Raw genomic sequence first — 72,089 nt, 5'->3', positions numbered from 1 at the left:
AGGTTGAACAATGAAGAAATAATATTCAACGTTCAACGATCCATGAGGATACCCAGTGAATTTGCAAACTGCTCACTAGTGGAGGTCGTGGATGTAATACTGCTAGAAGAGGATGAGACCCTTAATGTCAAGGATCCATTAGAAGCCTGCTTGATGAATTTGGAAGAGATGGACGATGAAGGGTTGGCAGAGTGGTTCATGGCTCTCGAAGGTCATGGATTCTGGAAAAGGGAACCTCAGTTCGAGCCCCTACGCTTAGAAGAGGGAGCAACACCACCTGCAAAACCATCAATAGATAAGCCACCACAGCTGGACTTGAAACCGTTTCCAGCCCACCTCACGTACGCTTTCTTGGGGCCTAATTCTACTTTGCCTGTTATTATATCATCTGGTTTGCTAGTTGTGAAGGTAGAGCAACTATTGCAGGTATTGCAAGAATGTAAGTCTGCCATTGGTTGGACCATGGCAGACATAAAGGGTATCAACCCAGCCTTTTGCATGCACAAGATTCTTCTGGAAGAGGGGCACAAACCTTCCAGGGAACATCAATGACGGCTGAACCCGAATATGAAGGAAGTAGTAAAGAAGGAAGTGATTAAATGGCTGGATGCGGGTATCATCTTCCCCATCTCTGACAGTAACTGGGTCAGTCCTGTCCAATGTGTGCCGAAAAAGGGAGGAATGACGGTCGTACAAAATGAGAATAGCGAGTTGATCTCGACTCGTACAGTCACGGGATGGCGAATTTGCATGGACTATCGGAAACTGAACACAGCCACTCGAAAGGACCATTTCCCATTGCCTTTCATTGACCAAATGTTAGACAGGTTAGCTGGGCGGTCCCACTTCTATTTCTTGGATGGATACTCGGGGTATAACCAGATCTCAATAGCCCCGGAAGACAGAGAGAAAACATCCTTCACTTGTCCATATGGCATCTTTGCCTTTCGGAGAATGCCCTTTGGACTTTGCAATGCACCGGTTACATTCCAGCGGTGCATGTTAGCTATTTTCACTAACATGGTGGAGGATATTATGGAGGTGTTTATGGATGATTTCTCTGTGGTGGGGGATTCATTCGAAGATTGTCTTCACAACTTAAGAAGAGTTCTCAAAAGATGCGTGGAGACAAATCTGGTGCTGAATTGGGAAAAGTGCCATTTTAATGTGGCATCGAGTGTCCAGCAAGGGCATTGAAGTCGACCATGCCAAGGTTGCTGTGATTAAGAAGCTGCCACCGCCCACTTCGGTAAAGGCAGTGAGAAGTTTCCCTGGGCACGCCCGGGTTCTATAGGCGATTCATTAAAGATTTTTTCAAAATTGCTAACCCCTTATGTAAGCTGCTTGAAAAGGATCAACTCTTTGTGTTTTCTAATAATTGCAGGTTGGTTTTTGAGGAGCTGAAGAAGAGATTGGTGACTGCACCCATCATAGTTGCACCCAACTAGGAAAAACCGTTCGAGCTCATGTGCGACGCCAGTGATTATGCTATAGGAGCAGTCTTGGGGCAACACAAAGACAAGATGATGCACCCGATTTACTATGCAAGTAGGATGCTCAGCGGTGCACAACTCAATTACACTGTAATGGAAAAGGAAATGCTGGTTGTAGTGTTTGCCTTCGACAAATTCAGGTCGTACTTAATTGGTTCAAAAATTATTATTTATACTGACCATGCAGCAATTAGGTACTTGATAGCAAAGAAGGAGTCAAAGCCACGCTTGATTCACTGGGTTCTTTTTCTACAAGAATTCGATCTGGAAATCCGTGACAGAAAGGGGACGGACAATCAAGTGGCAGACCACCTCTCAAGATTGGAAGGAGCTGAAAAGAGAATGGAGGTTGAAGACATAACAGAGACTTTCCCGGATGAACAGTTACTTGCTGTGACAATGGAGGAGACGCCATGGTATGCTGATATTGCTAACTATTTAGCAAGCGGTATTGTACCTTATGAACTCTCCTCAATTCAAAAGAAAAAGTTCTTCCGCGATTGTCGAGCCTATTATTGGTACGAACCTCTATTGTTTAAAATATATGTAGATAACATGATCCGGAGGTGTATCCCCGAGAAAGATCAACCTTCTGTTTTGCAGGCTTGCCATGCTTCACCATATGGTGGACACTTTGGAGGAATCCGGACAACAACAAAAGTGTTGGAATCGGGATTGTATTGGCCTACCCTGTTCAAGGAAGCCCATGCTTGGGTCAAAGGTTGCGATGAATGCCAAAGGACAGGCAATATATCTCGCCGTCACGAGATGCCGATGGCCACAATTCAAGAGGTGGAGGTTTTTGACATGTGGGGGATCGATTTTATGGGGTCGTTCGTCAGCTCGTATGGTAACAAATATATATTGGTAGCGGTTGACTATGTCTCCAAGTGGGTCGAAGCGGTGGCTCTCCCGACCAATGATGCAAAAGGGGTAACAAGTTTCCTAAAGAAAAACATCTTCACACGTTTTGGCACCCCGAGAGCTATAATCAGTGATGGTGGAACCTATTTTTGCAATAGAGAGTTCGCACGTCTATTGGAAAAGTATAGAGTTCGCCACAAAGTAGCCACACCGTACCACCCACAGACGAGCGGGCAAGTTGAAGTGTCCACTAGGGAAATTAAAAGTGTCCTGACAAATATAGTGAATGCAACAAGGACTGATTGAGCGAAGAAGCTGGATGATGCATTATGGGCGTGCCGCACAACATTCAAAACTCCAATTGGTATGTCACCGTACAAGTTGGTGTTTGGAAAGGCATGCCACCTTCCGGTAGAGCTCGAACATAAAGCACTTTGGGCACTGCGACAGTTAAATCTGGATATAGAGACCGCATGCACCAGTAGAGTCACTGAGTTACATGAGCTCAAGGAATTCAAGTTCCATGCATTTGAGAATGCTAGATTATACAAAGAAAAGATGAAAATGATCCATGATAAGAACATCTTAGATCAGAACTTCACGCCCAAAGATCTAGTGTTGTTATACAACTCGAGATTGTGATTGTTTTCGGGTAAGTTGAAGTCCCGATGGTCAGGACCCTTCAGAGTGGTGCAAGGGTTCTCAAGCGGAGCTGTAGAGATTGAATCCGTAGATGGGACAAACAAGTTCACGGTAAATGGGCAAAGGTTGAAACATTACTTTGGAATGGTCGAAGAGAAAGGGGATAGAATAGTGATAACTTTGGAAGAGCCCCAGTATGCGAACGAGGAGTGATAATGAAAGCCTGCGTCATACCGCGATGTTAAATCAGGCGCTTCCTGGGAGGCAACCCATGGTTTGTTGTAAATCGTCGTGCCGCGACGTTAACTTAGGTGCTTTTTGAGAGGCAACCCATTATTTTTCTTACTTTGGTTTTTGTAATTGATTTTGAACAACTTTGACCGATCTACTAGTGTGCAGGGCAAAAATTATGCGCATCAGAAGGATTCTGGGGTTGAAATTAATCGAGAATAGGTAAAAATGCGGCAAAGACAAAAATTGGCTGGAGACGAGATCCGCGGCCGCGAATTGGACCATGGATATGGCCGCGGATTTTGGCCTGTGTTCTGTCCCCCGTCCGCGGCCGCGAATTAGACCTCGAATTGGGGAGCGGATATTTGGTCCCCCTCTGCCCAGAATCCGCGACCGCGGATCTGGTCGCGGATATGGGGCATGTCCAGGTAAGGTTTTTTTTAATTTTTAGTCAAATTTTTTTTTTATTTTTTTTTATTTTTCCTAACTTAAACTCCCACCACCCCCACTTCCCCCACTTCTCTTCTTTCCTTCCTAACTTCAAGTCCCCAAACCCTTCTCCTTCCCCCAACAAATAAAACACCCCTCCCTTCCCCCATATTTTCCTTTCAACACAAGACTCTTCTCATTCCTTCTCTTCTCCACTCAACCAATCTCCAACCTCCATTCTTCTCAAGATCTCCAAGTAAATACATGATTTTATTCCTCTTTCTTAGTATTTTTCTTTTTTTCTTTTCATTTTTTTTTCTTTTTTGTGATTTTGTGTCAATCTTTTCCCTTGCTATTGTATGTATAGGATAGTAAAATCATAGGTGCTTTTGTCGGGGATTTGGATGGTGGTTTATATGTGGTATATGGAGGCTATTTAAATTGGTTGATTTGGGGGAAGCCATTGTTGGGTTTGTGAGGAATGGTAGTCTAATTGGGTCTTTGGGTGATTTGGGAGGACATATGCACACTACCTGTTTGTTGATTTGCCTTAATGAGTGTTTAATATAAATTGTGACCAATTGTGCGAGTGAAGTCTGAGTAACCGCCATTGGGTCACATATTCCGCTCTCCATTAATAATAGTATTTATTGTGTAGGTAACATGCAACCTTCAAGGAAGAGACGCGCTACCAGGGCCTCATCAAGTGGTCATGGAGGCTCATCTCGGGGACGGGCACCGGCCAGTGCAACTCAGTTTGATCGTACCAGGTTTGTCTCTAGAGCTGCCCAAGACCCTTTCAGTTTGAAGGCCACTAAAAAACCTGTACTGGAAAGGGGTATTGACAGGGCGTCCCTCCAGGATGAGTGCCTTAATATGTATCGGGAGTTGATCAGGCACAGGTTGGATAGCTTTTTCGAAGAGCCGGAGGAGGGTAACTTGATGCTTGTCCGGGAGTTCTATGCCAACTTCCCCGAACATGAGGATAGAATGTGTACTGTGCGACACACGGGGGTGGATGCCTCGATAGAAGCCATCAGGAGAGTGTATCAATTGTCTGAATTCAATGGGGATGAGGATTTCTATGATACTTACAGGAGAGAACCCATCACATGGAACAAGTTTTTCAGAACTATCTGCGCACCAGACAAAGAGGTAGTGTGGGTTGTGCTGGGATCGAAGCTACACTCTGCCTCACTCATTTTTGAAGGAAAGTGTTGGTTGTACATCATCAACAGTCGCTTGTTGCCGTCCCACAACACCACGGAGGTAAATGGTCCGAGAGATGCCTTGATCTGGTGCTTCGTGAATGGACACGACTTTGATGTGGCCAAGGTTATTCAGTCTGAGATGTTCGTCCGTTCACCACAGAAGAGGTATGGGTTCTTTTTCCCCTCTCTGATCACTAGATTGTGCCGGGCAGCAAGGGTGCCTGAGCCACCAAATGCGGATAGCATGGTAAAGAAAGAAGCAAAGTTTCGGGCAAACAAAGTGACCATCGGGAAAGACCCGGTGGCACCAGGGGCAACTCATAGTGACGATTCTAATGCGTCGGAAGAGGGCGATAAAGGGCAGGAGGAGGTTAAACCTGCCTCACCCCCACAAGAACAAGCTACAGCGGTTGAAGGACCATCCCAGGGCAGACGGAGCACGCGAATGACAGCCCTAGAACAAGACATGGCAGGACTGCGCACTTCCGTCACAGCATTGGGGACTAGAGTTGATGCTTTGGCCACCCAAAATGCGAAGTCAGAAAAGAAAATCATGGGCTGGCTGCGTGCGCTGGGGAGAGCATGTCATCTCGACCCTGGCACTGTCTCCGATCAAGACTGATCTACCAGGGAAGTTCCTTTACCTTGCATTACTTTACTTTGTATGACATTGGGACATGCCATCTTTTTCAGTGTGGGGTGGGGGATACTTTGTTGTATGTTGTATGTAGATAGTTTCGTAGTTTATTTTTATAAATCAACTTCGACTTGGCCCGACAATGGACATCATTCGACGGGTTTCTTGAGGGACTAAAGTCGAAAGGAAAAAAAAAACCAAAAAGATTTTCATTTGTAGTAGTGTATCAATTCCCCCTTGGTTTTTCTTTAAACCACGGTTCTTTTCCAAGGGTTTTGTTTGAATCGAGTATAGTTAGCTTTTTATTTTTAGTTAGGAACTTATGGGCTATGGGCAGAACTTTAGTGTGACGCTTATTAGTTGACTCTTGTAAGAAGGCCTTAAAATGTATGTTCTTAATTTGGCTAAAGTACCCTGATCCGAGTGTTTGATGATCTAATCTGGAATGGGTCATGTGCCATGTGTGTGTGAGGCTTGTTATATTCTATGCACGACATGTAACGCCTAGAACTTGCCCCGTGTGTCTGTAAAGCGAAATGGTAGTCTTGTTTAGTCTGGGAAGTGATATAGGCATTTCTTCGTTGAACCATATATATACATACTCTACCCACCTATTTGCTATGTACCATAGTTAACCCCGTTGAGCCTATAATCCTGTTTCCTTGGCAACCACATTACAAGCCCTATCCCTTATTTGAATTGACCATCTTTTTGAACCCTTTACCTCTCGTAAGCACTTGAAATACTATGAATTTACAAAGGATAAAGTGTGGAGTAGTTGGTGGAGCTTTTGAGTGGAACTAGGGAAATAAGGAGAAAGGTATATCTTGTTGTAAAAGCCACTTGTGAAAAAAAAAAGAATAAAAAAAAAGAAGAACATTGTTAATAGTGTATCATGTTGATTGGTAATAATTCTTTGGTGGCTTTTAAGGTGATTGTGCTCAAAGAAGAAGTGTGGGGTGGTATATATGGTGTTAAAGATGAAAATATTGGTTTAACTTAGGTGTGGACTTGATTGTAAAATAAATGTATTAAAGTGCTTAGGGAGATGTAGTCACTATTATATCCAAATATATCATACCCAACCTCCAGCCTACATTACATCCAAATAAAGTCCTACTTGATCCTAGACTGAGTGAGCTCAATTAGTAGAGTCGTACACTACGGGCAAGCCTATGGTGTGTTTTCTGTGGCACAAGAATATCATTTCTGAGGGTAAGTGAATTCTGTTCCTTTTAAAGTTCCTCAGTGTGTGTGAATTTTACTGATTGTGAAATGAGTCTCTTTTGTTGTGAGCAGGCACTTGATTCATGAAGGAGAGGTAAGTCTCAACCTATGAATTAGAGTAAGTAAGCCGGTTAGGAACATTGCATGGCTAGAGGGAGTCAACTCTTGAGGTGTAGATGTTGCACTAATGTCCTCAATTTATGTGAAATATTCTTGGTTTGACGAGTAGGGAGGTCGCTCAGTGAAGTTAGGCCTCTTAGAGTATGGTTTGATTGCTCGGGGACGAGCAATGGTTTAAGTGTGGGGTATTGATAGTAGGCTATATTTATGCAATTTAGACACTATTTGCACATTAATTTAGCCTCACTTTATTGATATTTGAATGCTAAATGATAACAAAATGCTCTAATTAAGAATTTGATACTTTGCAGGAGCTACTCTGAGCTAGGAGGGAGCTAACGAGTATTTTGGAGTCAACATTGAGTGTGAAAGGCCAATTGAAGGTTAGTCCGGTCGAAAAGGAGCGAGAAAAGCAAGCGAGATGACCACTCCAGATGCGCGGCCGCGAAGTGGCCCGCGAACTAAAGGCAGTGAGGCAGTGGAAATCCACGGCCGGATCCGCGGTCGAATTCGCGGCCGCGGACGGGCGGACGAAAGCCAAACACGCAGGGTTAATTATGTACTTTCCTAGGTGACTAACCTAAACCTATATAAAGCCTAAACTCGCCCAGAAGTCAGGGATAGCTGTTTTTAGAAGATTTTAGAGGCAAGAACAAGGGACAGAAGACGGATAATTTCCTAAGAGTTTTCATCTTCTTCTTCATACTTCTATTTGTTGTTTATGAATTATTTTAGTGATTTATTTTCCATTAGTATAAGTAGCTAAATCTATTATCTAGGGTTGATATAACCAATTGTTGGATGAAGTCTTGACTCTATTTTGTTATAATTGAACCGTGTTTGTTCTACGATTGTTCAACTACATATTGTATTGTGGTTAATTGAAAGGGCCCTTGATTAATCGTGTCTAGTTACCTTATGTTGCTTGAGAAATAACACTTGGTTAGATTGTTGTTGAACAACACCACTTTTGGGTAAGTTAAGAGATTAATTACTTGAATTTAAAAGTAGGGTTAGAAATAATGAATCTTTGGTGGGATAATTCTGAGTTGCATAAATTGTTAACTAGAGTAGTTCGAGAGAATGCTTCTAGTAAATTATTGAGATAATTACGGTAGCCCGAAACTCATAATCCTCATAGAGTATTACGGAGAGATTATAGCTAAAGAGTTAAGAATTAATCCGGCAATTGGGAAAATCAATAGCCCTAGATCCTTTTACTCTTGAATTCAATTTTAATGTTGATTATTGCTAATTTTATTGTCATTTTCCTTAGCTAAATAAATTTCACTGATTATTCATAAAACTCTTGCATCCGGAAGTTGTCTGAGCTTATCATTAGCATTATTTAAAGTTGTAGTAAATAGGTTAGTTCCCTGTGGGATTCGACTCCGGACTTGAATCGGGTTATATTTGCAGCGACCGCTTAGTCCTGTGTACAAGACATAGTTGGGCGTGATCAGTGAGTTGTGTGATATTCATCTAATCATGCATTGCATGTCTTTATTCATTACTTTTATCACATATTGCCACATTCACCTTTAGGAATAAGTCTGCATTCTCAATGCTTATCACAAGTCACATTCTTTTCAAGGAATATATCATAATCAGAAGCGTGCTTTATTATTTTTCATACCAATTTGATGGTAAACATTGCCTTCATATTTTGAAGGACTATTTTGAGAATCCTTATTGTTCTCCTTTTATAATCATAATTTTGATTTTTGGAACGCCCACGTTCATTGTTCAATCACTTGTCTTCATTTAGACTTATTATGCACCACTACCACATTCACTTCAAGAATGGAGCAAATCAAGTGGGACAATATTCATGCCTTTTCATGAAAAATATATTATTTTTCTTTAGTCATCATTATATCATCAATATGGTATAGTGAGACTCAAATCCAATGTCTTATCAATATAAAGGCATGTTAGGCCATAATGAATTGGGACTCAAACCCAACTCTTATCATCATGGAACATCAGGACTTGATCCTGATGTCTTACCCTCATGGTGCATTGCGACTTGAACTCATTGAAGTTGATATCATTAATAACAAAGGACAAAAATAATTTCAAATACGAAGGAAATGCTTACCTCTTGAGTTAAACTCTTCATAATGTCATTTGGATATAATTCTCAACAATAGACTTTTATTTACTCAAATCAGCTAAGTAATTAGTGTCAAACAGATATATGAAAATATAAAATAATATTAAAAATTCACATGTGGTCTTTGTTGCAATAAGCTTACTTCAAGATGAAAATGATATGACCAGAACATTAAAGAAAAATGATGTATCAAATAGAATAATATAGTACTACTAGTTACCATGTAATTTTATGAAAACTAAGTATTATGCTCTCTAGAAAAATAAAGAGATATAACAGAACCTTTAGGTTAATCAGGGAATCAAAAAAAATAGTGGATAAATCTCTATCTACTACTATATGCTTTCTATATAGAAATGATTCAACATGTTAATTTGATAACAACTATCATCAACGAAAAATTTGGTGTAGTACATACTTCTTGCACTAATATTTTATCTTATTAAAATAAAATAGTTACGAGTATTATTATTATTATTATTATTATTATTATTATTATTATTATTATTATTATTATTATTATTATATTATATTTGACAGTAAACTAATATATAATCACTATACTAGGTATACTAAAACCGCATTATAAGGTAAAAACATAAGCATACATAATAAAGTATAATTTTAATTTGGTAGATTATTTAGTCTAACGCATGCCACCTATTATTTAGTTCATGAAAATTTAACAATACTATATTCATGAACAAGGTACTCAAGTTTATATTATGATGAAATATCACAACAAAACAAAAATGAAGGAACCAACATTCATTTGGCGGAATATACTCATATGTATATCTGATATCAAATTCTAAAAGAATTGTTAGGCTTGATAGTTTTGACAAATAGATCATCGAGATATACCTTACCAGAAGTGGAATTTAACCTTGAGGTTAGAGACTTCGTGCTGATAACGTGTTATGAAACAAAACCAATAAGTAACAATATAGAACAAGGAAAAATAAGTTAAGAGATATAGAGAGAAAGAGAAGAGAAATTCTTATATCTTCTTCAATTGTGTGTTTCTTCCTATCTATTACAAGGCCTTTATATATGCATGAAAAGTGAATAAAAATATATCAATGAATATGTCATTAAACATAGAAATATGTCATTGAATATGTCATTAAGCATTTGAGAAAATCATAGATGAAGAGTAGACATTCACCATAATTTGATTTTTCTTATAACAAAAAATGTATAATTGTGTGCATTTTTTGTTCACTCAATGAATCTAACTCGAGTACATACGTGAAAGTAAAGTTGTTTTGATTTTGCCCATTCTAGTCTAGCTCCTTACTAGGATTCCGCCAGACTTTTTGCCTACATCAAAAGGTCCAATGAGGATTTTTTTGCTCATATATGAAAAGATACGTTTATGATATTGGTATGAAATGGATTCAAATAAAGCATAATGGACATAGATTATTTATAAAGTTGATTTAAGCTAGTTTTGGATTGAGGTATAGTTGATATAAGGGTGAGGGGGGTAATCTTTTAAGCTAATTATAAGACAAGTGTTTATACATCAAAATCAACTTATAAGTATTTTTTTTTTACTAAACTTTTTTCTATCTCTAATTTCCTTAAAATTCCCGACATCAAAGTCAGCTTATAAGTAATACTAGGATGAAAATATTTAAATATGAAAATTCCTGACATTCGCTATATTATTATTGACCATACATAACAATCCTCACATTGTTTTTCGCTGGATATAATTTTTTCATTATTCATCGTATAAATATTTTTTTGCATTATAATCCCTCATAACTAATATGTCTGCATATGCCCTTAATTGTCTAAATTTCTTAATTATTCAAGCTTTTAAAATTTTAAAATATAAAAACCCTCTTACATGATATCATGATCCTAGAATCACTATGACTAATGAAAAAGAGAGTGGAAAAACTAAAATATGGTTCTTTTTTTAAGTAACTTCACGTGGGCCACCGGGGTAGCAAAAAATTGCAAGATTATATATTTGCTTTGCTCTTAGTGGTTGGTAAATTTAAAATCATTTAATTTCGATATCTGCTGATCAAGATAATTTATTTTATACCCTTTCCTTAATTTTATATCTTATCATAGTATTGACATTCCAACAAGAAGCTCTTCTTTCACTTACATGATTAAGTAAGTCAAATTTTCGGACAAGTGGATGAACTTACGCAAAAAAAAATAAAAAAAATTGTTACTGTACTACACGCAGTCCATAATATCTACTACTCCTATCTTCTAAGATATGTCTTTACAAACGATCTTAAAGATATTTAATAACTTTGATTATGAAATTATCAGTCAATATTAACCTGTATATTTGTTTAAATAACTCATTTAATTAAGACTCTGTTAACTAAAAAAGTAAGGTGGAGTTGGGAAAGAACTTTTTAGTGACTTTTTATTTTTTGAAATGGCAAAAATTTTGAAACAAATTTAATTTGCCAAAATAACTTCGTAATATTTGGGATTAAAATGTACTGCCTTTTACTGTGATTTTACTTTTGCAAATTTGTTAAATATGATCGCAGTTCATGCTCTATAATGCCACTTTCTTTTGTTTCCTTTGACAATCCCCAGAATTAGAAAGACATCTAATACATATTCATTTATGTTATTTAGAGATGTGAATCTCTCCTCAAGGTGGTAAAAAGTATTCTGATCCACGGTTCATTTTTTCATTGGAAATCAAAATACTTAATCCTGAAAGATATAATATCGGTAAAGTAATTGGCGAGTCTAATATGTGTGACCAAAAAATACTAACACTGTTATTTGAGTAAATGCAACCTTTAGGTTAGAGATTACCTATTCAAAAGAGTATATATATATATCTATATATATATATATATATATGGAATGAGGTTGATGCATGAGCAGTGAGAAGAGTAACATCTAAAATGGAATTGCAATTACCATAGTAACTCCAATTTTGACACTTTAAACATGTTACATGACCGTTAATATAACTTTCAAGCTTCAAACTATAGTTTCCCTAAGTTTCTCAACTAAAACTTTGCTAAAATTGGAGAGGTTTATTTTGAAAAAAAAACATGTACACCTGAGGACTTAAAACTCTAAAAAGAAAAAAATATTTATACGTTGACCCACAAAGTCACTGTGATGTCTCCATCCATAAAAAGCCATCCCTACTTGATAATATGGCTGAGAACTGAGAAGAGACCTCCTAAATCCATAGGCGGATTCAGGATTTGAGGCTTATGAGTTCTTACCGTAATTTTAAATTAATATACAATAATATCTGGGTTCACAGTAAGATATTTACAAATATTTAATGAATTTCTTAATATAAATACAGAGTCTACGCAAAAGTTATTGATTTTTCGAAAACCCGTAGTCAATGCTCTAGGTCCGCCCCTGCCTCAATCCCTTAGCCCCCCTGACATTTAGAATGAGCTCCCATTTAACCCGTTTATGTCCAACCAATTTGACGTATAATGACAACATATTTTTCTACCATTTCAGCTACAGAAGTTCTAAGAATTTCTTTTTATCGAAAAATTATTCTTAGTAAATATGACTAAAATACTATATATATATATATATATATATATATATATATATATATATATATATAAAAGGTAACTCAAAATTTAATTTATTTGAGATCATATGTTTGAATCCCAAGTACACTATATAATCAGAAGGAATTGTTGGCTTCTATCAAAGGGAAGGCCCACCCTATAACTTCAATTGGCCTTAGTTGGTAGGGGTTACACTGTCATCTGACACTCTAAAGAGTCAGTAATAATCCCAGATCTCAGGACATGCACTTCGCTTTTTTTACGTTTGCACAGTCAATTCAGCAACACAACAACAACTCAGTATAATTCCACTAGTGGGGTCTGAGGAAGATAATGTGTACGTATACCTTACCCCTATCCTGGGGTAAAGAGGCTATTTCCAAATGACCCTCGGCATCCTTCCCTCCAAGAACTCTCTACATTGCTCTTGGGGTGACTCGAACTCACAACCTCTTGGTTGGAAATGGAGGGCGCTTACCATTACAGCAATCAACTTAGAAATAATCCCAAAAAACAGAAGTCTTGAAGTTTGAGACAGGATAGGGATGGGAATAGTTGGAATTTGGTAATCACTAATGGGATGATGTTAGAAATTTCAATGTCCCCGTTCAAGGGATTCAAGATTTATCTTATGCTAAACAATGGACAATATAAATTTTTAATATTATCATTATGTTATACTTTCTCAGTTCCAATTTATGTGATATTATTCGTTTTTTGATATTTAAACTTCTTAATTTTGATTATATATTTAAAGATCAAATCTTTAAGTTTTTTAATAAAATTTATATTTTCGAAAACTACATAAAAAATATTATACGTCACAATAATTAATAATTTAAAATATTTAAAAGTTATATGAAAAAGTTACAGCCAAAAAACAACTCATTTGTATTCGAAATCCGAACACTATTATATAAATTGAGATAGAGGGAGTATTGTATTATGTAGCAAATTACATACTTTATTTTTAGGTGATTAATTACAATTATTATGAACAATTATCTTTTAGGGAGTAGTTGTCTTGACATTATAAAAAGTTACCCCGCTAAACTCAAGTTAAATTAAAATACCATAAAAGAAAACCCCACCACAAATATCAATGTGCATGAGCCAATTAAATGCTTTTACTCCATTAGCACCTCTCCTAGGCCCCTAATGTAGTTCATTTCTCTCGCTTACTGGTCTTTCGCTCTGGTGTAATGCGAAGCTTAGTTGGCTCCTGAATTGGATAAGACTACAGAAATCAGTGAAAAGTTGGTTCGACCAATCGTTACCCTCCACTTTTCCCAATCCAAAAATACCAGTTTCAAGAATTCAGGAGAATTGATTGATGCATCTGTATCCCTTTATCCACCACATACAGCTAATATCTAAGTCTAACCCTATGAAGGATAAAATGGAGTGTATTATGTTTTGATTACTCTATTCACTCTAATCATGTGAAGTAATTTGACTTAGGAAAGAAAGAAAGACCTATAGAACTTGTTTTATTAAATACGTTTGTATATTTAAGTGATCATAAAATTTCTTACGACGAATGAAATGATTCTTAAAATTAAATTATTTTTGAATATAGAAGTGTTTATTTTTGAATGAATTAATAAGAAAATAGTATCATAAACAGAGTAATAAACGAGGCTCCTAACATACTCTCTTAGTCTGAAAAAATAATTTTTATTTTTTTTTAGTTTGTCGCAAAAAGAATAATTTCATTCTACATTTAGAAATAATATAATTTTAAACTTTTCATTTTACCTTTAATAAGATATTTATAACTATATAGTTTTAGACGATAAGTTTAAAGTTTTTTTCTTCATTCTTAAATTCAGTGAGAGAGTATTTTTTTTTTACACTTGGCTTGTGAGATTTCCAAATGCCTCTTCTACATTCAAAAGTTCATTTGTTTTCTAAACAACTTTCTGTAGGTTTCTTTGGACTTTCATGTGACCAAAAATATTCCTCTCATTAGCTTTCAGTTTCAAACCATTTTTGGCTGAGAGTTGGGAGCTGCTCTCATGAAAATCATCATTTTCTTTTTAGCTTTTTTGCCTTCAGTTTCCAGTATTGAGGGTGATGAAAGTTTCAAAGCTCATGTAATATTTATCTATAAATCTCTGTGTTGCTTGTCTTTTCCATTCTGATACTGCAGAACACTTTAGCCCCTTGAAATCTGTGATCTTCTTTGTGGAGGTTGCCATTAAGAGAAAACTCAGAAAAAAAGCTTCTGCCCTTTTTTTGGAGCTATTTACACCTAAGGTAAAGAAGATTCCTGATACCATTCTCTTATATCCTCTTCTTTTTCTTAATCAATGATTCCCCTGAATAACCAAAAATAATTCATAAAAAAAGAAGCCAAACAACCCTTTCTCTTAGCTATATAAATAGTTGTAAGGCGCTGGCAAGCTCTTTTGGTACTTCAAATAAAAAAGCCTCAAACTTTTTATCTCTACTCATTCTTGAAATTTTGATTGATCTAATTAAAACCAAACACATGGAAGAATTGTATGGTGGCTATAACAACAACAGAAACAGAGGAAAAACACAGAAAGATGGTGACTTTCAAGAAGAAGATGTATGGGCTTATATGAAGGAAACAGATTTTTCATGTTCATCATCCTCAAGAAGAGTTAAAAAAAGTAGTAATAGTACTATTGAGTCCATTGCTGTGCCACTACAGAAATCATCTACTCCTGTTAAGATCAATGACAAGAAATCAAAAAGAGTGTCAAAAGATGGTTCATTGGTTTCTTCTGATGGTGCAGTTTATTATGGAAATGTTGATATTAATGAAGTAGATGAAGAAGATGATTATGGAGATGGAATGGTTCCACCACATGAATATATAGCAAGAAGGTTAGCAAGAAATCAGGTTGCTTCATTTTCTATGATGGAAGGAGTTGGAAGGACTCTTAAGGGAAGGGACCTTAGCAAAATGAGGAATGCCATTTTAACAAAAACTGGTTTCTTGGAATAGTTACTCATCATCATTGATATCATAAGTTTTAGTACCTAACTAACAATATTAGGCTATGTTGCGACAGGTACTCCAAAATGTTGTCGTGTCTCCAAATATTTTTGGAGAGTCTGAGCAATAGATATTAGACCATCCATTTTTCTCATGTGTCATTACTATTTTTTTTTCTTTTTCTTTTCTTCCTCATCATGTCTAAGTATGGCCTTCCAATTTTGAGCTCGGAGTTGCAATTTTTGGGGGAAAAGAATGGCAGGCTCTGGAATTTTGTTAGGAAGGTTTATATGTTTTTGTATCCGGTATATCATATATGAAAGAGTGGTTTTTGTATTTAGTAATTTATTAGTCATGTTGTCAATAGCTAATTTGCTGCTTTATTATGTCTATTGTCTGCTTAACTTAAATTAATACTGATAACTTACATATATGTAGATGGTATAAAGAATTTATAGAAGTATCGTACAACAAGTAATGGTAGAGTTCATTAGAAAGAGTAGCTCTTTGCATTAGTTGACACAAGCTGTTTCTCTTAAATAATGGTTATACGTGCTTAACTTCTAGTACAATTTTAGTCACTCTTACAAAGATTATTCTTTTCTATTCATTTTTTTGACAGAGCATAAATTTCTTCGGCTTCTTAGAACACTGGACTTATGTCCCGTACTTTTAAAAAGATCTTTATTGTATTTTTTAATATTGACATAAAGTTCAAATTAAAGATGAGGTAATGTTGTTAATATTTTATTTTAAAAGCAAATTGAAAGAAACAGAAGGCTGGAATCATCAAAATTAAAGAGTGGAGTTTGGCAAAAAGATCATTTGGCCCCATACGATGAGTTAAAAATAGGAATTAAGGGGCAATCCTCTCGTTCTAGATTCAAGAATAAAAGAAAAAAAAGGCAGTCCGGTGCACTAAGCTCCAACTATACGCGGGGTCTCGGGAGGGCCGGATCAAAAAATGCATGTGATATAATCGCCTTTCTTTACTTTTCATGTAGATGTTTCATTTCTATTGCGGATCCATTCAATTGATGCTTCTCTTTTTTCTGGTCATACTATACCATAATTATTTCTCAAAAGATAGGAAGACAAAAAAAAGTTTGATTAACTGGGCTCAACTAAAGCCGAGTTTTCTGAGCTTTAATTGAGCCCAAACAGACGACCCACAATTCTTGGCTCATCCTTGTAGTGCAACTTTTTATATGAATTACTCAAGAAGCAGGGTTTTAAAGTAGTTTTGCTCTTCATGAAATTAGTGTAGAAATGGCTCGTGATAGCCACTTTTTAATATGGTATTTAGTTTTTATCTAATATTTTTAATGCTGAGCAAAAATAGCCATTACTATATTAAAATTAATACGAAAAAATATTTTTACCCTTTCTTAATGAGTACTGTGTAAATATTAAGGACATGGTGTCCTTAATATTTACACCACACACATGAAGTTAAGGACGTCATGTCCTTAACATTTACACTGCACATATGAAGTTAAGGACATGATGTCCTAAAGTTTAACAACGGAAGGTGTAAATACAAGACACTTTGTCTTTAATATTTACACAACATTCATGAAGTTAAGGACACCATGTCCTTAATATTCACACAACACTCATAAAGTTAAGGACACTATGTCATTAACATTTACACTGCATACATGAAGTTAAGGACACAATGTCCTTAACATTTACATAGCACATATGAAGTTAAGGACATGAGGTCCTAAAGTTTAACAACAGAAGATGCAAATACAAGTTAAGGACGCCATGTCCTTAACATTTACACTACACATATGAAGTTAAGGACATGATGTCCTAAAGTTTAACAAGGGAAGGTGCAAATACAGGACATTTTGTCCTTAATATTTACACAGTATTCATGAAGTTAAGGGTACTATGTCCTTATATTTACACAACACCCATGTCTAGCACAGGGGTATTTTCGTCCGGGCGGATAAAAATTTATTAAGCACTGACTAAAGAGTAAATACATTTTAAACCGTGGCTAAAGAGTAAAGATATTTCTAATTAGTGGCTAACTGTGCACTTCCCCGAAATTAGTACCTCAAATTAAGAACTCTTGGATTCCCTAAACCTTATAATATACTCCTTTTATATAGTCCTTAAACATTATGTATATTCTATACAGACTAGTCATGCAATTTTCAGTATATCATTAAATCGGTTTAATTACTGAGCTTTCACATGATTTTTAACTTGTGATTTGATCATTGATGAACTACTAGAGCTGGCACATAATTGTGGTTCAATGATCAGATTCGGAGTAAGTAAAACTAGAAACATTTTGTAAAATGTAAACTATATTAGGCATGAAAAGTTTGTGAAAAAATGCATTTTGTTATATTTGATAAATTTCACGACTACATTGTATATAGCAATAACATTGGGAATTAGTTTTTTTTTTTTTTTTGGTAATTAAGCATGTTTCATTAGTCACCAACGAAGAATTACAAAGCAAGCACAGTCATCCAGTACTAGCTATCCAAAAAATAAACTCTTTTATACCTATTACATACTACTGCTATTAACACTTCACATCAAAAAAGGACAATACAACTGGTCTGGAGACTTGTTTCTGGTCTGGGAACTATATATATATATATATATATATAGTCTGAGGATCTGGAGACTTGCTCCTCATCTTAGTGAAAATATCTTGAACAAGGATCTTTATTAGTTGCAGGCCATTAGAGTGAGTCAATTTGTAGGTTATTTTGGAAATGAGGTATGAGAAAATCATCTCATTGAGGCGGATCCAAAATTTGAAGCTTATAAGTTCTATAGTGACCTCGAGTAATATATACAATAACAATTGGGTTTCACAGTCAAACTCATCTCCTTCCCTGCCAGAGCTCATCTCTTGGATCCTCTAAACTGTGATGATAAGGACTTGGGTGAGCTTAGCCAATTCCAGCTTCCATGTGAATTTACTTCATATATATAGTCTTTTTATTCAGGTGCAGGTAGTTCGCATCTTCACAGACATATCTATTTCACCAAGTTCTCCGAGACATTACTTAATCGTTACGCAGTTCGTGCTAAGTCGGAACTTACCCGATAAATAATTTCGCTACCTTAATACCATTATAGTTACAGCCGCAGTTTACCATAGGTTGCCGGGTTCCCTGTCACTAGATCACCAACTTCCTTGATGCTAGGTCATCAGCTCCATTGTACGACTTTGCGGAGATCTGTATATCAAGTTAACTACTGCATAGACATTTTTTCCAATATAACTATAATCTTCCATTATCTCAAGTTTTCAACATAGAACAACCGAGGTTCTGAGTTTCTACAGCTGGAAAATCCTCTTGAAGGGGAGCTGGAAATCTTCATGTAAGGCTAAAACTATAAGATATATGTCAACCTTAGCTTTTTTTGGGTGGCCTATAGTAACATCAAATCAACGAAAATCCCAAATGAAAACTTACGGTACTACATATTTGACTCAACATAAAAGTACTACGTCCAGATATTGGTGATTGGTAAGCTAATTTACATAATAACAATTGAAAAAGCTAGGACAACACAACAATGATAATGTTCATCCAATTAATTTTCTTTTGTTTCATTCAAGCGTTATATCTCTGGTGTCTCATTTTTATTGGACAATTATTCGTTTTTATTTTTAAAATAACCTAACAATTCAGTATATAGAAGATAAATTCATTTGAAATGCAAAACCACACGGTCAAAAGGAGACATAAGCCAAAACCAATCAATGGCAGTAATTCTTGATTAACGATCGTTAGACAACATAACTCATGATATTCTAAAGTGCTTCTTAGAAGCAATTTTCATTGTGGTTCGTCAAGTTGGTCAATTATTTATTACCCACTTAGGAAGAAAACTGATAATGTACGATATTGGAGCTTTGACAATGACTTTAATAATGAGGTCAATAAAGCATATAATCATAAATCTTTCACCTACTCAACACTATTTTTGTCAAAAGCAGACAATCTTTTTAGCTCCAAACCATTTACTTCCAACAACAGCGATCTTCTTGCCCTACTTGCATTTATACCTACTACATATAACCGCATCTTAATTTGTTTAAATCCCAACATTGATTATGATGAAGAAACAAACAATAATTGTCAACTGAATATAATGATAATGTTTATAATAATCATAGTAGCTCGTCACGAAGAATATATATGAATGCATGGATATGTTATCTACGAATAGAAAAGAAAAAAATGTGAAGTTTTGAGAGAATATATAATGGAATTGGAACACCTTTGTAGATATGGCCGTCGCCCTGTGGCTGCTCAGTATGTAGATAGATATAAATCTCCAGCTAATGCACCAAAGCGTCTATTACTGCACCTAATGAAAACATTTCTTTCTCTAGGACATTCAACAGACGATTTTCTTTTATTTTCTGGGGATGTAGAGAAAAGAAATGCTTGTTACTTCGTCACACAGCATTCATTTCCATTTAATTATTGGAATATTCAAAATATACAAAAAAAATATATATGTAGAGAGAGAGAGAGTTCTGGGGTTAGGAGAGTGTGGCCTGGAAAAAAAGCTTCAAAATACTTAGAAACTAAAGAGAGGACGGAAAACAAGTAGACAAAATCAAGAAGAAAAAAATAAAGCAACTGAGATTCAACATGGATGTTGAGTGATCGGTATAATACGAATATACGTGATATTGGCACGGCTCAATCAAATAACAGAGTTCAAAACAAAAAAGAACTCAGCTTTCTAATTGAACCGCACCAATATCTCGTATGCATTTCCATATAACAATTAAAATCTTACCATGATATATATATATATCCAAGCAAAGAAAACTTACACACACGCACGAGAGGCCGGCTGCAGATATTGATAATCTAAGAGATATATAATAAGCCGGAGGGAAGAAGGAAACTGAAAATTAAAGGATGGATTTATAGATAGACAAAGAGGAATCTTCAGGATACAGAATAAATATAGTGGTAGGGAAGTAGTTGGCATATCTTAGTTGTAAATTTGTAATGAAGAATATTATGCCTGTGATGGTCCTTCTACATATAATGGGGGTGGGAGCTAGGTAGTAGGGGAGGGGGGTTGGAGGTGACGAAGCGAGAAACTCTAACAAGAATTTATTCAAGATGCAAGATTATCGCACCTGAAATATAAAATTATGACACACTAAAAATAATTATTGTGTCATCCTTGTTGCAATACAAATAGTATTTATAAGTTATAATTTGCACTGACATAGGAGATTTAATATTCAAGAGAAATGGCCACTATTTTCAGATATCTTGTATGTTTTTTTCTAAATTTTTTATGAATTCTTGAAAAAAGACATAAAACTAAAAATAAATTTGTAAAGAACCGGAAAATCAATTTTCTAGTTGAATATGGGATATTCTCCCCCCTTCAAACGTATAGCTCCATCCCTAGGTGTTGGTGAGGAGGAAAATAAGGGATATGAGTAAAGGAAAATAAGAAGTTGCGAGGAACAGGCATTGAATATTGCCAACAACCCAACAAGAAAAAGGAGGTTGGTATATTTACTCAAAAGCTAGGAAACGATGAAAAAGCTCACTGAAGCAAATCTGGAGCTTTTCCATATGCATTTATTATTATACTTATTGGATTAGAAAAATGGCATATCACGAATCAATACCATGACACCTAATTTTTTTGAATTTCAAATATATCTTGCTAGCCCACTTTGGGGGTGGTTGTTTACTTTAGTATTTGAATCGTTCTTGCATTTCTTGTTTTCTACAAATATTGTGACAGGTATGAGAGCAAAAATCGACTATATAAAGCTAGATGGGCAGAAATAATAGACAGATTATCATGTAAAACTAGGGGTGGCAAACGGAAGGGTCAAAAATGGGTAATGCAAAAATGAATAAATTATCCGACCCGACCTATATTTAATACAAATAAAAAATGGTTTAACCAACGGATAATATGGATATCCATATTATGCATGCCTTCTTGAATATGATCACTTTTGGAAGAATTCCCAATCTCCTAAACTTGAGGAACCCCTAATTTGAGGCTTTACAAATGTAAAAGTTAAACTTAATGGTTATTCATTTTCTAAGTGAATAATATAATTTTTATCCGTATTTGATAGATAATATGGGTGGATAATTATTTTTTTAAACTATTTTGCCACCACCATGTAAAACCAGCAGAGGATGAGGATAATCCCTTTCAACTTAAAATTCATAAGTGGTATTTTTTTTTTCCTTTTCTAGTTTAGTTTATTTAGGGGTGTTCATGAAAACCCGAAAAATCGAACCAAACCGACCAAAAAAACCGATACTTTTTAGGTTTGATTTGATTTTGATTTTGAATTTTAAAAATCGATCAAATTTGGTTTGTTTTGGTTTTAATCAAACAATAACAGAAAAACCCGAACCAAATCGACTATAGAAGTAGCTATTTAAATTTATTATTACACACACACACACACACACACACACACACACACATATATATATATATATATATATATATATATATATATATATATATATATATATATATATATATATATATATATATATATATATATATATATATAAAGTTTCTAAAATGTTATGGTACATATTAGTCGTTTGTATTTTAAGTCTAGTTCTTTGCTATTACAATAATCTAATTCTTTGCCTTTACATTCTAGTTTGATTGGTAGTTTGCTTTTGCTAAGTACAAAAATTATTTCATGTTAAAAATAATCGATTTTTAATTGAGTACTTAAATTATTCATCACTATTTGATTCAACTATCATCAATATACCATGGTAAATGATAGATTTCTCAAAGAGTAATTGATTTGATAGTGTTACGATGAAAATATAGTCGCCGAAATATGTGTTTGGTAGTGTATGTCTCATAATATAAGGAAAAAAACGGTAAATAACCGAATAACCGGCAAAAATCGAATTGTTAAAAAATCGACTTAATTAATTGGTTTGGTTTGGTTCCAATATTTTAAGAACCGACTTACTTGGTTTGGTTTTCTTTTAAGGAAACCCCGATCCAAACCGATACATGAACAACCCTAAGTTTATTTTTGAGGAGAGATATTGCATAAAGTTTTTGTCCTTTGTAGCTTTTATTGAACCTTTGTTTTAAAAGAAAAAAAAATCTGTTATTTTAGTATGGCATATTTGCGCATAGAGAGGTCAATTTTTCTAGTACTAGTAGTGTCCATAAATGAAAAATTAAATAGCTTTTACCTTAGAAAGAAATTTGAATGAGGGTTTTCACGTGAAAACCCTGAACAGCATTTTGCCTCTCCTTTCAGAGAAGAGAGCATTGATTGCTCAAATGACAAATCCATGACCATTTGTACGTCCCTTGCTCTGCAATCTGCATATGCACAGTGAGATGCAAGTTGATGCTGCCTTTCCATTTTGGCGGTTTAATCAACCTTCTATTATATTTCAATGTCCACCGGCCTACAATTAATTCATATTCGCGTCGAGTAAATCTACTAAACAGCTTATTCTAAATCAAGAATTTCGATTAAAAGTGAAAGAATTCCATCCATCTAATCACATCCCTCGATGGGGTGATTCTGCTCAATGTAATGTTTATTGATATAATTAAATTATTTCATATGAAGCTCAATTTTGGTACGTTTATGCATGTCACTGAGAACCCAAATATCTCATTTGTAGGTGGAGAGAGAAATGGATTCAAATTCTTAAACGAGTGGACGTAGAATATCACTGCATTCACTTTCTCTTCATGTCAATAACTAGGAACTTCATGTATGTATTATTTTTATTTAACTTTATACATGGAGTTCGAAACTACTTACATGTAGGAACTTGTGGAGGCAGGTGAGCTTGTCATTATAATGCAAAGCTAGGTTGCATTTGTTTTAGTTTGTGGGGAAGATTGCCATTTTGTATCCTTCATATATTTTATATATTTGGTTTCCGAAACATTCACCTTGACTTTCTATACAGTTTATCTAGCCGGTATACATAAATTATATATCGATTATACATAGTTATACATATATTATACATTGGTTGGCTATTTTTAGTTAAGTTAGTTGAATGGCTGCTGTTTAGGTTAATTCTTCTAATTATTATAATTAAAACGTAATGTACCCCAAATCGAACGAGTAAACTAACAGAAACTTAGAAGAAACAAAAACATAAACCTAATACCTAGACACTGTTACTAATTTAATGAGAAGAAGATCATTTTTTTTTTTTTCTCTATATCGATTCTTTGACTGTAAAACAAGCGATCTTATTTGAAAAAAATGTTTCCATTTTATTGGGATAAATATCATCAAACTGCATAAAAAGGAGACAATCTCGTGAACGATCTAACAAATATCCGTCGCCTTTAATTTTTTCTCTCTTTTTCTTTTGAAAAAGAGGCGGATAACTAGGCAGCTACATGAGTAGTCAAAACTACCTATACATCACTACATGAGAAATAGCTAGAGGCTAAACTTCAACTAAATATTTAATAAGTTATTAGAATTCATCCACATATTATTTAAATAGCTTAGTAATAGCCAAAGAATTAATGTTTGTCCTTTTTTCTTGTTTACTTATTTTTCTTTTTCCTTTTCCTTTTTTTTTTTTGTGTGGTTGAACCTTACCTAGTACCCAAGAGCTGGAGAATGGAAACGGACATTTTTAGGGAAGCTTTCATTGGTCGTTTCGCTAAATACTTGAGTTATTTTTCCAATGACTTCGTCTACGTGTTATTGAATGGATGTAAATTGGTATATACTAACAGCATAGCCGATTGTTATATAATTATCAGTATAGTTTTACCTACTTAACAAGTTATTTAGCATAATTTATTTGATACCGAGCCATGTTTGATTCGTATATTATTTGTCATTGGCTTTTAAGTGTTTTGATATGTAAATATTCTTTATACCATCAAAATATAAACGTTAAACTTTTTAAATACTAAATCCCGGAACTTGATCTTCAATGCTTTTTATTACCGTTGTCCTTTGAACATTACTAATACAATAACAACAACGATCCAGTAAAATTTCACTTGGGGTATGGGAAGGGTAGTATATACGCAGACCTTACCCCTACCCCGAGGGAATTAGAGATGTTGTTTCCGAAAGACCTTCGGCTCAAGAAGACGAAAAGAGATAATATGTCAGTACCATCAACAGAAACCAAAGGAATAATAACAGCATCATAAAAGCCAGAAAATAGATGAAAACAATAGCAATAACCAATAAATAGACTCGGCACTATAAAACGAAAGAGTAGTGTCGATCTCCCATATCCCCCTGGATAACCGACCCAAGGTACTTGAAACTGCCTCTACTGGGGATGACCTGTGATTCAAGCCTCACGTACATGTCCGCTTCCCTCGGCTCGGCACTAAACTTGCATTCGAGGTATTCCGTCTTGGTCCTGCTCAGCTTAAAACCCTTAGACTCAAAGACCTATCTCCAAACCTCTAGCCTCTCGTTAATACCACATCGCGTCTCATCAATCAGAACTATGTCGTCAGCGAATAACATACACCATGGCACATCCCCTTGAATATGGTGTGTTAGTGCGTCCATCACCAAGACAAATAAGAATGGGCTGAGCGCAGATCCTTGGTGTAACCCCATATATAACAACTGAAAAATGCTCTGAGTACGCCTCCTACTATCCTAACCCAAGTCTTAGCTCCATCCTACTACATAGAACATTACTAATAATTGCTTCATTTTTGGGGGGAGAAAGTAGTTCTTTTCTTAAATACAACTCAGAATTCTTGTACTTGGAGTACAAGCATTAGTGGACTCTCCATTTTATATTAGGGTATGACTATTAGCGAATTATAACTCATTTTATTTGTTTTTAAATCTTTAACTATATGGTTGAGTGTTAAAATACGCTATTTACAAATAAATTATATACCAATACATCTAAAATCATTTATTTCTCCTTTTTACCCTCTAGTTATGGGCAACAACTATTTAAGTGTTGATTTGGAATTTTAATATAGACCAAATTGACTCAATTTTTTTAGTTGACTCAATTGTATAATTGATTGGTTCGAATATCAATTTTAAGCCTTAAATGAATATCCGACCTACCAATCTGTCCAATGCACACTTTGGACTAGGTACACACATTAATAGGTTATAAAGTTGACTCTTAATATCCAAATTAAATCAATGATATAGGAATAATCAATTAAAAAGATTATCCCGTTGTCCCTTCAATAGTTTGCTTTTTCAAAATTAAAATTAATCTTTTCTAATTTATTAAGGAACTTATTTAATTATATAGTTTAAATATTCTTTACTTGGAGTTTGTACGAGGGAATTCTAAATCAAATAAGTTAGGTACCCCTCCTTAGATAAGCAAACCAAATCCTCACCCAATAGCCAGTGAATCCCAAACGGAGCCGTTTAATCTTTAAACACTTTTTTACGATGTCGTATTAAAACATTATTGCCTCCGACAAATTCTCACCGAACAGAGTACGAAACTAAACAGATACTTGTAGTTTCCTTGTGAATCCAAACTTTCTCCAATTGATTCCGTGTAGCAGAAAAAACCCTTTTTATTTTTCCATTTAAATAGTGAGAACTTGTTCAAAGTCATTATTTCTTGTTTTCTCAAAGGCGCACCCTTTTTCTTTTGTAAAAACAGCCAAATTGATCACAACTCCTCTTCAATTCTTCGATTTTCTTCTGTTTTGGTAAGTTTTAAAGATACCCTCTTGCGTGAATTTCCGTTCTTAGTGATTTCTACATGCCCTTAGTCCATTACAATGTAATTGTTTGTGTATTTTCGTGGTTTTTTTTTTTTTTTTTTTTTTTGGGTGTGATTCTGATGTGTTTGGCTGTCTGAAATTTGCAGGTAAAGATCAAAGTTCGAGTCTTGTCATGGCCAAGAGTTCTTTCAAGCTTGAACACCCCATGGGTAATTTTGTTTTCTAATTCAGCTTTTTGTTGTTATACTACAAATTGTTTGATTGTGTGTATGTATCTTTGACTTTTTTATGTCTTTCTTGAACTTTCATAGGTGATCATAGTTCATGTATTTGTTGTTTCAATCATGCTGAAAAACTTAATATTGATCAGTGCCTTTTCCCTTTTGTGTCCTTGGTGTTTGATGCTATTATGTTCTTTTGGTTTTCCAGTTTGAGGTTTGTCTACTGAATAAGATTCAATATCTGGTGAAACAACAATGAGACCTGAATGTTTTCATCCATATGAGAGTGAGCCAGGAATTTTACAAGGTGATTAAAAAATGTCACACCTGGGATTTGGACCTATGACCTAAAGCAATATTTGAACCTTTTTGCCACTTTACTAGAACTTTTCCGTATTGTAAGGGATTCAACAACTTATATATAACGAAAAGAAATTAGCTTTTTCCCTATTTAAACAGTATAATTTTTCAATGTAGGGGATTCAATTGACCTAGCTTCACCCGTGATGAAAGTTTTATCTCCCTTTGTTGACATTTTATACTGTCTAGTGTTTGGAGCTGTATATATTTGCAGTTTAGTAAAATTATTACCTTATCAAAAAAAATTCTCATAATTGAGGCACTGTTGCATTTCTGCTTGTCTATACAACGACGACCCAGTGAAATCTCACGAGTGTTACGCAGACCTTACCCCTACCCCGAGGGGGTAGAGAGGCGGTTTACGATAGACTCTCGGCTCAATAAGACGAACAATTGAGGCACTGTTGCATTTCTGCTTGTCTATGTTCTGTTTGTTTTTTTTTCCTTCCTATGTTTAGCTGGATATCTGTTTTGACTATTTTGAGCTGAAAAATTGCATTCTGAGTGTTTTACACGTGTAATAGTAATCAAGATGCTTCCAAATTTTATGTTGAGAATTAACAAACCTACTTGTAAAGCATGTAATACTCACGAATCATGTCAGAGTTTGCATGATTGGCTTTAAGCTTCTTCTTTTTTCTCTTCTGCATGTGTGGGTGTGCATATGTTTATAGAAAAAAAGAACATAGGGGAATATGGTGGTTATTTTGACTTTTTGGTCTTAAAATTTATGTACTGCTTGGAATTGCTAAACAAGTTTATGAACTGGAGGTTAGCTCATGGAGAAGAGACTGTATAACTTTTCTCGATTCTCCTGAGCATATCCTATTTTTTGCTTGAAAACATCAGACAATAAAGCTAGTACTTTCAGGTGTAAATTCTGATGAGTGCACAATGTGGTTTTGTTTACAGAGAGGAGGCAGGCAGAGTCTTCTCGCATCCGAGAGAAGTATCCTGATCGAATTCCGGTATGATCATGGATTTAATTCAATACTTAGTACTCTTGTCTGCTTCTCTCTGACATTCAAGTTTCCTAATTCAGGTGATTGTTGAGAAGGCAGAGAGGAGTGATGTCCCTGACATTGATAAGAAGAAGTAAGTTGCTACTTTCCTTCTTTTCCTAGATGTTTTGGACGTTAAATTTTCAAAATCAAGTGCTTAATTTATGAGCTTCTACCTTAAGGTGATTAAATCTACCAATCCAGTTACATGGATTGTGTTTTGGCATGCCCTACTGGTCATCTGGTAAATTGCATTCTTGTTCTCTTTGGTGGTTATTGTTGACTTATGGTTACAAGAATGGCTTTGTGCATCTTACCCTGTTTTATAGATCAAATGTTTGGTTTTAGCATAGCTAGTAATATGAGGTGTTTGTTCCTATTAGTTTGAGATAAGGATATTGTCATGGGAAGTTGGGGGTGGTTATATTTTATGTGAAAGCTTTAAGGGTGTTAATTTTCATTTTTTGTATCATTTTTTAGAAAAACAAATTCATACCAAAAAAGCTGGAATACGTATGCTTTTTCTGTTAAATTCGTATGCTTTTTCTGTTAGGAGAATCTGGCAGGAAGGTTGATGGAATACGTATGCTTTTTCTGTTAAATTCGAATTTCAAAAAAGCTGTTGTCTTCCCTGAGGTTCTCATAACGTAAATGATCAAATACTTGAGTCCATGATATTTCTATGGAGAATGGGATTGCGTGTGGAAATAGCTAATAAGCTCAGTTTAATTTAGTGAATTGGCAGGAATGGACCTATGATCGCTTGGATGTTTCTTCTCTGCAACTAAACATGCTAAGTGTTCATTAGCCGTGAAATGTTTGCAGCATTTGTATCGAATGTTATTGTCACTTATGGTTCCTATGTCTGATTGTCCATAGTTGGACTGGGTTGACCGCTCTGTTAATGCTCATTTGTCTTACCTTGTGATGCAGATACCTCGTCCCAGCTGATTTGACTGTCGGCCAGTTTGTTTATGTGGTTCGGAAGAGGATCAAGCTCAGTGCTGAGAAGGCCATATTTGTGTTTGTCAACAACACTTTGCCTCCCACGGGTAAGAAGAGAGATTTTGTAGGTCTTTTACTTATTCTGATAGTTGTATAATTGCACCTTTTTTTTTTTAATTGCAGCTGCTCTGTTGTCTGCAATATATGAGGAAAATAAGGATGAAGATGGATTTCTCTACATGACATACAGCGGAGAAAATACATTTGGGTTCCTTGAGCTTGGAAATTAATATCGCAAAGTTACTATCTCCATTGTAAATCTGCTATTTCTTTGATCTCATCTTGGGTTGCTGACTGTTGTCGTTCATTTTCATTAATCTATACATCCAATTTGACTGAAGAGCTTATGGTCCTCTTCTGGTTAACCTTACCATGTACAGATGACTCTTGCTCTCTTATCCAATAGCCCCTTTTTTCTTATAAATTTCTTTTGGTTCAAAACGTGTTAGATGAAGAAGAAAAAAAAAAAGAATACAATAAATTTGTTTGGGAGAGTGTGTGATCTGTCGTCTTGTAGCAAAGGTTGTGAATGTTGTGGGTAGGGTTTAAATCTTCAGTAATTCATAGTACATGCTATTGATTTGAAAGAAAAATCTATACTAGTACTAGTTTAAAGACTGGTAATACCTCTCCTCGACCTTTTGGTTAAATATCAATTATTGCTAGCAATTGAACTTCGTGAGCTGATATACAGTTCATCAGTTTCTGTTCAATCATGTAAGGTACTCTAAATGTTTAATAAATTAGACTTGATTATGATTAACATATTTGTCCTTGTTCATATAGAAGTAGCTGAGTTATAGCTTTTCGATTGCCGCAATTTCTTTCTTGACTTAAAGAAGTTTGCAAGGAAGCAATATAAACTATGTCGTCTTTAGGAATGAGACAAGAATTGGATAAACCTAAGCAAGTCCTAATATAACTGAAGCATAACAATCCATAATTTTATTTGAGGCCTCTAATTTGACATGTTTGATCTGAAATCTTGAATGTTCTTACAGAAGGCCAGATAAAGATGAGATAATCTCTATCTCTATTCATGAAATGGAAGAGTTCTTCTTTTGTGATCTGCTCCTAACCCATTTGATGACCATAGAAGGGCCATTTTTCACTTTCTGTGCACCTGCAATTGCTACTGCTTTGACTTTGCCAATTCCTGCACTGGCTTTTTTGTTATTTCCATTTTCTTTGTTGCTCTTATAATAGCTCTCATCTTCATCTATGGCACCTATTCCTCCAGCACCCCATTGATCTGCCCAACTTGGTCCATTAGTAGCCATAATTAAATCCTTTCAACAATCAACAAAAGTTTTGTCAAGAAACTCTTAACCAAATTAAATTGTGAACAAGATAAAATGATTTAGTCAAGAATAAAGGAAAATAATAAGAGGGGTTGAGCATTTTACCTTATCAGAGCTTGGAACTGGTAGACTTTCTTAATTAGTGAGGGTATTTTAAGGACTGTTTCTTAAACTTGTGTTTTCCTTTTATAGAAGACTTGTCTAACTCATAAGGTTACCTTACTCTTGAAGCAAACATTGATTGGGCTTTCATTAGTTTATTCTTCTTCTACAAAAAGGTTAAAGTTTCCCAATTATCATTTACCTACCTTGTTAGTGGTTGTGTATAAAAGTAGAAATTAGTGGTTGAAGTGGAAGGATTTTGTTAACCAAAAGTAAGACTGATGCTTTGGCTTTTCCACATATGACAAAGCACTATCTAGTATCTACAAAATTGTAGTCCTCTTAACAACCCCACTGCCACTCATGCTTGCTCTTCCACATCTACGATAACAAAGTTTAGGATTTAGGTGATTCTGTTGAAACACAAGTCATAAGTTGTTATTTCTCCTCCTCTGTTTTCTACTAAAAAGAAGACCTCATATGAGCTCCCCTCTTTTTCCATTTCCTCAACATCTTTGAATTCAGAAAATCTGGAAAATAATTTTGTGACAGCTCATTTTGGTCCTACCTAAGTTTTAGCCATGGCCAGCCTATCCTATATAGAAGGGTCCCCTACGTGTGTTATGTTTTCGTCATACGAGGGGCTAAAATGTCTTGACTTTGCTTTGCCTTTTGCGATAATTCTGGATGAAATAAATGAAGCCCTTTCTATTCTTCAATGTAGTTCAACTGCCAGTCTGCCCTATTGGCAGTCATTGCAAATCAAATTCATTCAAAGCTGGAGTGGTTGTAGTATTTGGGCTACTAGTTTGGTCATATCAACCACCTTTAGCTTAAATCATATACTTGTATATATGGAAGTGGCAGTACTACTCTGCCTCAACTAATTTAAATCTAATCCTACATTAAGGTCTACATTTGTTACCGGGTATATCCTTAATGCGGATCATAGCGAGTTCTGTGAGTTCAACTGAACTTATTGCTTAGGATCCGAATTATTATGTACTCCCTTTGTCCTACTTTATTAGACATATATTCTTTTTTGTTCTTCTAAAAAAAGAATGACATATTTCTCTAATTGAGAATAATTTAAAATTAGCATCCACTATCTTTACATATGTTTAGCTTATGTGTCCAAAGTCAAAATTTGTCCGGCGGATCATACTTGTGGGATTACATTGAATTTGTTGTTTGTTGTTGGTGTTATCCGGTGTATCATACGCAAGAAGTCGCACACATCTAGAGAAGTACTTATTTCATTCGCTGATAGTGTAAACAATTTTCACACATTTAGTGTAATATGATCAACTCTAATAGGGAACTAATTCTCTCTTCCAGATAACCACCCCATGTTTAGTCGACTTATGTTGTTCTAGACAAAATTTTACAAGCATGAGTAGTTATTAGAACGAACTCTTTGTGAAACTTTTCCAAGTAAAAACGAAAAAAGATAAAAACATGATATAAATTTAGAACGACAGCAAGAAAAAACTAAGAGATAACCCTCTTGGTTTAAGAGGCAGAGGAAAAAGGGGCCTGACAATGATGTCAAAATGATTAAATGCACAAAGTGTAAATTTAACCTCTAGGCTCTAGTATATCCAGTTTTCACCTAATTTTGACCTCTTAGTTAGTATAATTTTCCCCCTTCATGTGGTAGTTGCTAATTATTGAAAATTATACACAAGTCAAAATATCGTTGCTTTGTCGGAAAAACAAATAATGTCTTTGCTTTGAGCAACAACTATAATATCTACAACCCCACAATACCCCTTCTAACATGGCCTTGTGTCACATTGCAAAACTCCAAACCCCACAATATTGCACGCCTTCTACTCCCACACCACTCTTATTTGATCAGAAATACAGCTTTTTGATTGATCTTCCTTTTCAGCTTTTTCCTTCAAAATATCTTCCTTTTATAAAAGGTCAAACTAGTAGTGTTTTCACATATTTCCATTCAATAAATAGTTACTAAGTACTATATAAAGATGAGATTAACCTACATAAGATCCTTTTTATTCTTCTACTATTAGTTAGCTTGGATTGAGAAACTCATCAACTGAATAGCAACTAGACGATCCAAGGAAAAAGAATGAGAATTGAGAGACTAAAGATTACGTGTTAAGGAGATTCAAGATTAGAGCCTCCCTCGTATCCACAAACTATATTAGAGACCAGAAGTAATAGAAACAGAACAGTTGGTCATATTCATATGGTAAAAGAATTAGTAAAGACATTCACTTGGTTCTCCTAGTAGACTTAGATTTCTTCATTTTCCTATTCTTCTCATCAAAACTACTCCAACTATATCCACCAGGTATTGCAAATGGATCTGCTTGTTGTCCTCCATTACTGCTCTGTTGTGGCTGCTTGCTCGAAGAGCGCGACCGGCTATTGCTCCTCGACAGCCACGACGACGATGATGAAGACGACGATGATGGAAATGAACGGTAATTACTGCCTGAACTTTCATCCTCAGCACCATTAAGAAGGTGGCTCGGACTTGAAAATGGAGTGTAGAACTGTTCAATTGGTTGTAGCTCGACAAATTTCGTGAATGTTATTACCACCCTCACTGTAGGGACCACCGGTATAGCCAACTGTAGCCACAACAAAATAATTGCCGTTAGAAAAATCAAAAAAGTTAAAACTAAGGCAGATACACATTCAAATCAAAGCGTAAGGAACAGGTTGGTCCACACAGAATTAAGCCGGGTCCCTTATGAAACTGCTTTCCCCAACAACTGGTGGCAGACGCAAGTGTAGAATGGTGGATACACTCACACACTCTGTATGTATAATTAAGAAAGATATAAAAAAAAAGTATAGGTGTATTAAATTTGCATTTATAGTATAAAAAAAATACCGTCTTAGATCATACTTTATCCATGTGTAACGGCTCGACCATTGATGGCTGATGAAAGTATAGGTGAGATCGAAGAGCACTCGCAGTTAGTACAACACTAATGTGAAATATTAAAAAGAAAATATCCGATGCATGGACTAAACTTATTAATTTGTCATAGTTAAGTAATATAAGTTATTAATAGTATATTGTAAACAGGTGATAAGTTAAATTTTTAAAACAAATCAAGTCGAAGAAATAAGAATATAGTTAGAATGTTTATATCAAACCAAATAACTTAATTCAAAAAGTTACTACAAATTAAAGTAGGTCCAAAAACAAACCAAATCCTAGGATTAAATCTGGACCCACAATAACCCATTAAAATACTCCTTTGTCAATAAAATGGGTCCCAGGAAGATTCTTTGCGTTAAACACTAGGAAAAGTGTGACAGGAGCTGAAGCTAAAACAGACCAGCTAAGGTCTTTAGCTTGTGTGCATGAAAAGAAGAATTAAAGAGCAAAAACTGATGCACATAATCAAAGCTTCATCAGAAGAAATGAGAATCTCGTGGGACCTGAGAATTTAGGACGAAATGCCAAGTATACCCCTTACCTTTACTGGAAATGTCCCCGGAGGGAACTTGGTCGTTAACAGCTCTCTCATTCGTCTAACGGCTTTGACCTTGTTCGCTAATATGTCAAGTAACGGCAGCAACTCCTCCGTCTTCAAGGGGAACTGCTCCGTTAACCAAACCGACGGTTTCAGACTCTTCACATACTCTTTCTCCTTCGTATTCGGTGGTGGTGCAACCGGTATCGCCGCCGTTCTCCGCCGTGGTTCAGGAATAATGTCGACACTCTTTCTGGATACGGTAACGAACTCTCTCTCCTCTCGAATGAAACTGCTGTGGCGTCTTTGTCTGTTACCTTCCCCGGTAGCGGATGGGCGAGTAGAGACGCTAAACCGTGGATTTTCTGCTACGAGGAAACCTTCTTCAGAATCCTCTTCGAGTTCCAAGTCTAATGGCAAAATTTGTTCGCTTTCAGCTCCGGTGATTTTCCGTGATCGGAAGCTGAAAACAACATTGTGCACATCGTAAACCCTACCTTTCCATTCACCGACGTTCTCCGTTTTGTCTTGCCCTCTCCAATTCGTACGACCGACTAGTGCCGATTTTGTCACGTCCATTCCAGGACGATACACACTTGTTTGATTACAGAAACTCGCGACGTCGGAATCGCTCAACGGAGCACCGGCATTTTCAAAAGCATCATAAATTTTACGCTCGTCATGATTCAAAACTAGCAAAGCACCGGCCGGAATATCGAAATTCCGATCACTGTCACCGAGAAAGAGAAAACTCTGATTAGCTCGCTGAATTTTCAAGCCGTCGTAACCTGCTAAGGAAGTATCTGCTCGGAGATTGCCGTCGCGTTTCCAGATCTTATACGTATCAGAAGGCGCAATTTTTCCGACAAACGGAACAATAGAACTCTCGAAATGGAACGAAATCTCCATGTAAAAATCACGCATTCTGCGGAGAACAGCAACAAGGCGAGGAAGACGGCGGCGCCACTTGGACCAAGCACCTAAATGATGATGCTGGACGAGAACCGAAACAACGTCGGAGCATCTCCGCATAATGGCTTCCTGTAGAGCATTCCAACCAGCAGCATTCTGAAGCGAAATGTCGGCGCCGGCAACGGCAAGAGTCCGAGCAGCGTACACGTCATTCAAACGGACGGCGAGGTGTAATGGAGTTTCACGGTTAGGGTTGTCACGGCGGTCAAGGACGGCGGAGATTTGATCTGCAATTCGTTCCTGGGAAAGCGAGTGGGACTCAGTGTTTATCTGAGTTGGATCGACGAGTCGAGGAACAGAAGCGACGAGTCTGCTTAGAGTAGAGTGATCGCCTAAAACGACGGCGTAATGTACAGGGCTATGAGAGTAATCTTCCGGCTTTATCGTCGTTGAAGATGCCGGCGCCGGCGTTGTCGCCGGTTTCGACATTTGACGTGAAATTGAGAATTGGAAAGTAGATTCTCTATGGGGCTGGGTGTAGGCCTATGGGTAACTGGGTAAGTATAGCAAAGAATGGAGTGTGATTCTGGAATGGAATGTTATTGAAGAATGTGAAAGACAAGGGCAAATAGGTCTTTTCAGTTGTTTGCTCCATTACATTTTTAGTTTCTACGGAGAAAGGGAGAGTAAAGAGAACTCTGATAGTGTGATCTATAAATTTTTTAAAATTCGAAAAGAAACCATGTATTTAAATAAAAATATGGATGTTTTTCATTTATTAAATCTGTCTGGATTTTCTAGGCAAACTGGAATTGTAGTGCTTTATGTTTGAGCTGAATTATCCAAGTTTTCCTCCTTGTTTTCTATTTTTAGAAAGAGGTGGTGGGTTTCCAAATTGATGAAAAAGAAGGAAACTAAAGAAAAATGTATTTAGTGAAATTTAAACTTTTAAGTATTGGTGGACTCTCACTTCCTCCTTCCCCTTGCCCCTTCCTCAAAGGGAGAAGCCAGAAATTTTAATATTGTAAGAGATTAAAAATATTTAAACTTGTGACTTACAGTAATTTTTGGACTTTATTTTTCTACCACAATAAAAACTTTATGTCAAGAAGATTCAAAACTAACATATACCCAAGAAAGAAATTGCCTTGTTAGTGCAATACGATATTCAATGTAAAATTCCCTTCCTTGGTATCTCAATGTAATGGAAAAACTTAAGAGAAAAAATATATGCATCTAGATAGTGCAACATTAAGGTTATAATATCTTATTGTTAATAACTATGCACTTTGTTTCAACTTATGTGTCTTACTTTTATTTTAGTTCTTTAAAAAAAATATTTTTTATATTTAGTTAGTTTTAACTTTTACATTTTTCTTTTATCCTTAGTAACACTTTCTTATAGGAATAACATGCATATTTGAAACCGATATTTTTTAGTATGTAATATATACCTTTAGTTTAGAATCACAATATACAAAAGAATTTAAATTCTTAACCTTTGTGATCAACTAAATTAGACATAATATGAAACCTATAGAGTAATTTTCATAAAACACCATAGTTTAAAGTTTAATTACCATACGTAACTATATCTTGCCTAATTATCATTAGTAGCTATATATCAATTTTGCTTTATCAGTACATGCAGCAGCGCAACTTGTATTAACTGTATCCATTCGCGCATATCATTATATTTATGGAAAAGTTGTATCAATTGTATTTGTTCACGCATAATGGTTGTATCAATGGTTACAGTTTGATGGAAAAGTTATATCAACTGTATTCGTTTGCGCATAATGGATGTACCACCAATTACAATTTTGATGGAAAAGCTGTATCAATTGTATTCGTTTGTACATAATAGTTGTATCAATGAATACGATTTTTATGAAAAAATTATATCAACTGCATTTGTTTGTGTATAATAGTTGTATCAATGAATACAATCGTGCTTAATGCATGGTTGTATCAATTAAGACGGCATTCAGGTCTTCAACACAAGGGAAGGGTGTCCAAAACATGTAACCATTTTTTGCGGAGAAGCAAACTACGATCTATTCAGTGTCTCAACAACTATATGGAATATTCTGCATTTCTGCCCAAAACTTTCAACCAACAAAAGGAAGTGATGAATGTTAATTCCGTCTATTTCCTTTCACCTTTTTCATATCATCTGACATCCAGGACTAGTTCTTGTAGTTAATCCACTAAAAGATGGATACAACTTTGGAGCAGGAATGAAGTTTCAGAACATTCGAGAAAATAATTAAGTGTTCGACTATCTTATAGGATTTATTAGAAGAAAGTTAGGCAATTATTACATCACAGATGTTAGGTACTGAGCCTCTGCTGAACTTGAGCAAGTGTTATTAGATGGTGACACAAGATTAAAGGCAAGACTGTAGTAGAATCGAAGAAAATTACTTGTTTGCTAAATATTTTCTGTATTTCTTTTTCCCATTATCATGTGGGCCAACACGGCTGGACAGAGGTGAGGAAGGGGAGAAATGGCTATTTATTATAAAACCCTAAGGGGTGGTTTGATAAGGCGTATAAGTATAGTGCTGAATAAGATGTACTAGTAATGCAGACAGGGGCAGATTTAGGAGGGCGGAAGGGGGTTCACCCGAATCTCATTCGTCGAAAAATTACACTATATATATATGGCAAAATCTAATTTTTACTTATATATATATATATATAAAGTTTTGAATCCCTTTGACATAGCCTAAAAGTGTAGCTTAGTGATCAAGTGGGTTCAAAACCTTTGTAAGGTCTCATAGGTTCAATTTCCACTAGCTATAATCTATTTTAACTTTTTTCTTTTTGAACCTCCTTCGCGGAGATCCTGCCCCCGCCACTGAATGCAGGGATTAGTAATGCATGTATTGGTAACTGAAGCATTAGTTATGCAAAGATTATTTCTTATCCATTGTTTGTTGTGGTGTATTAAAAATTAACATGCATTGCAGAATTTGTAAGAAAATTAATTATTTACAAATATGTCCTCAATATTCTTTTGCTTTAAGGGACTTTAAGGATAATTTTATCTTTAACCATGTTAATGCATGCATTAATAGGCTTGATATTGCTAATATCATGATTTGCTATGTATTAATTATACATAGGATAATACCAAATAGATTGTATAACTAATACTTGCATTAGTAATATATATATTGAAAAAGTATACCAAATAAGAGATTACTAATACCAAAAGTTAATGCATGCATTATTTTTCCAATGCATCCTACCAAACGATACCTTAGTGTAGTTATGTATTATAATTATTTTAAAGTGTATTTATTTATGGTAAAGTTTGTTCTTTTGCAGGGTAGGGTAATTTCGTCTTTTGGAAAATGGAGTACGTCTAGTTCTGTTTGGCCACTGGGCGCGACTTTCGTGGATGCTTTATCTGCGGCGATAGGATGTGAATATTTTATTCTGGTTTTGTGAAGCTTTTTCAGTTTCTCTGCGGGTTCTGTTTTGTCCTTTACTTGACTTTCCCTTTTTTGAATTCCCCTTATTTTGGTAATGTTTTTGTTTTGGTGTTTGTTATAATTCTAAAATAATCTTCAATTTTTGACCGGAATTGATCTTCTGTAATTCAGAGTTTGATGTTTGTACTTAAGATAAGAGTTTAAGGTCCGGTTGCTTTAAGATGTTTGAATCTAAAAATACGAATTAGACCAAAGTAAATCTACACTTCCTCTAAGCTAGATTCAGACAGATCCTAATTCACCAATATCTTTCACTTAAAGATTTTAAATGTGCAAAACTTAGGAAAGAAAGATGTGGTTTAGTTTGCTTCTGAGCTATAGCTAAAATGAATTCATAGAACTCTTTCTTGTTTTACGATTCTCACGATTCCTCATCCAACATGAAATATGGGCAAAGTGCACTACATGACAATTCCAGTATTATTCGCGAAAATATATTGCTCTTACATGACAATTCCATCTATATATATATATATATATATATATATATATATATATATATATATATATATTAAAGGAAAAACGAGCGGGGCGTGGCGGATATGGGCAGGTCGAAAATGAGTATAAATTATCTGACTCGACCTATATATAATATAGATAGAAAATGAGTTAACCGAATACGATCGCTTTTGGAAATTCTCAGTTTTCTAAACTTGAGCAACCTTCTTAAAATATAAAAGTTAAATTCATTAGTTATCCATTGATAATCCATTTTCTAAGTGGATAATATGGTCTTATCCATATTAGTGGTGCCAAGATGGATAACAAATAGTTATCAATTCATATTATTTACTATATATATATATATATATATACACTTTTATCTCACTACGTTTAAATTCTAAATCAACCACTACACTAATTATTTAGTAAACATCGAGATTTGCATAAATGGATCAGATTACATTTGTTTTCTTGGTATTCACCAAATATCTTCAAGTCTATATGAGGTAGTAACAAGCAAATAAATAAAAATGGATGGTGCATAGTCGAACTCAACAAAGAATATTGAAAAAGCGAAGGAAAGGGACATGATTGAGGAATGGTCGGTAGGGCAAATGGGGTTTGTTGTGTCTATATAACAGTGTGTGTATAAAAAGAGAGAAGCAGGCTAGTCGAGGGGGAAAATATGGCAATTGCCAAAAGGGGAAGCAAAGACAAAGGGACGTGTCTGGGTCAGCCAAGACCAAAATCTAAACTGGATTTCCAAATCACAAGACAATTATACCACCAACTTTCGTTTCCTATGGATGAACGCCTAAAGCAATTAACTTTGGTTTCTGTGCAAATCCATGGGTTTGTGTGCGTTTCCATTTTTACAACTAAGATTTCTTTTTTGACTACAATTCATTCTCTTCCTTTTTAAAAGAATTCGACCATAGTGTCCTTGTTACTTTAATTAGTTTTACCGTTAAAATGGAATCACAAAAGCGAATTCAGAAAAGAAACACGCATAAACCTAAATCAGTTTAAAATTTTGCTACTTCGATGCAAGAAATATAGTCGCTACAACTACTATCAGGATAATTTAGCAACATGTTATATTTACTCTAATTTTCTAGTTATCAGATTATATAATTCGTTATAAATAACTACTCTGATTATCACAACAAAATGGATGAATTAGGCTCGATCCATGATATCTTAAAATATTGATGCACATCTACTTAGATGGGAGCAAGGAGGTTGTATTCATTGAGAAAGATGTGAAGAAAGAATATAATGTTTGTAAGTGTTGGGCCACAAAATTGGAGCCCTCATTTCGAATGCATTTTAATTTAACAAACAAGTAATGAACTCTGCCAACCTAATAGCTTCACATTTCTTACACCTAAATGGTGGCGTTTAAGGAAAGCATCATTAATCTTTCTCTTTAAGTTGTTTGGCAAAGGTGAAACAAAAGCTAAAAATCTGATTTTGTCCATTCCTTTCCACTTTTCAAAAATTGAAATTTTCTTTGTGGAGTATGAGTAATTGGTATATCTATGCTCTTTTATGGATATAGCTTTGATCCATCACTTTTTGACTCTTATCAAAAGTAGTCTTATGAACGGAGGGAGTAATGCGTAAGCTCCCCCTACACATTTTTTTCACTTAAGCATCCCATTTTCCTAGCATTTTCCAAAAATCATAAAAAGTACTAAATAAATACATATATAAGTTCACGTAATTTGCAACTAATATAGAAATTCTGAAATTTTAAATTACTGGTGGGATTGTTGAGACGGGTAAACAAATCTTAAAATAACAGCTTTATAATAGATATCGAGTTTGTCATGCAAATCTACAAAAAAGTGTGTAATCAATTTTGAAACGCCGAACAAAATTTACTAGGCGATTAGTTTATATTTCAGTAGTCTGATTCTTATAATGTGTATTGTTTACCATTCTAAAAGTTCTTTTTACCATTCTAAAAGTTCTTTCTAATGTTTAATTTTTAGTTCTGCAATTGGAATTACTATAATTTGTTTTTTGTTTTCTTGAGCCGAGGGTCTTTCGGAAACAGCCTCTCTATCCTTCGGGATAGGGGTAAGATATGCATACACACTACCCTCCCCAGACCCCATTAGTGGGATTTTACTAGGTTGTTGTTATTCTTAGTGAATCATACTTAGGTTATAAAGAGACCTTTGTCTTCTTTCAATATATTAACGTTTGTAGTCCAACGGTTAGGATAATTGCCTTCCAAGCAATAGACCCGGGTTCGACTCCCGGCAGACGCATTTCTTTTATTTTTTTCTATAAATCGGTTTTACTTTTTGATGCTGCAATTAGCAGCAGCTAACTTTCCAAAAATTGTGCTTTACCACAAAAAAAAAATTGTTGTTTTCCACTCTATAAAGGATTAAAAAAAAATCGTTTTCCAACAACATTTTCATTACCTTGCTGAATTGAAGGTGTTTGGATGTCATTTGTGTTTGATAAGCTTTTTCTTGCAAATTAAGAAAAGGACAGGTTACAACATCTTTATTGGCAGTTCTTATAATCATGACTTATGTCACAAGACATGGAATTATACATATATAGGAGATGGTACAATAATTGGCATATTATTACTGCGGTGTGCAAAGTAACAAAAGCTAAAAAAAAAAAAAAAAGATGGATAAAACAGTAGTTTTTACAATATGTTATATACTTATTTTCATATCAAATATCACCTATATTAACTTAACTGCATGTGGTTTCGGACACCTCTTTTAGATTGGATAAATCGTCAATTGTGAAGACTTGACAACTATAGACGTTTCCTTTTTGCTCGTCCTAAAATGGGTCGATATTAGGGGCTAATTCTTGACCCATATGCTCTATTAACTCTTTGAAATTAAAAAATAAAATGGTTGAGAGTTAGAAGTGACTTAAAGCCGTCTTTGAAATTACAAGAAGAGACAAATAATCACCACTATTCTTCCAATACGTCACATAAAGGGAATAATAGTTTTTCAAGATAAATGCATATGGTCACGGAGATCGAGGAAGAGGCGGAGGGATTCGATTCAACCCATAAAATTTTAAATATCAGTTCTGTCTTTATTCATACTCTCTCCGGTCCATAATAAGTGACCAATTTGTTTCGGGCACACCCATTAAGAAAATATAATATTCTAGACAAAAATAGTTAGTGTGACTAAACTACCCTTAATTAAATGTTCCAGCATAGTTAATGTGAGGAGTAAAAGACTTTTTAGAGATACGTACATAAGGGTAATTCTGAAAAAACACATTGAATTTTTTCTTGATTATATAAATGAACACTTATTTTGAACCAAAATAAAAAAATAAATTGATCATGTGGACCGGAGGATGTATTTAACTCGTAGTGTGGCAGTTTCATTTACATAAACTATTTGGGTACGTTCCTTGTCGTATCACGTACTACTAAGGGTAGTTTGGTTTAGAAACAAATTAGGCAATGATTGTAATACGGTAATTACTAAAATAAGAATTAAAAATACAAGAATTATAATGCAAAGATTATTTTTGTGCATATTTTACTGCATGTTTGGTTAGTTGTGTTAAAAATTAGATATACAAGGTATATTCTAAAATATGTGCTTCATATTAAATTAAATTAAGTTCTTTTACAACCATACCCTTGGCCTTCTTATATCATTTTGTACAGCCTCTCTGTGAAAGACTCAATTTCTATTATTATTATTTTTGGGCTCCTCTGGTTGATTTAAGGCTTAAGCAAGGGCTCGTTGAGCTTATCTTCTCGTTCTTGATCTGGAATCTTGAGAAGGATTAAAGGAGGAGAGTGATAGAACATCAAGGATATGTGACCTTTTCATAGTTTAATCCCAAGTATAGCTAATCCATGTATTAATTGTTATTCTAAGGTGAACTTGGTATAAAATCATAGAGTAGTTGTTGTATTAACTTTACTACTAGCTATATAAGAAATGAAAAGGGTTTATGGGATAAATAACAGTGATTACTTTGTCTAATACATCATACCAAACAACCCTAAGTGATTAGGATATCAAGGAAAAATAATTTATATAAAATCTCTTAATAATCTTTATAAATTTCCACAAACTTTAACTAGAAACTAGAAAATCTATTCCTATATAATTTTTTCTACAAGTCCTAACTCGACAAAAATTAAATAAACTAACAAATATCAAAACATTTAAAACTTTGCATTAGTTTTACAACCAAATATTTATCAAGAGCTGATAATATAGCAAAAGTTGTTGTCACCTTTTGCTTCCAATCACTAGGCACTAGGTAATTAGTCTAAACTAAAAGTAGTAGTCATATCTTAGTGTTGGTAAAATTATATTGTATTACTTCGTAATCCAACGGTTAGTATAATTGCAATTTAATCAATACACTAGGATTCGACTTGCGGAAAATGAATTTTCTTCTTTTCGTAGCAGGCAATTAATGTTGGGTTTTAAGCTTAGTTTAGTTTAAAAGAGGGTGAATGGGAAATGGAAGGAAAAAATAAAATTTAGATTTTCCCTCATTGACAAAGGGACATTGTCCCATATTGGAGGAGGAAAAGACTTTTGATGGGTATATATATAATTGCTCTTCTTCTAGCTCTTGAAGAGTTAAGAAGAAGGCAAGCCTTGCGCTTGTCACTCGTTCGGCTCGGCCTCGGCATTGATCAAATGATTGATTAATCTTTTGGACTAAATTTATTTGTTAATATTAAGATTAACGTAATATTATTTTAATCCAAATTAGTCATTTTTATAACAGTAAATTAATTTTCCTCCGCGTTTTAATTTTCCGTTTTATTTTGCGTAAATAACCATTTACGTAATGGCCATTTTATGTGAATAGTCATAACAGACATTTTGAAGAGTTGCACCTCTTCGTTTAAACTCAACATATTGGTTATAAATAGCAGATTATTCCCTCAGATTTTCCTTACGTTATTTCTGAATTCTCCTCTTCCTTTCTGCATTGTTTTCTTACAAAACTAACAACGTAAGTGTGATTTGCTACCACCATTTGTATTCGTTGAAACACTGGGGTTTGAAGTACCGCTACACCAGTGTGTAATCCGTTCTATCCTGGAAGGAAATAATCCACAACCTCAGGTACTAGGAGGGGATTAAGTTCCTTAAGGAAACACTATTTATTTAGTGGGCTCAAATTAAATTCTGTTTTTTTTTACATTTCTTTATACGTTATTTTTCCTTCTCCATAATTATTTTACAAATACATTATACTAACAAGCTTAAGGAACTTAATTTTATATTCTGTATTTGTATTATATATATTGTTCTGGAGATTAAAGCCTGTGTAGTTTTCTACTCCCGTTTTGGAGATTAAAACCTTCGTGGTTTTCTACTCCATTTGTTTACTTTAACGTATAATCTGTTTTGGTTTATTATCTGTTATTTGGAGATTAAAATCCTAACGATTATCTACTCCATTTGAGATTAAAATCTAAATGATTTTATACTCCAATTTTATTCGGTTTGAAAATATAAAAACTTCACTATATATTCAACATTTAATTGTGTCATTCTTTTACAGAAATGACGACTGGGAGTGGAAATCAGCATGTTCCTATGGTGACTGTCAATGCATCGACAAGCCGAACAACACCGGCATTGGCACCAGCACGGGCAGAAAAGCACGAAAAATTTTCCGAGATTGATTTCAAGCGGTCGTAGCAGAAGATGTTCTTCTACTTGACGACTTTAAGTCTACAGAAGTCATTAAGGAAGATGTTTCTGTACTGCCTGACGAAATTCCAGATAATGAACGCTTTCTCGTGACTGAGACGTGGAAGCATTCTGATTTTTTGTGCAAGAATTATATTTTTAGCGGGCCAGAGGACGATCTATATAACGTCTATATTGGACTACAAAATGATAGATACCAAGTCTGTTATTACCCAAGTCCAGGAGTTGCAAGTGATTATTCACGATCTCCTTGCTGAAGGTATACGTCGAATTAATATTTATGTTGAAAGTATTAATTATATTATTATTATTAATAGAATTTTCATTGAAGGTCTTTCATCAATGAAGCATTCCAAGTTGCAGTGATAATTGAGAAATTGCCTCCTTTGTGGAAGGACTTCAAAAATTACTTGAAACACAAACGCAAGGAGATATCGCTCGAAGATCTCATTGTTCGATTGAGGATCGAAGAGGACAACAACGCTGCTGAAAAGAAAGGTCGAGGAAACTCAACAATAATGGGAGCAAACATTGTTGAGGATGCTCTACAAAATAATAAAAAGAGGAAGAAGGCTCCTGGACCAAAAAGCAACCCAAGCAAGAAGCGGTTCAAAGGAAATTGCTACAACTATGGGAAAGCTGGACACAAATCTACAGATTGTCGTGCTCCAAGGAAAGACAAGAAGAAGGGTCAAGCAAACATGGTTGAAAAGCACGAGGATATTGATGACTTGTGTGCTATGCTTTCTGAATGCAACCTGGTGGGAAATCCTAAGGAAGGGTGGATTAATTGTGGAGCCACTCGCCATGTTTGTGCTATTAGAGAAGCGTTTGCCACATATGCTCCCATTGGACCCGAAGAGACGCTTCCTATGGGAAATTCTGCAACGGCCACGATTGAAGGATATGGCAAGATATTTCTAAAGATGACTTCTGGCAAGGAGGTGATTCTAAACAACGTCCTTCATGTTCCTGAAATTAGAAAGAACTTAGCTCTACTGCACTTCTCATTAAGAACGGGTTTAAGTATATTTTTGTATCTGATAAGGTTGTAATAAGTAAGAATGAGATATTTGTAGGAAAAATGTTACCTCACTGAGGGCCTTTTCAAACTAGATGTAATGGTCGTTGAGAATAATAAAATTTCAGCTTCTTCTTACTTACTTGAGTCTAATAATTTATGGCATATATGTTTGGGAAATGTCAATTATAAAATCTTGTGAAAAATGATTAATTTGAAGTATTGCCTAAGTTGAATGCGACAAATCAAAATGTCAAATATGTGTGAAATCTAAGTATGTTAAACATTCTTATAAGTAGTTGAAAGGAATTTAAATCCTTTAGACTTAATTCACACAATTATTTACGATATGAAGTCAATACCATCTCGCGGTGGAAAGAAGTATTTCACAACTTTTATTAACGATAGTACTCGATATTGCTATGTTTACTTACTTAATAGTAAAGACAAAGCAATAGATGCATTCAAGTAATACAAAAATGAAGTTGAAACGCAACTTAACAAGAAAATCAAAATGATAAGAAGTAATAGGGGTCGTGAATATGAATCTCCTTTTGAAAGAATATATTTAAAAATAGAATTATTCATCAAACAACGGCCCCTTACACACCCCAATCCAATGGGATTGTGGAAAGAAAGAATCGTTCATTAAAGGAGATGACGAATGCTTTGTTGATAAGTTCTGGTTTGCCACAGAACTTGGGGAGGGGGGCATTCTTACGGCTAACCGGATACTAAATTGAGTACCCCATAACAAAACACAATCCATTCCATTTAAAAAATGAAAAGGAAGGAAGCCCAACTTGAATTATCTTAAAGTATAAGAGTGTTTGGCAAAAGTGTAAGTTCCTAAACCCAAAAGGGTAAATATAGGAGCGAAAACCGTTTATTATGTTTTCATAGGATATGCGACTAATAGTAAAGCATATCGATTTATGGTTCATAAATCAAAAAATCCCGGCATTCATAATAATACGGTTATAGAATTAGATAATGTTGAGTTCTTCAAAAATATATATCCGTATAAAAAGGAATGTGAGTTGATTGGTGAAGGATCTAAACGACCTCGGGAAGAAACAAAAGAAAGTACGTCTAATCAGGAGGATCCAAAACGTAGTAAACGTCAAAGAACGTCTACTTCGTTTGGACCAGATTTTGTGACTTTCTTATTAAAAAATGTGCCTCGAATATTTAAAGAAGCTATGTATTCTTCGGAATCATTATTTTTGAAAGAGGTAGCCAATAGTGAAATAGAATCCATATTGAACAACCATACATTGGAATTAGTTTATCTTCCTCCTGAAAATAAACCGTTGGGTTCTAAATGGATTTTTAAGAGAAAAATAAAAGATGATGGCACTATTGATAAATATAAGGCAAGACTTGTGGTCAAAGGGTATAGACAACGAGAAAGTCTTGACTATTTTGATACTTACTCTCCAGTTACAAGAATTACGTCCATACGTACATTAGTAGCATTAGCTGCGGTTTATAGTCCTGAAATTCATCAAATGGACGTTAAGACGACCTTCTTAAATGGAGATTTGGAGGAAGAAATCTACATGGAACAACCTGAAGGTTTGTGGTTCCGGGTAAAGAAAAGAAGGTATGTAAACTTATTAAGTCCCTTTATGGACTAAAACAAACACCCAAACAATGGCATGCGAAATTTGATCAAATAATGTTGTCAAATGATTTTAAGATAAATGAATGTGATAAATGTGTGTACATTAAAAATGTTCCAAATCACATAGTCATTGTTTGCTTATATGTGGATGATATGCTGATAATGAGTAATGACATTGCCAACATAAATGCGACTAAGCGTATGCTAACTAGCAAGTTTGATATGAAGGACTTGGGAGTTATATATTTAATTCTGGGTATTAAGATCCATAAGACTCCTCAAGGTATGGCATTGTCACAAGCTCATTATAATAAAACATTACTTGAAAAATTCAAGCACTAAGATTTTAAAGTTGCAAAGACTCCAATTGACGTGAATCTTGCATTAGCAAAGAACAAAGGTCAAAGCATATCACAATTGGATTATGCTTATGTGTTGGGATGTTTAATATATATCATGAATTGTACACGACCAGATATAGCTTGTGCTATAAGTAAATTGAGTCGATACACGAGTAATCCCGGTCAATCTCATTGGATGGCAATGAAACGAGTATTGGGATATTTAGAACATACCCAGGACTATGCTTTGCACTACAGTAAATATCCTGCAGTGATTGAGGGATACTGTGATACAAATTGGATCACCGGTTCAACTGATTCTAAGTCCACAAGTCGATAAGTATTCACTATTGGTGATGAGCGGTATCTTGAAAGTAGTCCAAACAAATTTATATTGCCCGCTCTACAATGGAGGCTGAGTTCATAGCCTTAGATAAATCCAGTAAAGAAGTTGAATGACTCCGAAATATTTTGAAAGATATTTCATTTTGGCCCAAACCGGTTTTCCCAATATGTATATATTGCGATAGTCAAACGGCAATTGGAAGGGTTGGGAGCATTATGTATAACAGTAAATCTCGTCATATACGACGATGACATAAAACCGTTAGGCAATTACTCTCTAGAGAAATTATCACGATTGACTATGTGAAGTCAAGTGATAATGTGTCGGATCCACTTACGAAAGGTCTAACTAGAGAGGTAGTCATTAATGACGGTTCAACATTGTCAACTAAAATTGGCCGATTCTCGTGATGAGACAATGTTCAGTACCAAGGATAAAGTATTAAGGTTTTTTAATGGTTTCTAAATTTGATACAGAGTATATCAAATAGTGTATCTACGGGATGACATGTTTAGGAATCACCTGTGTAAGTGTGAAGTGTTAGCCTCTTCAAGGAGAATTTTGTAAGGCCAGTTCTCTACGCACTTATGAAACCAGGCGATATTCATGGCTGAAACGAACACAACAATGAGAACCAAAGACGGTTAAGGGTTGATTATGTAATTTATGGTTGTCTAGGTATACACCAAAGTTCGATGGTTCAAAGATATCAAATCTACCAATTGACCGAGTATATCCGACATAAGTTCACTACGGAAAGTTCAAAGGGAAACCTACTTATCCAGATGCAACTAATCCTTGCTTGCGAATCATACAATTTTTCATGCATATTTCCATGATATAGCCATTCCCCATTCATGTGGGGGATTGTTGGGTTTTAAGCTTAGTTTAGCTTAACATAGGGTGAATGAGAAATGGAGGGAAAAATAAAATTTTGATTTTCTCTCCTTGACAAAGGCACATTGTCCCTTATTGGAGGAGGAAAAGACTTTTGATGGGTATATATACAATTGCTCTTCTTCCTAGCTCTTAAAGAGTTAAGAAGAAGGCAAGCCTCGTGTTCATCGCTCGCTCGACTCAGCTTCGGATTTGGTTAAATGATTGATTGATTAATTTTTTGGACCAAATTTATTTGTTAATATTAAGATTAACATAATATTATTTTAATTCAAATTAGCCATTTTTATAATGGTAAATTAATTTTTCTCCGCATTTTGATTTCCCGATTTATTTTGCGTAAATAGCTATTTACGTAATGGCCATTTTACGTGAACAGTCATAACAAACATTCTGAAGAGTTGCACCTCTTCGTTTAACCTCAACATGTTGGCTATAAATAACAGACCATTCCCTCAGATTTTTCTTACGAGATTTCTGAATTTTTCTCTTCCTTTCTGCATTGTTTTCTTACAAAACAAACAACGTAAGTGTGATTTGCTACCGCCATTTGTGTTCGTTAAAACACTGGGGTTTGAAGTACCGCTACACCAATGTGTAATCTGTTCTATCCTGGAGGAAATAATCCATGACTTCGGGTACTAGGAGGGGATTAAGTTCCTTAAGGAAACAGTGTGAATTTAGTGGGCTCAGATTAAATTCTATTTCTTCTACATTTCTTTTTATACGTTATTTTTTCTTCTCCAGAATTATTTTACAAATATATTATACTAACAATTAATTATGTGAACGAGTTTTTAACTGTGTTTGGATAGCTTTAGTTAGTAGGTAGCTGATATTTTTGTAAATTCCAATTGCATACGAATAATAATTGACAAAGAAAATGTCGTAGGAGGTCAAAGTATTAAGTGAGGAAGTGCATATCCTCAATTCCCTATACATAGTTGAGCTGAAAACTTGTGTTACAGGTTCAAATTGAAAGAACGAGTTGCAAAATTCAAAACTAACAAGATGAGAGCACTGCTCGTCTTTGAAAAACGAAAAGGGAAGAGACAATACAATTTTCCTGAACAAAATTATAGACTTGAATAGTTCAACTATAAAGTTACACATTTAGTCGCCCAGTAAAAAATATGGATTTGTTTTACATAAATAGTTTATACATTGATACATATTTATACACATGTAATACATAAATTATGTATATATTATACCTCTACCGGTAATTTTTAGTTTAAGTTGTTGGGTGACGGCTATTTGGGTTAATTCTTCAACAAAAAAAATACAGCTGCTAGTTAATATACATATATTATAAAATAATTGTACATAAATTATAATCTTTCGGCCATTTTTTGGATATTTAAGTTAATTTCTCAACCCAAAAAAAAGGAACTGGTTTGGATCCTTCACAAGATAAGCTAGGCAACGTTCAAAAAGTTGATAGGGCTGATCCAAATGAGTGGAGATCACAGGTTATGACCTTATCTTGGGCTTTGTTTACATTTTGGTTTCCATAACAAGTCGGGGCTAGTTTATTTGAAGGATCAATACAAGTATAGACCTTTAGAGCCTGTTTGGAAAACCACCTAGGAATTGGATTTGTGTGTAATTGGATGTAATTATACATGCCACGCTAAGTAATTATTTGGTCAGCATAAAATTGAGTGTAATTGACGAGGTGTAATTACACTCTCCAATTCTCAAGGGGGTGAGAATTAGTGGTAATTACATTGTGTAATTACAAGGTTACTTTTTAATTTCTTTCGTTTTTGTTTTTATTTAAATTTATTTTCTTTATAACTTTTTATTTCCATTATTTTAATTTCTTTTTAATTTTTAATTTTTAAATATATTTTTTTTTGTACGTTATTTATCTTTTATTTCCCTACCTTTAGTTCTTACAATTCCATGTAATTGCTTGTATAATTTATTTCTTATTTGTTTTACTTTCTTCATTTAGCGTAACTGCGTTATTATTCTAGTATTAGAAATAAGGAGTCATTAATAAACTTGGCATATAATGAGTGATGTCATTAAAGTAGAATTTGATTGTTGAATAAGATTATAAACTTATTATGTTTCATAATATTAAGTTGTATTGGAACTTATTTTTATTATGTTGGAATTTGACATATGTTAAACTTTTTTTTGGATTTTAAAATTGTGTTATATTTATGGTTCCACTTTACTTGTTTTAATACTATTGGCTTATTATTTAATATTGCATGTTATTCAATTTTTAGTTAGTATTGATAGATTAGTTTTGTCAAATATTTGAATAATGTTATGGCATTATGTTCTCCAAGATTGATTTGAGATCTGGGTATCACCAGTTGATAATTCGGGATTCGGATATTATGAATACGGTATTCAGAACTCGTTATGGCCACTACGAATTTCTTGTGATGTCTTTTGGGCTAACCAATTCACCAACAACATTTATGCATTTGATGAATAGTGTATTTCAGCCATATCTTGATTTATTTGTAGTGGTATTTATTGATGATATTCTGGTGTACTCATGTAGCCAGGATGAGCATGCACAACACTTGGGTATTGTATAACAGAGGCTGAGAGAGGAGATACTTTATGCCAAATTCTCTAAGTGTGAGTTCTGGCTTAGTTCGGTGGCATTCTTGGGACATATAGTGTCCAGTGAAGGAATTAAGGTGGATCCGAAGAAAATAGAGGCAGTTTAGAATTGGCCCAGACCATCCTCATTTACTGAGATTCAGAGTTTTCTAGGCTTAGCCGGTTATTATCGTCATTTCGTGGGGGGTTTCTCGTCTATTGCGTCGCTTATGACTAAATTGACCCAGAAAGGTGCTCCGTTTAGGTGGTCCGATGAATGTGAGGAGAGCTTTCAGAAGCTCAGGACAGCTTTGACTACAACTCTAATATTGGTGTTACCTATAGATTCAGAGTCTTATACTATGTATTGTGACGCGTCGCGTATTGGTCTCGGCACAATGCTGATGTAAGACAGTAGGGTGATTTCCTATGCGTCCAGACAGTTAAAGGTACATGAGAAGAATTATCCAGTCCACGATCTTGAGTTAGCAGCTATTGTCCATGCCTTGAAAATTTGGCGGCACTACTTGTACGGTGTCTAGTGTGAGGTATATACCGATCATCGGAGTCTACAATATTTGTTTAAACAGAAGGATCTTAACTTGCGGTAGCGAAGGTGATTGGAGTTGCTTAAGGATTATGATATCACCATTCTCTATCATCCCGGAAAGGCTAATATGGTGGCCGGTGCCTTGAGTCGTAAGGCAGAGAGTTTGGGTAGTTTAGCATACTTACCGGTAGCAGAGAGGCCTTTAGCCTTTGATGTTCAGGCCTTGGCTAATCAGTCTGTTAGATTGGATGTTTCCGAGCCAAATCGAGTTTTGGCATGTGTGGTTTCTCGGTCTGCTTTATATGATCTCATCAGAGAGCGCCAGTATAATGATCCACATCTGCTTGTCCTTAAGGACACAGTTCAGCACAGTGATGCCAAGGAAATCACTATTGGAGATGACGGTGTATTACGAATATAGGGCAGACTATGTATGCCTAATGTATATGGTTTGCGTGAGCTGATTCTCCATGAAGCTCACAGTTCGCGATACTCTATTCATCCAGGCGCCGCGAAGATGTATCAAGATTTGAGGCAACACTATTGGTGGAGGCGAATAAAGAAAGATATAGTTGGGTTTGTATCTCAGTGTCTAAATTGTCAACATGTAAAGTATGAACATCAGAGGCCAGGAGGATTGCTTCAGATACTTGAAATTCCGGAGTGAAAATGAGAGCGTATTACTATAGACTTCGTCGTTGGGCTCCCACGGACTTTGAGAAAGTTTGATGCTGTTTGGGTGATTGTACATCGGCTAACTAAGTCCGCACATTTTATTCCAGTTGGTACTAATTATTCTTCGGAGCGGTTGACCGGGATTTATATTCGCGAGATTGTTCGCCTACACGATATGTCGGTATCCATTATTTCAGATCGAGGTACGCAATTTACCTCACAGTTTTTGAGGGCAGTGCAGCGAGAATTGGGCACACAGGTTCAGTTGTGTACAACATTTCACCCTCAGACGGGCGGACAGTCCGAGCGCACTATTCAGATATTGGAGGATATGCTACGCGCTTGTGTCATTGATTTTGGGGGTTCTTGGGATCAATTTCTCCCACGCGCGGAGTTTGCTTACAATAATAGCTACCAGTCAAACATTCAGATGGCCCCGTATGAAGCTTTATATGGGAGACTGTGTCAATCTACGATGGTTGGTTTGAGTCAGGTGAGGTTAGACTATTGGGTACTGACTTGGTTCAGGATGTTTTAGAGAAAGTCAAAGTAATTCAGGAACTGCTTCGCACGACACAGTTTAGACAGGAGAGTTATGCTGATAGGAAGGTTCGTGATGTTGTTTATATGGTTGGGGAGAATGTTCTTCTCAATATTTCACCCATTAAGGGTGTGTTGAGGTTCGGGAAGAAGGGCAAGTTGAGCCCTCGGTATATTGGGCCTTTTAAGATACTTAAGAAAATTGGAGAGGTGGCTTATGAACTTGCTTTGCCACCTAGTCTATCAGATGTTCATCCAGTGTTCCATGTATCCATGCTCCGAAAGTATGTTGGGATCCGTCTTATGTTCTGGATTTCAGTACACTACAACTGGACGGTAATTTGACTTATGACGTGGAGCTAGTGGCTATTTTAGACCGGCAGGTTAGAAAGCTGAGGTCAAAGAGCATAACATCAGTGAAGGTGCAGTGGAGAGGCCAGCCAACCAGAGAAGTTACTTGGTAGATTGAGCAGGAGATGCGGAGCAAATATCCACACTTATTTGAGACTCCAAGTATTGTTCTAAACCCGTTCGAGGATGAACTTTTATTTAAGAGGGGGAAAATGTAACGATCCGATCAGTCATTTTGAGTATTATAACCCTATTCCCCCATTTACTACTCAATTTATATTTTATAGTTATTTTATGACTTACCGGGTTAGTGGGTTCGGGTCCGGAAGGAATTCTGAGTGAAATGAGACACTTAGTTTCATAATTAAAAATTTAAGTTAGAAAAGTAGACTAGATATGGACCTATGTGTAAATGACCTCGGATTTGAATTTTAATAATTTCAATAGCTCCGTATGGTGATTTTGGACTTAGGAACGTGTCCGAAAATTTTTTGGAGATCCGTAGTGGAATTATGCTTGAAATGCCGGAAGTTGAATTTTCGGGAAGTTTGACCGGGGGAGAGGGGTTACTTTTTGATATCGGGGTCGGAATCTAATTCTGAAAATTGAAATACCGCCGTTATGTCATTTATGACTTGTGCGCAAAATTTGAGGTAAATCGGGCGTGATTTGATAGGTTCCAGAGTCATTTGTATAAATTAGAAAATTCAAAGTTCAATAGGCCTGAATTGGGGTGTAATTCATAGTTTTAGCGTTGTTTGAGGTGATTTGAGAATTCGACTAAGTTCGTAGGATATTTTAGGACTTGTTGGTATATCTGGTTGAGGTCCCGAGGGCCTCGGGTGAGTTTCGAATGGTTAACGGATAAAAAATTAAACTACAACAGCTGCTGGAATTTCCTTATGCTGGAAATTTCTTCTGCCATAATCGAGCCCAGAATCAAGCCACGATCGAGCCCAGGGTCGAGGGACACGATCGAAGGCAAGGACGAAGACCTCGATCGAAGACCAAGATCGAGGCAAAACCGAGGATGTTTGGGCAGACTTATAAAAATAGGGATTTCGTCCCATTCGATATTTTTGACAAATTAGAGCTTGAGGAGAGGCGATTTTTGATATATTTTCAAGAAAAACTTGAGGTAAGTCCCTTGTGATCATTTCTACTCCATAATATTTAATTATCATTGAATAATTCGACTAAATTACGTGATTTTGATGTGTAAATCGGAGATTGGAACTTAGAATTTTGGAAATAAGATTTGTAGATTTGAGGGTCGAGTTGAGGTTGGATTTTTGTAAAATTGGTATGGGTAGACTCGTGGTTGAATAGACTTTCATATTTTATAACTTTTGTTGGGTTCCGGTACGTGGTCCCCACGAGCAATTTTTGAGCTAAAATTTATTTTTTTATGGAAAATTGTATTTTTCATATGGAATTAATTCCAATAAATTTCTTTGACTGAAACGAATTATTTGTGACTAGATTCGAGGCATTCAGAGGCCGATTTGCGAGGCAAAGGCATAATAGAGTGAAGAATTTCACGCTCTGATGCAAGTAACAGTTATAAATCTGGTCATGAGGGTATGAAACCCCAAATTTTGTGTCATGTGATTATTTTAGAGGTGACGCACATGCTAAGTGACGGGCATGTAGGCGTGCGCCGAGGAGATTGTGACTTGGTCCGTCCCATAAAACTGTAAAGTTAAATAACTTGTTGTTAGCTATATGCTCTCTATGTGTTGAAGAAATTTGAGTGTAAATCATGTTAGCAATCATGCTTAGGCTATGTGATAGTACTGTTGGGACTCACAGAGGTCACGTACTTATTGAATTATTTGCTAATTGCTATCTTGTGCTCAGTCGTGATTTTAGTTGTGTATCATACCTTAGTCTTTCTTGATATTTATTGATGCATTATGTTATCTTTGTTTGGGCTGATCTTTGTGATTTCTGAGAGCCAGAGAGACTAGAGAGGTTGAGGACTGAGTAAGGCCGAGGGCCTGTCGGTGAGGTAAGGATATTATGGCACGTGAGTTGTTCGTGCAGAATATTATAGCACGTGAGTTGTCCGTGCAGATTATGGCTCTTGGGCTGTAGGAGCTCCTTCGAAATCTGTACACCCCCAGTGAGCGCGGGTACCCATTGAGTGTGAGTGCTGAGGGTTGAGAGCCGAGTGACTGAGTTGTTGTGATAAGTTGAGTGACTGTTGCCTGAGAGGTTGTACTTGCTTTGCATTTGTTGTTGCACTTGGTTGCTATCTGTCATTGTTGTGAAATCTCTGGAAGATTTTATATCTGGGGTTACATGAACTTGAACTATATAAAAACTGATTTAACTTAAACTATTGGATTTGAAAGCATGTCTGTTCTTTGCTGGAATTACTGAAAGTGAACTATAACTGTGTAGCTCGTCATTATCTTCAGTTCCTTAGTTATTATTGTTACTTGTTGAGTTGGTTGTACTCATACTACACCCTGCACTTGTGTGCAGATTCAGGTATTCCCGGACATAGCAGGTATTGATCATTTCGCAGTTGATTTTCAGGAGATTTTAAGGTAGATGTCGTATTCCGCGGACCTTGTCTCTCATTCTCTATCTTCTTATTTACTATATTTGGTCTCAGACTGTTATAAACCGTATTTTCCAGACTTGTATTCATATTAGATGTTTATGTACTCAGTGACATCAGGTTTTGAGGAGTGTTCATATCAGTATTTGTGAGATTTTGTATTGTATTTTCAAACTTAAGAGAAATTATGGTTTATCGAGATTATCGGCTTGCCTAGTATCGAGATAGGCCATCACAACAGATTGGGATTTTGGGTCGTGACACTTTGCTTCCCGCATCTTGTCCTCAATAGGGGCCACACCTACATTGTCGCGGGATAACCTCATTCCTAATCCTATCTACCTGGTGTGATCGCACATCCATCTCAACATCCTCATCTCTGCTACCTTAATCTTTTAGACATGAGCGAACTTGACTCGCCAACACTTAGCCCCATACAACATAGTCGGTCTGACCACTACTTTGTAGAACTTACCTTTAAGTTTCGGTGGAACCTTCTTGTTACACAAAATACCGGAAGCGAGTCTCCATTTCATCCACCCCCACCCCAATACGACGTGTGGCATCTTCATCAATGTCCACATCCCTATGTATAATAAAGAGGCATTAGGGATCAAACGACCGAAAGCTGTAGTCTTGGCCGCTGTAACTGCTAACTTCGCCTCATTCTTAGCCAATTTATATTGCTCCCTATTCACCCTCTTCTCCTCCTCGTCTACACTTTTCGCTAGATTCAGATACACCACTTTCTTGGTTTTCACTTTTTCTTGCATCTCTCCATTCCATCGCCAGCCTCCCTTATGAATACTAGAGTAATCCGGAATAAAATTTTACTTTGTTTAAAATCAGTGTTTGGTCATAAATTTTTAAAAGGATTCCAAATTTGAGAAAGTGTTCAACCTGTTTTTCAAATCCATCTTCATAAATTCCAAATAAAATGCTCTCTTTTTTCTTTTGCAAAAAAGTATAATCAAACACAACTCCAATTTCATAAGTTTCAAATAAAGTAAAAAATATTTGGAATCTATGGCTAAACGTCTACTTAGTCTTCATGTAGACTCGTCTCATATCATATCCAATAAATTAGGTTCTCTATTACTACAAGTTCCATGTTTATTTACAAAAATTAATGACTCCTATCCAACAGTGAACCTAAAAATAAGCATAAATACCAATGTGAGTATGTGACTAAGACTTAGCTTCAAACAATTAGTATCACTACTAATATGAGTATTTTTCTTCCATTATTCTTTATTTTTCGTCAAATTTGCATAAAAATATAGTATATATATATATGCTGGGCCAAGAAACAATGGGGCCATGCCAACAAGCCCTAATTACCAATCAGCCCAAAAACCCTCTACAAAACCATTCTAGCCCAAGCCCAACCACAATAGCCGCCTACTATTCTTTTTTTCCCGCCTTCACATCTCCGTATTTTAAACCCTCATATCCTCCCTCTTTCATATCCCAATCTCAACAACCTCACTCTCCTCCTCCTAGGGTTTCCACCAAAATCCCGAAAAAAATCCTAATTTCTCCACCCCCGACAATGAAACCCTCAACGAGAACCAGAACTTCCAGATCTACAACATCACCACCATCATTTCACACATTCTTGAAACCAGGTGCACTTGCCCAAATCAGGTACTCCAAAATCTCGGCTAAATCAAGGTTGAAAACTGTTCAGTCCCTGTTTGCTATTTATAGTCAACAAATTCCCTTAATTACCGCGTCATCCGACCCCTTACAAACCATGGATGTCATTCCCTGCTTCAATTCATCGATCCGATTTCGCCAGCCTCGGTTTATTCAGAGAAAGAAGCTCACTGCTGTTGCACCCATTTTTACTGAATCCAATTCGTAAAAATGTTATCTTTCGCGAGAATTGGATAATTATAGTGAAAACATATAGAAAAAACTGAAACTTTGTGTATTTAGGGGGGATTTTCCCCCTTTGAATTTTTGATTTTGTTATTTGTCTTTTGTAATTGCAGCAAACGAGAAATGTAGAAAAAACACAAATTTATATGAATAAAGTGATCTATTCTACACAGTTTTAATCTTTTGTGTGTTTGCATGAATTTTTCATGTGAATCTTAAGGCTTACTTTATTGCAAGTATTGAATTATGTGTGTCATGAAAGGAAATTTGATTTATTAAAGTGATGTTTATGTTTAAAGAAGATTACTTTATGGCTGTGCAATTATAGTTTGTTCTGTGCTTATTCAATGCTGATTTCTTACTACTATAATTTTGATCTTGATGCATTCATGAAAATGGACAGATTCGTCTTGAGGAAATCTCTATTTAATCCCTCCCCGTGCTTTACATTCAATGGTAGGCAATTTTTCCTTTTAAATCTGGTTCCTCAATTCTTTCTCTGCAGGCTGATGTGTTACTTTCAACAGATTAAAGAGTTAGCTTTACCTTAATTGCTTCTCTTGCTTATATTCTCGGAATATTGGCTGTTGACTTTGGATTTAGTTCTTTACTACAGTTTACTTAAGGTATCCCATTCCCAAAAGACTTGAGCATTCTTGCTGCTATTGAAATTTCTGGAGATTATTGCTACTTGTTCTTTGTAGCCACTTCATTGCTTTTCTTCTATCTTTCAGTTAGATTTGATTCTTCCAGATCAAGATAATATACTCTAGATTTCTTATTCCTGACAATGAAGACTAAATATTATGAAGCAGTGACTTTGCTAGAAATTACATCATAGAGAAGTGCGACAGACATCTATGTTTATCCTGCTTGGCTCAAAATAGGTATTTGAGGGACAAAATCTACACAATGAACAATGGTACTTTATGTTCTTCTGGACTTCCGTATTAAATTATGTGCTATGAATGGAAATTTGATTTATTGAAGTAATAATCTTTCTTTGTAAAGAAGATCACTTTATGGTTGTGCAATTATAGTGTGCTCTGTGCTTAGTAATGATGAGTTCTTACCATACTTTTCGTCTTGATGCATTCGAGGAAATGGGGAGTCTCTAGTTAATCCCTCCCTGTGCTATACATTCAATATTAAGCAGTTTTCCCCATAGATCTAGTTTCTCTGTTCTTTTATTACGCACTACAGGCTGATGTGCTGCTTTTAACACATTAAAGAAGTAAGCTTTTCCTCTAAATTGCTTTTCTTGCTTGTGCTTTCAGAATGTTGGCTTCTTCCATTTGTCAGTTTGATGAAAAAAATTCACTGCCTATACGAATTAATATGCAGAGTTTGATATTTACTGCCTACATGAATTATGTATTTCCTGCTTTTGGGTGATCCGTACATGGTTAAGAGAATGTACCATCTTGGATTTCATTGAAAAATTATCGTTCTTTACTGCAGTTTACTTAAGGTATCTTCATGGGTTTCCTTATTATTCCAAGCAGCAAAAGACTTGAGCTTTCATGATTTGATTAAAATTTCTAGAGATTATTGTTACTTGTTCTTTGTAGCCACTTTATTACTTTTCTTCTATCCTTCAGTTAGATTTTGATCATTTCTGTATCAAGGTAATTTGCTCCAAATTTCGTATTCCTGACCACAAGGACAAAATATTATGAAGCAGTAACTTTGCCAGAATTTATATGAGACTTAAAAATGTGACAGACTACTGTGTTTATCCTGCTCCAATTGGGTATTTGAGGGGACACAATCTACACAATGAACAATGGTATTTTATCTTCTTTTGGACTTCCATAGCTGTTGTTAAGTTCATTGAGTATTCGACCAGTCTCCCTGTTTCTAGTTTGATGCACATCCTGTTTGACTATAATGAGCATATCCTGTCTGCATAGATCAGACGTGACATATTTGCTTTCATGTATGAAACATTTTAGTAGAGACAAAGATTTGCCTAAAAGGTTTTGTACCAAGTTTCAACTGATAATCTTTTGGAGTTTGATATCTTGCTTGTTTCATTTCATTGTAATTGTAAGTAACACTAATAATGTGAAAGAGATGCTGGTTGGTTGTCAACTGATAACCTATTGTAGCCATGACATAGGATTCTAGATCGTCTTACAGAAATAAGATTAAGAAAGTTATTTCATGTTTGTCATATTGTATGCACCCCATTCCCAAGCTGGCAATGGTTGGTGGGATTTTGTGCCTGGAGTTTGGATCTTGTATTTTATTAGTCATACCATTGGAGGGAAGTAACTTTATGATTCTATAATCAAGTTTGAACCTGACAACTTCACTGTTTATCAACCATCTATTTTTCGTTTTGGTATGGGTTCTATTAACATCCATTGCCACAAATAGAATTTACTACCAAATATCTCACTGGAATTCACAGGACCCTGTTTCCGCTCCACTCTTAGGCCTACAATGCATGAGAATTTTCTCTAGGAAACTCAGTTTTTGCCAACTCTAAAACAAACACCACCTTCTATTTGAAGTACCAGTTACAGTTCCATTATTTTATCTCGTATGCTCCATAAATAAAGGTGCATGTAACGAAATGAATATAAGGCAATTCTTCAAATGCATTGGCAATATGAAAGTGAACACATTTAATTTTTGGGTCAAGTCAAATAACAACTTCTTGTATAAAGTTAAATTTACACGTTAACAAGTCACATAAAGAAACTTACTATAAATCACAATTTATATATTTGAAATTATTTAGTTCTAATTATTTAGAATCATAGACAAAGATTTTTGTTATAACTTTTCAAATAGCAATAATGCTATTCCTTTTTGGATTAAGAAAGTATTAGGTAAAATTACAACTCTACTTCGTTTTTAGGAACAAATGTTTCCTTAAAACTCAAAATAAACGCCGCTTAATATTCAAATTTCCCAAGAAAATCGGGAAGGGCAAAACAATTTCACATAAATCGGTCTTTTTATATAAAGTAAGTTTTATTAACATTAAGCTCATGACCCGCCAACCACTTTCCCGCTTTTACAACTTCCTTATATTTCAAACCCCATCTTTACACACTTCCGTCCTTCATCCAGAAACCGCTCTTCTCCAATTCCAACTCAAGTTCCAAAATAGAAAAATGAAATCTAAGATAAGAAGCAGGAATTTGAGATCTTCAATGCCGTCGTATTATACATACCTAAAGCCAGGAGCGTTGGCACAACTCAGGAACTCCAAAATCACTGCTAAATCAAGACCAAACAATGCTCAATCTCCAATTGCAATGTGCCAGCAAATACCCAATTCAGAAACAGACCTCTTAGCACCAACCACAGAGGGCTTAATTCCTTGTTTCAATTTGAAGATTGCGAACCACCGTCCTTGCTGCCTTCAGAGAAAGAAGCTCATTGCAGTTGTACCCATTTTTTCTGAACCTAATAATTATGATCCATCTCTCGTTACCATCTAATTAGATCTGACTTTTTTCCCTGTTATATTTTACTTTTTTAGGTGGGTTTTTAGTTTATGTGGCTTTAGGATTAATGTAAGTAGTGCGGTTACGTTTAAATTGGTGCGACGAAGAAATTAATGTGTTTAGTAGATTGTTTTTACATCAATGAAGTGTTCTGTTTTGCTTTATTTATGCTTAATTGTCTTGCCTGTGAATTAATTTCAGTTTTAATGAGGTACTGTGTTGTTTGAGGATTATTTCAATTACTAATTGTGTTTAATGCTCTCTGTTTTGAAAAGAATGAAGGGGTTCGGGGTACTAGGATCAGATCTTCTAACTTTAGGTCTCAATTCTCTTTAATTTTCAAAAATAAATTTTTACACGTTTAGAAACTACATCTAAAAAGGAGTACTAAAAGTAACATTATTTTATAATTTTTAATTTTTTTCTCACATTCCAATTCCAAATACTAGCTATAGTAAGTGAGAGTACTAGTTTGAGCTATATGGATGTTGTGATAGGGTGTATTAATGACACTATGCCTCTTTGTTAAGTTGATAAATTTATTGCCTCAGATTTCAGATGATACACAGCAGTGAAAACAAACATGCAGTTGATTCTGTGATGACTTAATATGGTTATGTAATTATAATCAGGTAGTTCTCTGAATTCATGGTACTGTTTCATGTATGTTGATTACTGAAATTGTGGTGTTTGATATAATTTGTGCTAATATGATGATGCACTTATTGAATGGTTTCTCTACAACGTATTGCCACGTTCATGCTTCAAGAAGAAATAGAAGTCTTTCGATTCGCTAATGTGAGCAGATCTGACATGGAAGAAAATTCAACTGAAACCAGAAATATGCTGTGTTATTATTCATGCTGTACTGTATTGTCTGTCCAATCTTTACTGTTCTTTGCATTTGTTGGATGATCAGACTTGTTATGGTTAGAGTCTTTGTAATCGTTTCCTCATTATTCTAATCCAGTACTAGTAATAACCAGTTCTGCAGTTTCTCCTTTTAAAAGTCTATGCTACTCATGTATAACCTCTTTTGGTAAGTCAAAGCATGAAGCTTTTCCTGGAAATTCGATAAGTTTGGTGCCGGAATTTCCTTATTCCTAAGAACTGGCCGATCTAAAGCTGCAATGTCTATCCTTTAGCTTACTTTTTTGAAGTATAGCTTTGAACATACTTCATACGAGCTATATGCTTTTCCTTCTTTTCCAGTTCTGGAAGAATCTCAACTGTATGTCCCCAATTTACTTTCCACTAGATTTTATAGAAAATGCCAGTTCAGTTAAATCCTCTCCGGAGATTTATTATGCTTCCCAGAAGTTGAAATAGATGGCGGTTGACGCTTCTGGAAATCATTGGACCTTTAATTTCTTAGGATGCCTTCTCCTACCTTTGCTTCATTCTTCTCTTTGATTTCATAATTATGCGAGTCCGGGCACTTTGTATTTTCAGGCCTATTCATAAGGATGAAAGTGGAACACCAATATTGCAGAAAAGAGCAAATGAGAATAGAAGGTAGGCATACCATTGGATCTCTCCTCAGTCGACAACAGATAAAGACTAATCCTGCCTTAGAATAAGTTAAGAAGGTACTGTAGAAATGATGCTGGCAACCCCTTTAGAAGTTATCTAATAGATAGTTTTCAAACAACATGTGAGCTACTCATGGAGATAGTTGTTTGAAGCATCTTTTCACTATAGAAGAAACTTTAATACTGAAGTAATGCATTAAATGATTTCCTTAATACCCTCCTTGTGTGAGGGGATAGGGGTGGCAGGACAGGTTTCACTGATCCTGGCGTAAAATGCATTTTCTTGAGTAATGACCTTGTATAACTTCGCATTTAACTTATATATCCTGACTTCGTAAATTTGGCTTCTGTAATTCTGTATTCTGACAAAGTTTTTATGCAAAATTTAAGATGTGGTAGTTTAATGAAGTTGGAGTCCATCTCCTTTTGTTCTATATAGATACAGATCTAATTAGAAAGTCTTTGAATCCATTATCCACGGTGTTTTATGTCGAGCAACAGTCCTGCATTTTTCCAACATTCTATTGATCCATATTGTAATTACTGTGCTGTAGTAGCATCAGCATATACATTAGACTCAGCCACCTCCTCTCCTAAATTTTATTTCCTTAGTAATCACCCTTCCAGTTATCAGAGAATTAACTCTCACACAAATATCCTGACAAGAAATCAAATGCCTACCAATTGAGGTTGGGAGAAGGATCAAAGCTCGAGCCTAAAACATTGATTGACCTCTGAATAGTTCTAAATGCTTAAACATATACTAACATATTTGAAATGGGAGAGAAATCACATCACTCTGGCATGATTCAATCTTTTGGAACTCTATCAAAACAATGTTCCTAGATCATCGATATTTAGCTGTTATGTCTACACAATTCTATTGCTCCTCCAATATGCAAATTAAGCAATATGCATTGGTTACAAAGTTCATTCTACACTCTACAGTACATGGCTTGTTTCACTTCCATGGTCAAGCTTCCAAAGCAAGTTGTCAAATTTACACGTTCACTATCAATAACGGAAGAGAGTATAGTCAAAGATGAAGTTCACAATGTATCCTCAATCCTCATTGTCCTTTTGAACCTCATAGCAGATCAGCTAACGATGGTACAGTTTTATCGTTAAGACGTAGAGGAGGAAAATCCATGAAAACTCAGGCCACATTCTAAAACTACAACTGGTTGATTAGATTAGTCTATTCTTCTAGAATGGGTGGTGCTTCCATGTTTAATCTACCTATGTATTTCTCGGTGAAGCTATAAAGAGTGGATACAATATGCAATTACATGAGTGCTTTAACTGATCTATACAGTTTGACACTAGAAAAGACGAAAAGCTATACGAGGAAGTGAATCTTCGGGCTTTCAATAATTCATGTTTTACAAATATAGCAGGAAAAATTGAAATACAAATATACGTTTGATCCGGCCTTGTGTACAAAATATAATGTGGTTCTCATCTTGTGCACAAAGTCTGTACGAGGCTGAGAAGCAGAAAATAAGAATTGTCTAGACTTCATTATTGTACCTACAGAGAAGCACAATTGCAGGGGAACAAGAAGAAGTATGCTTAAACCAAGGCATCTGCTCCAGCAACAATCTCCAATATTTCTCCTGTAATCTTTGCCTGACGCTGTCTGTTGTAGACTCTAGAGAGGTTCTTCTTCAATTCAGTTGCATTATCTGTTGCACTGCTCATGGCACTCATCCTAGCAGCAAGCTCACTGGCTAATGACTCCTGCAATGCCCTCAAGATTTGACTGTTCAAGTAAAGTGGAAGCAAGGCATCAAGAATCTGAACAGGGTCCTGCTCAAATTGCAAGATTGGCGAAAAATCAGTTGTTTTAGTCCTTATAATGTCTCTTTCCACTGTCAATTTTCCTTCCTTTGTTGTCAACCTAAAGAACTCATCATTTGCTGCATCAACACAGTTCCCATTGATGTCACAAATCTCTCCCTTTGGTGACAATGGAAGCAGGGTGTGAATCACTGGCTCAGATTTCACTAAAGACACAAACTTTGTGTACAAAAGCTCAACTTTGTCAACCTCTTCACTCACGAAAAGCGAGAAAACATCATCAGCAATGGCCTGAGCATCTTTAGCAGTGGGCAAATTGCTTCCTTCAAGGAACTTATCTACAGGAATGTAAGGCCTGCGGATGAAATAAGAGTTACCCTTTTTGCCAACACTGATAATAGTGTAATCAATGCCAAGAGCTTTCAAATCTCTAATCCTAGCCTCAGCTTTTTTGATGAGGTAGTTGTTAAAACCACCACAAAGACCACGGTCACCAGTGACAACAACCAAAGCCACTTTTTTCACAGGTCTTACTTTGGTGAGGGGAACATCAATGTCATCAGTTTGAAGCTGCTCATTAATGTTGTAAAGGACCTCAACCAAAGTCTCAGAGAAAGGCCTAGCACCCACAACAGCTTCTTGAGCTCTTCTGACTTTAGCAGCAGCAACAAGCTTCATAGCCTCAGTAATTTTCTGGGTGTTCTTGACTGATTCAATCCGATCACGTAGATCACGAAGACCACAGTGAACAGGGGTGACTGATGATGATCTTGAGGGGTTTGAAGGGCCTGATGTGTTGTGGTTAGGAAGCTGAAAAGGGCTGACAGAAGAGCGGAAAGAAAGTGCAGAGGAGTCAGAAAGAGATGGTTTTGAGGATACCAACATTGTCAAATTTGAGCAAGACATGGTTAAGGGGCACTTTTTTTCTTAGCTCTGCAATGCAAAAAAAAGAGAGGCTGATATGGAGGAGCAAGAAGCCAGCCAAAGAGGAAGGGAAAGAGGGAAGTATGGGAAATAAATCTGGCTTTTGTTTGAGGGTCTTTTAGATTCTTATCACAATGGTGGAAATCTTGATGTTTGGTGGTGTGGGGTGAAAGGAGAAGGAGGGAATGAGAGGTGGAGGGAAGCAGCATTCGGATGAGGTTTTAGGATAAGGATTTAGACCGTTGGAAATTGCGGTTGTGAAAGAAAGAAACCTTTTGATTTGCTACTTTGGGAAGTAAGATTTTTTATTTTCTTACTTGTAATTTCACAAATTTTCTTTACATACTTATTGTCATTGTTATTATTATTGTTTTTCATCTATTTTATGTTGCTGTTATTATATCTATGATTTCTGTTGATGGTACTGATATATTATATTTTTTTGTCTTTTTGAGCCGAGGGTCTTTCGGAAACAACTTCCCTACTCCCTCGGGTAGGGGTAAAGTCTGCGTACTCACTATCCTTCCCAGACTCTACTTATAGGATTTCACTAGGTTGTTGTTGTTGTATATTTATTATCATGTTGAATGCATTTAAAGGTGTGACCTAATAAAAATTATGTGAGATTATGGTTCAAATTTCAATCGAAACAAAATTGTTTTCTTTGCGTCTGTCTAAACTTAGGGGGATAAAATTACTTAAAAAATCCTATAATGATAAAAATAGTAGAAGTGCAAACAAAATGATATAGTTATAAAAAAAGTAGTGTGATGATTGATGAGAATATTTATGGTCATCAATGTGTAAGGGCTCCCGATGACCGCATTGAATGACCTCTCTGATAGAATATTCGGCGATGGATTTGTGATTCTCAGATATTTCATGCCCTGCAGATTTTTACATGCCTAATCCTTTATTTAATATTATTTTCTTTAATGATAGTATTCTTCATTTATTCCATAAATGATAATTTGTTTTTACAATTCTAGCATATTTTAAAAATAAACTGACCCTCAGATTAAGGAGTTAGTTTATTCTAATAGTAATATTTATATCGTTTCTCTCTCATCATTATAGTAAAACTTTATTTTTTTCACTCCTTTGTAACGGCAACCCTCCTTCCCCTCCCCCCCGTCCCTCCCTTTATTGTTGCTACCTTCTATCTCCATTCTTACCTATAAAAAATAAATTTAAATATTTTTACTTATATATATATATATATATATATAAAATAAATTTAAATAGTTCATAATGTGTTACCTATATTTTTCAACTAAAATATGCATACATTTTGTATATTAATAATGTGATTAGCTGAAATATTTTTATGGGATGTTCCTGGTATGTTTAAGATATAAAATATTTTATACTAGAAATATACCATAAATATGAAAATATTTAATAAAAAACCTATGCATATACTAGTATATTTGTAGAATATTTACAGTATAAAACTTAATTACTCTGAAGTAAACATGAAAGAATCAAAAATTAAATAATATAAAATTAGTCAAATAAATGTTAAATAATATATGTATTATCATAAAAGTGGTGTTGGGGATTAAGGAAGCTTAGGAGATAAATAAGGGACAAATCCTTATGTTACAAAAGGTGCGAGATCTTATGCATATTGTTGGGGTTTCCGTTTTGGTTAGGATATGCTATAGAAGAAATATTTTTGTTGCTACTATTGATATATTAAGTTTGTTGCTACCAAGATGTATTATGTTTTTTAATATTGCTTAGTTATGTTAATTCTACTATTTTTCCATTGAAACAAAATTTAAGGGGTTAATAGTTAAATTTTCGTTAATGGCTAGTAGTTCAATGTTATACTGAATGTTATAGTTTGAACTTTGAACTAAATGTTATAGTTTGAAACAGTCATATGAAACTCATTCGAAATCAAACTGCATAAATTGCTTGCATTTGTCTTTACTAAAGCTTATAGATTGAGCATGAGAACATAATAAAAATGAATCTTACACAAATGTCCCAAATAAGTCCCAACTTACCAACCTCTAGCCTTTAATCATAAACTTACAAAAAATAGTCAATCACATATAAAAATTGAAAATCCAAAAAATAAGGTCCTTTCTGGCCAAGAATCACACGCAAAGATCTCCTTCCATATTTTTAAGCGTGATCAGCAACATTAGATGCAAGACAGAAAGGAAATTTCATGGATGAGGTAGCAAATAAGGTGATGAAATACAAATATATATATATATATACAAGATTCCAAAAATCTAAGCAAAAAATGAGCCTTTTCAATGAATACAGTTGAAATTCATTGAGAACATAGATATATGAGTCAATATACAAAATTTGAGGAAGATTAAAGGTGATTTGGACTGATTTGGTATCAAAATTCATAGTTAAAATCGAGTTCAAAATATTCTTATGCGACACATGTATCAAACATGTATCACGCATGTATCTCACACTCAGGTATACATGTGATACACATATGATACCAATATGATACATATGCGATACACAAATGATACCCGGTGAGATACACATATGATACCAATATGATACATATACGATACACAAATGATACCCAGTGAGATACACATATCATTTTCTTTCATGTTCATCTTCTGCTTCGAATTTTCAATTCAAATCACCTCAAAACTCCACAAAATCATCCAAAATGGAGATTCAAGCTCTTTAAAATGTACATAATCTATTCTAAAAATACCGCTCAAAAGAAAGTAAAGATTTGACCTTTTTTTACTACAAATAGTCTAATATTGGTAATATTTGTCTAATATTAGTAATATTTTATGAATTGACCAATTTTTGTAATAAGCTACTTATAAATGGACATACATGATAGTTTCCCTAATAAAAAAGAGCTCGTATAACCTATAAAACTCATTACTAACACTTTTTGCAATTAATAAGAGAATCAATTAGCTGCCTTTGTGGAATCTTTTTCTCTCAGGGTCTCCTTGTTTGTTCATGTTTTTTTTGTCTCTCTTCAAGATGCCCTTGGCTTCACAACAATCGCTTTGAAATTGTGACCTTTTCGCAATACGAAAATACACTTCCATTGTTTCAATTTTTTTAACGGTGGTCGACTGGACATGAATTTAAGAAAAAAAGAAACATTTTTGGCACATTTGTAAAACAGTCTGAAGTTAATATTTGCTTCAGCGCTGGAGTGGAAAGAACGACCAACGTCAAGTCCTCCAACATCTTACATAACATATGTACTCAAAAGTCCAAAGATCGTCTGGACTTCTAATACAAACGCTATAAAGCCCACAAAGAAAGCCCAATTGAAAATTTTTCAAATCTTCTAGCAAAAATACATTATATAGTCGCTCTCAAAATAATATTAGAAAAATATATATTCATTTTGTATGTTATATAAAAAATTATACAAATTTTATACACTTTAAGAAAATATGTCATTGAATATGTCATTAAACATAGAAAATATGTCATTAAGCATTTGAGATGAAAATCATGGAGGAAGAGTAGACATCCACCATAATTTGATATTTCTTATAACACTCCCCCTTGGATGTCCATAGATAATGTGTCTCGTTAAAATCTTATTAGAAAAAAAAATCCTAGTGAAGGAAAAATAGTACACATGTTTAGGAATACGCTTTTTGGTTGCCTCATTAAAAACCTTGCAAGGAAAACCCAGTGGGACAAAACCTTGTAAGGAAAAAAGAGTACACCGCGTATTAACTCCCCATGATGAGAGCATCAATTCACATCCTTGAGCCTTCGCATCCCAATCTTGTACACTAGTTTCTTGAAGGTTGACGTCGGTAGAGATTTGTTGAACAAATCAGCCATATTATCACTTGAACGGATCTGTTGCACACTGAAATCACCATTCTTTTGAAGATCATGTGTGAAAAATAACTTTGGTGAAATGTGTTTTGTTCTATTTTCTTTTATGAATCCTCCCTTCAATTGAGCTATGCATGCTGCATTGTCTTCATACAAAATTGTGGGTAGTTTGTCACACTTCAAACCACATTTGTCTTGAATTAGGTGTATTATAGACCTCAACCATACACATTCTCGACTTGCTTTATGAATAGCAATTATCTCAGCATGATTAGATGAAGTAGCCACGATTAATTGCTTAGTCGATCGCCAAGATATGGCAGTGCCTCCACATGTAAACACATAGCATGTTGGAAATCGAGAATACTCAGTATCAGCATAACTAACAAGGTCGGGACTGCAATCATTGCCATAAAATAAGCCCATATCGGTAGTCCCTTTTAGATACCGCAATATGTGTTTGATTCCATTCCAATGTCTCTTTGTATGAGTAGAGCTATATCTTGCTAAGACATTAACTAAAAAAGTTATGTCAGGCCTTGTAGTGTTAGAAAGATATATTAGTGCACCAATTGCACTAAGATATGGTACTTCAGGACCAAGAAGCTCTTCATTCTTTTTTTGTGGTCGGAATGGATCCTTATTCACATCAAGTGATCGAACAACCATCAGAGTACTTAATGGATGTGCTCCATCCATGTAAAACCGTTTCAATACCTTTTCTTTGTAGGTAGATTGATGAACAAAAATTTCATTTGCCAAATGTTCAATTTGTAAACCGAGACATAATTTTATCTTTCCGAGATCTTTCATCTCGAATTCCTTCTTTAAATAATCAATTGCCTTTTGGAGTTATGTAGGAGTTCCAATAAGGTTTATGTCATCAACATATACGGCAAGTACGATAAACTCCGATGTTGTTTTCTTTATAAAAACACATGGACAAATGGAATCATTTATATAACCTTTCTTTAATAAATATTCACTAAGGCGATTATACCACATTCTTTCTGATTGCTTTAGACCATACAAAGATCTTTTCAATTTGATTGAAAATATTTTCCTGGACTTTGAATTATGTACGTCATGCATTTTAAATCCCTCGGGAATTTTCATGTATATCTCATTATCAAGTGAGTCGTATAGGTAGGCTGTAACCACATCCATTAAATGCATGTCAAGCTTTTCATGGATAACAAGACTAATGAGATAACGGAACGTTATAGCATCCATAACAGGAGAATACGTCTCTTCATAATTGACACCAGGCCTTTGTGAAAATCCTTGCGCAACAAGGCGTGCCTTATATCTTTGTACCTCATTTTTCTCACTTCTTTTACGTACAAAGGCCCATTTATAGCCAACATGTTTAACACCATTAGGTGTTTGGACTATAAACCCAAAAACTTCACGTTTCGTAAGTGAATCCAACTCAGATTGGATTGCTTCTTTCCATTTTGGCCAATCACGTCTTTGTCGACATTCTCCAACAGATTGAGGTTCAAGATCCTCATCATCTTGCATAATGCTAGATGCAACATTGTATGCAAAGACATAATCCACCACTATATTCAATCGATTCAAATTTGCTTCAATATCTATTGGATTTATTGATAGTTCCTTATTTTCTTGAGTCTCAGGCTCATCGATATCCTCATGAATTTCAGGATTGATTAAATCATGGGTTTCTTTATGAGACTCTTTCGTAGTGTTATCTTGATCATTTATTTTTCTTTTTTTAGGATTTCGATCCTTAGAACCCAATGGTCTGCCACGCTTTAAGCGTGCTTTTGACTCATTAGCTATGACACTAGAAGATTTTCCAACAGGGACATCAATACGGATTGGAACATTCTCTGCACGGATATGTGATTTCGTTATCCTTTTCAGATCCGTAAATGCATCTGACATTTGATTTTCTATTTTCTGCAAATGGATAATATTTTGCACCTCTTTTTCACAAATAGAGGCACGTGGATCAAGATGAGATAATGATAGATTTTCCACAAAATTTCCCATTTGATTTCACCAATTTCTCCCCCTTATTTTGGGAAAAATGCCTCATCGAATCGACAATCTGCAAATCGAGCAGTGAACAAATCTCCCATTAATGTTTCGAGGTAGAGAATAATGGAGGGCAATTCAGATCCAACATATATTCCTAACCTTTTTGGGGGACCCATCTTGGTGCGATATGGCGGTGCTACATGCACATATACAACGCATCCAAAAATTCTTAGATGGGATATATTAGGTTCATGACCCAAAACTAATTGCAACGGGGAATATTTATGATAATTTGTCGGTCTGAGACGATTTAGCATTGCTACATACAAAATGGCATGACCCCAAACAGAAGTGGGTAATTTTGTTTTTATGAGTAACGGTCTTGCTATCAATTGCAGACGTTTAATCAAAGACTCTGCAAGGCCATTTTGAGTGTGAACATGAGCTACATGATGTTCCATTTTTATCCCAATTGATAAGAAATAATCATTGCTTGGGATAAAAAATCAACAGCATTATCAAGTCGAATAGACTTAATTGAATTATCGGGCGACTGTGCCCGTAATCGAATTATTTGTGCCATTAATTTTGCAAACGCCAGGTTGCGAGATGAGAATAGGCACACATGAGACCATCTAGAAGATGCATCTATTAAAACCATAAAATATCTAAACGACCCACTAGGTGGGTGAATAGGTCCACAAATATCCCCTTGTATACGTTCCAAAAACGTAAGGGGACTCAATCCCAACCTTTGTTGGTGATGGTCTAATAATCAACTTGCCTTGATAACAAGAAGTGCAAGAAAACTCATTATTTAAAAGAATCTTTAAATTTTTTAATGGATGCCCATTTGAGTTCTCTATAATTCGTCTCATGATAATTGATCCAGGATGTCCCAATCGATCATGCCAAAGAACAAAAGTATTGAAACTAGAAACCTTTTGGTTTACGATAGAATGTGCC

At 35.2% G+C, this 72,089-nt stretch overlaps 4 protein-coding genes, 1 long non-coding RNA gene and 1 other non-coding gene across 6 annotated transcripts; 3 read left to right on the top strand and 3 right to left on the bottom strand.

The window, feature by feature from the left end:
• The first annotated feature begins 15,009 nt into the window (after positions 1–15,009).
• On the top strand, positions 15,010–15,492 carry LOC104091320 (protein S40-1-like). Its single transcript, XM_009596637.4, has one exon. The coding sequence runs from the start codon at positions 15,010–15,012 to the stop codon at positions 15,490–15,492; it is 483 nt and encodes a 160-aa protein (XP_009594932.1).
• Positions 15,493–25,637: 10,145 nt separating this feature from the next.
• Positions 25,638–29,204, top strand: LOC104091318 (autophagy-related protein 8C-like). Its single transcript, XM_009596633.4, has 6 exons — positions 25,638–26,178; positions 26,340–26,402; positions 27,687–27,742; positions 27,817–27,869; positions 28,709–28,827; positions 28,904–29,204. The coding sequence occupies exons 2-6, from the start codon at positions 26,366–26,368 to the stop codon at positions 29,008–29,010; spliced, it is 372 nt and encodes a 123-aa protein (XP_009594928.1). The 5' UTR covers positions 25,638–26,178; positions 26,340–26,365; the 3' UTR covers positions 29,011–29,204.
• A 495-nt stretch (positions 29,205–29,699) lies between these two features.
• LOC108944285 (uncharacterized) lies at positions 29,700–30,258 on the bottom strand. Its single transcript, XR_001968286.3, has 2 exons — positions 30,187–30,258; positions 29,700–30,069 (listed from the first exon to the last, which is right to left on the bottom strand). It is a non-coding gene; the product is annotated as an uncharacterized lncRNA (long non-coding RNA).
• Positions 30,259–32,275: 2,017 nt separating this feature from the next.
• Positions 32,276–35,171, bottom strand: LOC104091317 (uncharacterized). Its single transcript, XM_009596632.4, has 2 exons — positions 33,648–35,171; positions 32,276–32,786 (listed from the first exon to the last, which is right to left on the bottom strand). Exons 1-2 carry the CDS (start codon positions 35,043–35,045, stop codon positions 32,424–32,426), a joined length of 1,761 nt encoding a protein of 586 aa, XP_009594927.1. The 5' UTR covers positions 35,046–35,171; the 3' UTR covers positions 32,276–32,423.
• Positions 35,172–40,710: 5,539 nt separating this feature from the next.
• On the top strand, positions 40,711–40,782 carry TRNAG-UCC (transfer RNA glycine (anticodon UCC)). Its single transcript has one exon. It is a non-coding gene; the product is annotated as a tRNA-Gly (tRNA).
• Positions 40,783–63,915: 23,133 nt separating this feature from the next.
• Positions 63,916–65,533, bottom strand: LOC104091315 (ATP synthase gamma chain, chloroplastic). Its single transcript, XM_009596630.4, has one exon. The coding sequence runs from the start codon at positions 65,277–65,279 to the stop codon at positions 64,146–64,148; it is 1,134 nt and encodes a 377-aa protein (XP_009594925.1). The 5' UTR covers positions 65,280–65,533; the 3' UTR covers positions 63,916–64,145.
• Positions 65,534–72,089: the final 6,556 nt, after the last annotated feature.

This window comes from Nicotiana tomentosiformis, chromosome 2 (genome assembly GCF_000390325.3).
Source record: "Nicotiana tomentosiformis chromosome 2, ASM39032v3, whole genome shotgun sequence".
Taxonomy (NCBI): Eukaryota; Viridiplantae; Streptophyta; class Magnoliopsida; order Solanales; family Solanaceae; genus Nicotiana; species Nicotiana tomentosiformis.
This window is presented reverse-complemented; position numbering and strand designations above follow the sequence as displayed.

Excerpts from the sequence above, each read along its gene's own strand:
- LOC104091320 (XM_009596637.4), top strand. The coding sequence starts at position 15,010 with ATGGAAGAATTGTATGGTGGCTATAACAACAACAGAAACAGAGGAAAA.
- LOC104091318 (XM_009596633.4), top strand. The coding sequence starts at position 26,366 with ATGGCCAAGAGTTCTTTCAAGCTTGAACACCCCATGG. Across the intron at positions 26,403-27,686 it reads CAAGCTTGAACACCCCATGG|AGAGGAGGCAGGCAGAGTCT; the intron begins GTAATTTTGTTT and ends TTTTGTTTACAG. Across the intron at positions 27,870-28,708 it reads CCTGACATTGATAAGAAGAA|ATACCTCGTCCCAGCTGATT; the intron begins GTAAGTTGCTAC and ends CTTGTGATGCAG.
- LOC104091317 (XM_009596632.4), bottom strand. The coding sequence starts at position 35,045 with ATGTCGAAACCGGCGACAACGCCGGCGCCGGCATCTTCAACGACGATA. Across the intron at positions 32,787-33,647 it reads CGGGGACATTTCCAGTAAAG|TTGGCTATACCGGTGGTCCC; the intron begins GTAAGGGGTATA and ends TTGTGGCTACAG.
- LOC104091315 (XM_009596630.4), bottom strand. The coding sequence starts at position 65,279 with ATGTCTTGCTCAAATTTGACAATGTTGGTATCCTCAAAACCATCTCTT.